This window comes from Azolla caroliniana, unplaced genomic scaffold (genome assembly GCF_043228905.1).
Source record: "Azolla caroliniana isolate FFs.n. ecotype wild unplaced genomic scaffold, voAzoCaro1.0.p SCAF_3, whole genome shotgun sequence".
Taxonomy (NCBI): domain Eukaryota; kingdom Viridiplantae; phylum Streptophyta; class Polypodiopsida; order Salviniales; family Salviniaceae; genus Azolla; species Azolla caroliniana.
Genome location: NW_028230438.1, coordinates 7,554,392 through 7,625,770, shown reverse-complemented (window position 1 = coordinate 7,625,770; position 71,379 = coordinate 7,554,392). Strand labels below are relative to the sequence as shown.

The 71,379-nt window shown below is 37.6% G+C and overlaps 6 protein-coding genes across 13 annotated transcripts; 2 read left to right on the top strand and 4 right to left on the bottom strand.

The window, feature by feature from the left end:
• The first annotated feature begins 4,997 nt into the window (after positions 1–4,997).
• Positions 4,998–9,247, top strand: LOC147866119 (zinc transporter 4, chloroplastic-like). Of its 3 annotated transcripts, XM_087316491.1 has the most exons (7): positions 4,998–5,162; positions 5,373–5,462; positions 6,579–6,691; positions 6,769–7,308; positions 7,684–7,781; positions 8,275–8,424; positions 8,600–9,247. In XM_087316491.1, the coding sequence occupies exons 4-7, from the start codon at positions 6,786–6,788 to the stop codon at positions 8,903–8,905; spliced, it is 1,077 nt and encodes a 358-aa protein (XP_087172617.1). In that variant the 5' UTR covers positions 4,998–5,162; positions 5,373–5,462; positions 6,579–6,691; positions 6,769–6,785; the 3' UTR covers positions 8,906–9,247. The 3 variants fall into 3 exon arrangements, with proteins under 3 accessions (XP_087172617.1, XP_087172616.1, XP_087172619.1); XM_087316490.1 differs by lacking the exon at positions 6,579–6,691; XM_087316493.1 differs by lacking the exon at positions 4,998–5,162 and having other exon boundaries at positions 6,556–6,691.
• A 6,615-nt stretch (positions 9,248–15,862) lies between these two features.
• Positions 15,863–17,895, bottom strand: LOC147866118 (protein EXORDIUM-like 3). The gene has a single exon (XM_087316489.1). It carries the CDS (start codon positions 17,739–17,741, stop codon positions 16,506–16,508), a length of 1,236 nt encoding a protein of 411 aa, XP_087172615.1. The 5' UTR covers positions 17,742–17,895; the 3' UTR covers positions 15,863–16,505.
• Positions 17,896–29,107: 11,212 nt separating this feature from the next.
• Positions 29,108–36,115, bottom strand: LOC147866117 (vacuolar protein-sorting-associated protein 37 homolog 1-like). 2 transcript variants are annotated; one of them, XM_087316487.1, is made up of 7 exons: positions 35,977–36,115; positions 35,002–35,175; positions 30,495–30,582; positions 30,324–30,363; positions 30,203–30,249; positions 29,519–29,639; positions 29,108–29,407 (listed from the first exon to the last, which is right to left on the bottom strand). In XM_087316487.1, exons 1-7 carry the CDS (start codon positions 35,991–35,993, stop codon positions 29,238–29,240), a joined length of 657 nt encoding a protein of 218 aa, XP_087172613.1. In that variant the 5' UTR covers positions 35,994–36,115; the 3' UTR covers positions 29,108–29,237. The 2 variants fall into 2 exon arrangements, with proteins under 2 accessions (XP_087172613.1, XP_087172614.1); XM_087316488.1 differs by having other exon boundaries at positions 30,513–30,582.
• A 1,819-nt stretch (positions 36,116–37,934) lies between these two features.
• LOC147866116 (DUF21 domain-containing protein At4g14240-like) lies at positions 37,935–44,888 on the bottom strand. Of its 5 annotated transcripts, none has more exons than XM_087316482.1 (15): positions 44,545–44,888; positions 44,169–44,335; positions 43,046–43,122; positions 42,873–42,956; positions 42,680–42,793; positions 42,255–42,341; positions 40,489–40,560; positions 40,348–40,415; positions 39,937–40,066; positions 39,778–39,851; positions 39,587–39,675; positions 39,168–39,499; positions 38,537–38,583; positions 38,362–38,425; positions 37,935–38,193 (listed from the first exon to the last, which is right to left on the bottom strand). In XM_087316482.1, exons 1-15 carry the CDS (start codon positions 44,568–44,570, stop codon positions 38,083–38,085), a joined length of 1,542 nt encoding a protein of 513 aa, XP_087172608.1. In that variant the 5' UTR covers positions 44,571–44,888; the 3' UTR covers positions 37,935–38,082. The 5 variants fall into 5 exon arrangements, with proteins under 5 accessions (XP_087172608.1, XP_087172609.1, XP_087172611.1 ...); XM_087316483.1 differs by having other exon boundaries at positions 39,937–40,024; XM_087316484.1 differs by lacking the exons at positions 37,935–38,193; positions 38,362–38,425 and having other exon boundaries at positions 38,527–38,583.
• Positions 44,889–48,123: 3,235 nt separating this feature from the next.
• On the top strand, positions 48,124–51,313 carry LOC147866115 (uncharacterized). Its single transcript, XM_087316481.1, has 4 exons — positions 48,124–48,369; positions 49,448–50,217; positions 50,341–50,449; positions 50,845–51,313. Exons 1-4 carry the CDS (start codon positions 48,193–48,195, stop codon positions 51,196–51,198), a joined length of 1,410 nt encoding a protein of 469 aa, XP_087172607.1. The 5' UTR covers positions 48,124–48,192; the 3' UTR covers positions 51,199–51,313.
• Positions 51,314–52,794: 1,481 nt separating this feature from the next.
• On the bottom strand, positions 52,795–58,715 carry LOC147866114 (uncharacterized protein At4g15545-like). Its single transcript, XM_087316494.1, has 9 exons — positions 58,399–58,715; positions 58,026–58,094; positions 57,384–57,443; positions 55,029–55,089; positions 54,039–54,161; positions 53,804–53,936; positions 53,641–53,719; positions 53,332–53,434; positions 52,795–53,032 (listed from the first exon to the last, which is right to left on the bottom strand). Exons 1-8 carry the CDS (start codon positions 58,657–58,659, stop codon positions 53,342–53,344), a joined length of 879 nt encoding a protein of 292 aa, XP_087172620.1. The 5' UTR covers positions 58,660–58,715; the 3' UTR covers positions 52,795–53,032; positions 53,332–53,341.
• Positions 58,716–71,379: the final 12,664 nt, after the last annotated feature.

Genomic DNA, 71,379 nt, shown 5'->3' with positions numbered 1-71,379 from the left:
TAGAAACCTATGTGGCAGTCAAGGGGTGTTCACCTTAAGACATAAATATGGTACTAGCTATCTCATTTTATTATCTCCTTGATGAGAATATGAGACTTTGGCAGTTTGGCAGATCACTTGTTTCAAGGCACCTATCATCTACATCTACTCTAAGTCAAGATGCATCTCCATAGATGGTGGTATGGGATGCCATTGGGGTTTAGGATGGATCATCCCAAATCCTTTGCTCGAGGATGAATAGGAGGAACAACATCCTCAATTATTTATTTCTTTATTTTCAATAATATCATTAGTTGCTCTAATCATAACAACCACAATCCAACATAAGCTTATACACCATATTAAGAGATTTCTAAGAATGAGAGGATTTTGGATCTAAAATATGTGAACCGGTTTGTTTTTCTGAAGAGAAATTCACAATGATAGTGACAACAATTGGCATAAGCCTTGCATTTCTATTATAAGATAACCAAGTGCAACATGTTGTTGAGTCAATCTTTGGCAAGGTGGAGCATCTAAAGTTTGTGTTTGTGTTGGGATATGTCTTTATTGACTCGTTCCTTCCCTTGGATTTGAAAAGATTCACAATTGAACATTTGCACGAAATGGCCTAAATGATCAATCACCTTATAATTTTTCCACAATCCCTAGAATGTGGATTGAATCTTTTGATCCCAATTGATGACCTTTGTTGACGATCTTGTTTGGGATGTTTTGTGAAATTTCTTGTGTGTCAACTTGGCTAGTCTATTTGTTTGCGTAGTATTGCACTTTTGCAGCATGCCATAACAGTCGGCGAGGTCCTTAATGGCATGATTGATCAATAGCTTCGATCAAACATCTGGATCAATACCATATTTGTTCAAAGAGGAATCATACCACTAAGGATGTTGTGTTGCCTTTGCCTCCACACAATTGGTGTAGTAATTGGTTTTCACACATGTAGCGATTGTCAAGCAGGTTGTGTGTGTGTGTGTGTGTGTGTGTGTAATGTAGTGTAACCTTATTGAGAGAATAAGACTCAAACCTTGTAACATAAGCATGAAATGCATTATAAGTACTTGAAAAAAGGTTAAGTCATGTGTGCCAAGTGGTGATATGTGTTTAGCCATTATTGCCTATATAAGAGCAACTCATTAATTGAGGTAAGGGACCCAAGTATACTAAAGAAAAATCTAACAAAAAATTCTATCTAGACTACAACCACTAACTATGTCTACTTTATATCCTTCCTTTCTCGATTGGGTTAAGCATCTAGTTTCTAGTATGTATAACACTAGAGGTTTTGAAACTTCATAAGCCAAGATCTTGACCTACATATTCTCTTTCCTAACACCTCTTTCCCCTTCTATGAGACATCTTAGATCATGTACCTATTCTCTAGCAATAGAGAGCTATAATGTAAGAGATAATATCTCCCCGTCCAAAACCCCAATGGTTCCACCAACCCACACAAATCCTCATGCTTTTGCACATCATCTAGCAATACAGAGCTATAATGTAAGAGATAATATCTCTACATTATGATAAATGGTTAATGAAAAAAATATTAATTTACTCAAAAATATCGACTTACAATTTTTTTTTTCCTTGAAAGATTTCCTTCAATAGTATTAAAAACATCGAAAAAGTACAAGTAAAAGTTATCTGCCCGTAGGCTTACAACGTAGAATAAAAGACAATGTATGTACACCTAAACCTGTACATACAAAAACAACTTATACATGGATGTTGAACCTTAATAAGGTACATTAACATGTTGTTTTTATATCAAGAAAGGGTCCATGGAAGTTGATAGTTCCATTGAGGTCTATGATTTGTCACTACAAAGAGAGGCACTCCTAATGTACCAATAAAGGTTTACGGATATGAAGATTGGCTACTTCGTCAAAGGATAGCAGTAATTCGAAAAATAATTGTCATCCAATCTAAAATGACTTAGTAGAAAGGCGATAAAGCATGTCTTTGTGCATTTTAGTAAATCTTTTCACATTACAAAAAACAAGATGGGTTGTTTTCTTAGACTTTAAAAAATCAAATAGCACTTATTGGTGGTGCACTTCATATAATCATAATAATTTGTATGGCGTCAAGAAAGTTTTGACCTAATCGACATCCTCGTAAAAGAGAGGAAAAGTAGTAAACAATAATTGACATAAGAACAAAGTCAAACTTTTATATTTCTTAGATATCAAAACTGCTTCATGTGCACATGTTTTAGTTATTGTGGAAAGATAGAGCCAAATTCATTGGAATATTTGTCATTCATCATTTCACATTTGGAAGAAGACGAAGCAATATTTAGGGTCATGCTCTCCCTCATGTGCACATTTTATTGGTCGACATGCATTCTCAAAGGAGACAAATCGAAGGCAAAGAAACATCACCTCTTGTTTTAATTGATTGTTTGCATAGACATGAGAGATAGCACAAAAAGACAAGATCAATCTATGTCTTGTCATTTCTTGTCGATGTGTTATGGTAGCATAAAAAGCGAAAACTGTTTTCTGAACAGAATGTGAAAGCAACCGTCACACATCGATGGTTTGGGGGTACTACGTAGTTCTTCACAATTTATGCTACAATTCTTGTTGGCACCCCTTTTGTGTACACATGCATAAGCAAATGAAATGCACGGGTGTATGCAAAATGAAAGATAGAATGTTTATTTTGATGAATCACACTTTACATTATAGAAGGGGAAAAACAAATATCAAAGGCTTGGTACATATTCTACAAAGAAAACTTTCAACATCTTCCCTTTGTGTAAGCCAATAACTTGAAAAAGCAACAAAAAATGCAGCTAAATGTAGATTGTTTTAGATTTACATTATACGGCACAATTCATTTCAATCATTTGGTTGCAAGTGAAGTGTAAGATTTGTTCTTTCTTGGAATGATGGTAAAGACTATAAGTGGTTCTTAGAAATTTTAGGTGCTAGAGTATACTCAAAAGAACTTAATGGTTTGAAAATTATACATGCAATGAAAATGAATATTGGGTCAAGTTAATGTGAATCGAGATACAATATCAACAAAATATCTACTAACCGATGTACTCTCAAAGAAATATGCAATAGATGTTCTTTCAACTTCGATGATCAATTTTGAGAGCTTAGCGTAGCAACATAGGAGCCATCCCTTTATCAACAATTTTCCGCATATGCTTACAATTATTCTAGAATACGAGGCAATTTAAAGCTTTTGAAAGAATGCAGTTCCTTCTATTAGAATCACAATGATAAACTTTGCCTTCCAAAAACACTTACAAAATCTCCCATTATTTATAGGGTATAGATACTGTAATATCCACCTTCAAAGTTTAAAGGTAATCCTGAAAGAACATCATAGCATGAGTGATGACTTTGTGTTGGGTAGGTCCAGTACCTTTTACATCGCAAAGAAATAGCAAAACGATAACATCCATGCACATGGAAGAGAGTATACAAACAATTAGTGTCTATTCAAGCTTGTCTTAGCATTGTATTTACAAAATTCAAATACATAGATATTCCAAATTAGGAGGTGCCCATGGAATATAGGACTTGAAGATACACTTAAAAGTAGGATAATTTATGCAAACAATATTATTTAAAGTTTATAAGTATGTTATTGTAGATAATCACTTGTGTTGATAAGGATCCATTATTTGCTCAACTTTGGCGATTTGAAATTTCTTCATAGAAAGAACAACATGTTACGTGCGAGGCACAATGTGATATAATTGTCCTCCTATTCTTAGAGCATCTCACAAAAAATAACGACCACATGAAGAAAAACCACGAATGTGCACATATAACAACATGGTACATGTATCTTTTAATCAGTTTGGAAATTCAACATATATGTTCACAAAGACCAAAGAGATCAACATGCATTTCAATTTTATTTTTCCTAGAACTCGCTATTCTTATTTCGTTACTCCTTAAATCTAGAGTTTTAACAAATATTTGTTCAAGCTAGGCCTCTCAAAGCCGTTTGCCACCTCTCTTGGTGAGGCGATGCCATGGAAGATCTTGTGAGACAAAATGATCGCATCTCTTCAATTTAGGATGTGTTGGCCATCAATTGCGTAGATTGTTTTCTTTCTCTTATTTCTTCATTCCACTCATTACATTCTTTTTCAACCTCCCAAAAATGCAATGTTCCACCATCATTTTTCTCTCAACCCCTCCCTTCCTCCACGTCCCTGATCAACAGTAGTAAAAATACTTGGCCTTTGCGCACAACTTGCATGCTCCATTTTTCTTTCGGTTGGTATTATATATAATGAGAGTTTGCGAATTATGGTTGGAGCACAGGGAAGATGCAAAAGTCTTTACTCATTATTACTGGAACGGAAAAGAGAACCAAAGGTAAGATGCGAGCGCGTTATTGTGTTATAAATCGTTTTGATGCAGAAGCAACCGATGTTCTCTTTCTTTAAGGCACGAAACGCAGAGGGGAACAATCTAGCGGGAACGGTTGTGGCGAAAGAGAGAGACGGATACGGAAAATACAATACAAAAGATGCCCCCCCCCCCCCCCCCATGGACAAAAAGAAGGAAGGAAGGAGATATAAGTGTTGGCCCATGTAAAAGTGGTTTCTTTTGTGTGTGTGTGTGTGTGTGTGTGTGAAGAGGGAGAGAACATTAGGAAATTGAGAGAACCTTAGGAAATTGAATGGGTAGGAATGAGAAGTAATATAAACCGTCCGATTCGATCGCTGCAAATTGAGGGATAATCCGACGGTGGAGGAGTTTTTGCGGGGGAAAATTTAGATGTATCTTTCTGCATTTTGTGTTTTAGAAAACAATTTGGATAATAAACGAAAAATAAAAATAAAAAAGAGAGAGGAAATTTGTAATATGTCGACATGTTTGACGGGATCTGAGCCGTTGGATCAAAGAAAGGATCGGACGGTCCAGATACGACCAATGCTCTGTTCTCTCTCTCTCTCTCTTCTCTTGTCTGTCTGTTTCTCTTTCTCTGTCTGTCTCAGTCTGTTTGTTTCTTTCCTGTGGGAAAAAAAAGAGAGCCTATATAAACGATCCTCTGTTCTCTGCAACTTTCACCATCGCTACTCCGTTTGTTTTCATTTTACAGCTTAATAATAAGCACACCGCTTCAATTCATTGAATGCCCCAGCTTCCTTAATGCCAATCCATTGTTTCTTCTTATAGGTAATCAATATTTGTATGTGCATATATGTATATATACACCAATCTCTGGTTTCCCCCTTCTGAGCAATTCAATACCCATTTCTGACTTCCTGCATTATTGTTTCCTTTGCAAACAATTCTGGAGTCTCTCTTTTTCTTTTCTTTTTCCAATCCTATATATGGAACCTTTTCCGTTGTTTATTTGGTTTATGTTTATCTGTACTATGCCAGAGAATTAAAGGATGCTGGACCGGTGTGCAACAGGGATTTTCTCTTGTTTTCCTCTTCTCATCAGAGAGGAAACTCAAATCTTCATAGCATGTAAGAGCTTCTCTTGTCTACTGTGAGAAACTAAAATCATTATTCCATGGTTTCATCTATATGTAATAATATATAGCTCATTTCATTAATCATCATTGTCAGTGTCCTTTTTTTCCCATTTCAAATCAAAGTTTCAAATTCTTTCGTTTGTCATATTCTTTTCTTCAAAGGCCCAAAAATAGTACAGGCTTGATGAAAATGTTACATGTGAGACATGATGAATAATGAATTCAGTAGTGATGTATGATATATATTATGAATTACTATGAAAAACAAAATCAAATTCCATGGTTTCATATATGTATAATTATATAGCTCAATTCATTAATTCTTATCATTGTCATTTTATTCCCGTGTAAATTCAAAGATTCAAATCTTTCATTTGTCATATCCTTTTGTTCAAAGGGCCAAAAACATTACAGGCTTGATGAAAATAGTACATGTGAGACATGATGAATGATGAATTCAGACGTGGTAAATGGTGAAGTCAGTTGTGATGAATGATATATAATTATGAATCATGTGAGAAATGATGATGATAACGTTGTTGGTGCATTGCCACTCGAGTGGCATTGTATATAGAGAGTGATTTTCACAAATGGAAAATTCAAATAAAAGTGGCCATATATGTATGCCAGCAAATGATAAATTATTTGAACATCTTATATGTCAACATATTATGAAAATAGGAAGGCATTCTCCGATGAAAGTTCCCAAATTATTCTTTACATGTGATAGATCATGATGATGCTTTGCTCAATGAGCCTAGCGTACATCTCGTTGTGCTCAATTTCTTCTACAATTTGGTTTGATCAGGATATGTCGTAGTGACCTTGATAAAATGCTGTCTTTACACACTCAGCATATGTTTTGATATTATCCAGCTTAGTAATTAGGAAATCGATGTAGTCTAAAGACAATGATATGAAGATCAATATATCACAAACTGTGACTTCACAGTCTAATTTTAATGCATTAGACTTTTGATAAACATATGATGCTCTAACCTCCATTACATACATAGACTTTGATAACACATGATGGCATAATCTTAATACATAAGACTTTGTTAATACATGATGGATTTTATTAGTGAATTCACTGTGGGCTATGTAGGGCCTAGGTCAAGATGCAAGACAATTGTGGGCATGGGAAATGTTGCAAACATGATGGAGTAGAGTAACCTTAATCCATAGACTTGTGTTGGTAACCTAATAGTTTCCATTAGGGTAAGCCCATTGCAATAAAAAATCTAAATATAAAGAAAAGAGGGAGAGAATCGATGATTGATTGTGGTTTCTTACAGCTTGGAAATCAAAGGCAATGGCGCTTCAAGCAAGCTGTACTACTGACAGCGATTCCGACTGCCGAGATGAGACCACAGCACTACACTTAAAGTTGATCGCTATTTTAAGTATTCTATTCGCGGGTGCATTAGGGATAGCATTACCACTACTGGGGAAAAAACTAATGGTTTTGAAGACCGATGGACCATTCTTTACAATAGTAAAGGCATTTGCCGCAGGTGTAATTTTAGCCACCGGGTTCGTCCACATACTTCCCAATGCTACGGCTGCATTAACCGATAGTTGTTTACCTGACTTCCCATGGCAAGATTTCCCTTTCTCGGGTTGTATCGCCATGTTGGCTGCTCTGGGCACCCTTATGGTGGATGTGTTAGGTACAGAGTATTATGAAAAGAAGCACGCAAAAGAACGGGAAGAAACAAAGCAAGACATTGGAACAACTCCTAGTGATGCTGTTGTCAATGACAAGGATACTAAGAACATGCATGTAGTGGGCATTCACGCGCATGCTGCCTCCCATTCTCATATCCTTCCTTCTGGTATGTATGACAACTCAGTTGGGCTACATTCATAGATGTATTTACTGTGTATTCACATGAATGTTGGGATGTATTGATTTCAGGAGGGGAAAATGAGGAACATAATGGATTTACTAAACATAAATGGTTTGAATGAATCTATAGGTCATGAAAACACCCACAAAAGTATATGAAGTTGGGCAATAATATGGTTGAGCAAATATTACTTTTTATTGCTTCTTTATTGTCAAAATTTCATTCTGGAAACCATGGTCATAAAAATTAGCCGAACATTTCCCCAAATCCTTGAAAAGTAGCAAGTCCTCTGGTTTACACATGCTGCATCACATAGTATTCATGGCCATCTCCTCGTGTTTCATCATTTCTTGGATATAGATGGTGAGACTTTGGAACATCAACATAAGCTGGTAATTCAAGAATCTGCGTCATCTGAAGATATAGCCGCTCATAGTAGACATGTTGTGGTTTCCCAGGTGAATCTCTCTTTTTAAGCAGTTACTGTATATTTTTTCTCTTAGCATGTGTTTCCACTTGCTTGTTTTAGATGTAGTCTCAATGGATCCTTGCCATTTTTGTCCTGATCCCTGTCCCAAAATGTGACTATGTGTTAGATGTCTTACACAATCCAATACACACCTATGTTATTGGATATCTAGCGGATATATCCCTGAGCTCCTGAAAATCACCTTGATGCCCCTCTGAAGTACTAAATCAATACAATGTAAGGATGTTCTGGTACTAAAAATATTTTTGTACACTATCCTGATACAAACCCAAAATATTAGTGCTATGTTGCCCTTCAAAAACCAGTTAGTGTTGCTTGTTAGTGATTAAAGAATGGTAATTAGTTCAAATTTGAGCTATTCATATGTGAGAAAGAGAGATCGTAAGTATTTAAATGATTTCTCTCTTACCTCCTGGTCTTCTTTGTTTATCTTTTAATTGTCGACGCATTTCGGGTTGTAGGTATTGGAGCTTGGAATTGTGACACATTCTATCATCATAGGCATGTCCTTGGGGGTGTCAGAAAGCCCATGTACAATAAGGCCGCTTCTTGCAGCCCTCTCATTTCATCAATTTTTCGAGGGCTTTGCTCTTGGAGGTTGCCTCTCTAAGGTACGTGAGTACTTACATTCTGCCTACTTCTTGAACTGCACGAACCATTTAATATATAATAATATAGGCCACATTTTTAATGGTTGTTAGCATCAATGATTCGATTGAACACTGATATTTCTTTCGATTATGTCTAATTCCTTGTGCATATGTGTGCTTGTATTCCTTTGTGTAGGCTGGGTTTAAGTCATTATCAACAATGGTGATGACTGTTTTTTTTACATTAACCACACCTTTCGGTATTGCTGTCGGGGCTTGTATCGCATCAAGATTTAATGCAAGCAGTCCCGGGGCCCTTATTGTTGAAGGAGTATTCGATTCCGTATCAGCTGGAATTCTTATCTACATGGCCTTGGTAGATCTCATCGCTGCCGATTTTTTGAACAAACGCTTAAGTTGCACTCGCGCTTTACAAATTCTTTCCTACATGTCCCTTTTTCTTGGGGCGGCATCCATGTCGGCATTGGCTATATGGGCGTGATGATTAAGCTATACTGTTGCTTTAAATTTGGCCACCAGACAAGATGTCGATCATTTGTTTCATATACTTTTCGGACATGTTTTTCCTAGGGCTTGTACAGGTTTTGACGTAGTCTCAGGAAAAATATGTCTTCATTTATTCAGCTCCTAAAGAAGAAGAGAAAAATTAAGATGTGATGGTGGAGGAAAATGTCCAAGAGAGAAAAGAATATACCCCGGATGCCATCCCAAAGGAAATAGTGTATGCATTCAAGAATAATTTCCAAACACGGAGTAAAAGATTGCAACATACCAATAAATTTTGTTTTGGTCAATGAATAAAACAAATTCTACATTATAACTCTGGGATTTGCTATTGAAGATTAAATCGAATATATCAAGGTTTCAAATGGTTGCTTGAAATGGTATCCATATTCATTTCTATTGCATTACTTACAGGGGTTTTTTTTCTTGTAAATTGATGTTTGTTATGAAAACAAAATAATAATACAACCCTTGCTATCGTCACTACTTCATAAAGATTGATAGTGCAAAGGAAACCCTCTCTAGTGTTATAAAACTAGATGACTTAAGTCTATCTCCTCTCGGGACAACATCCCCATATAACATAGTTGTGAAAATTGCCAAATCAACTTCCCTTTTATCCTACAAAGTTGTGTTACCCCATGAAGTCCATCAAATAAGAACCCATTTCTCGGTCCAATTAAACCACATCCCCCAATTTCTGAGGTAGTCAAACACAACCTTATATGATGGTGCAGGCATAGCTTTATCCTTATCGATAAAAACCCAGTTATAAGGTTGACAAAATATTTGAAGTTATCGATGCCCAAATTTGTGATATAAGCACCCAAATGGCTTTAGCAACTGGACAGGTAATGAACCTATGTCTGGCATCGTCTTCAACCACCATACAAAAAAAACCCTAAACCCACTCGAAATATGTCTTCATTTTAAGGCGATCGACAAAGGCAATGCACCAACTAAAGCATGCCAAAGAAACATCTTTGCACGAAATGAAAGATGAGACTGCCATCCCGCATCTAAAACTCTACACCACCACTTTACATGTCAAGTAATACATCACGTATCCAAAACCTTATTTGCTAACCAAGATCTATCTTCAACCAACTTATGATAAAAACATCATTAGTGTGCACCATTAAAATCGATTTCCCAATACCAAATGACCAATCTTTCCATGGGTCCTTGACCACCAACTCTGGAATCGGGAAAACTAATCTAGGTAATGCCAATATTGATTGCCAAATATGCCCATATCCACGTGGCACATGAAACTTATGTCTAATTGTCCAAAACACCATTATTTTCATACATGACTCTAATATACCATCTTCCACAATTACAAAGCCTAACCTTGTCATTCGATTGAACTGTGAATTTAGGCTTTCCTTTCCATCCTAGTGTAATATCCTTGAAGCTACCGACACCTCTGTTGCCAAGGAATTTAAATCTTTTCTACACTCAAGAGACTTCCACTCAAACATCACTGCCAAGAAAGCACCAATTGTTGAACCATAATAGATTCAAAACATTTAAATTCTCGGGTACTATTAACAACATGCCACCGCGAAGCTGTAATTCTCGTTTTCCCATGATATATACCAACCTTTTCCACAAAATAACTAATTAGTCCTACCCAAGCTTGGGTACCTATGCACATACCTTTCAAAAGATTGAATCTTCGAGCCACCATATGATCTTCTAAATTTAGTAATGCAACTCCCCCCTAACCTTTTTGGGGTACAAATATTGTCCCATGATATCCAACTCATACCAAGTTTTGTTTCTTTCTTCCATAGTGTATATTTAAGTGAACGAGCTAAATGATCAAGTGATTTCTTTGTCAACGATAGTAATGGCTAAAAATAAGAAATCATTGGAATCATTATAGCTTGTACCACTTTGAGATGAGTACTAAATGGCCATGCTTGGGACTTCCAATACATAAATTTGTCCAAAATGGTACCTAATATCCAATTCAAACTTTGCGACGATGAGATATCAACACCAATAGGATAACCTAAGTGCCGACATACATTTTCTTGATCTAATATTTGGCCACCCCATCCAAGATCAACAAGATCACTGTCAGTGCATCTAATAAGCATCGACTTCTGCATATTTATATGTAATCCTGACGCCAATGTGAATACCTTCCACACCTCCATGGCTTTAGCTATATTATCAGGTACCGCTTTGAGAAATAAAAATAAATCATCAGGCAATGCTTGAGTTATTAATTGTTTCCCTTATGGTAGAGCTAATCCCACTATTTCCCCAGATGTTGCCAACTCAGGCATCTTCACCAAAATCGGGTGTGTCGCAATTGCAAATAATAATGGACTCAATGGGCATCCTTGTCTATGATCTTTTTAATGGTATCACCTTAGTAACTCCACCCTTTAGCATAATGCGTGACACTGCACCCAACCCTAACAACAAAGGTATTCGAGACATCCGTTCTCTAAAACCCATATGAGACATAACTTGAGTAATAAAAGACCAACGTACATGATCATATGCCTTCTCGATGTCTAGTTGTATCATTACAATTTGTTGTTTGGATTCCTTTGCATAATCCACTGCCATCTGCACATTTAAAATATTATGCAGGATGTCCCTTCCCTCAATAAAGCCATATTGCATTAGATGTCCCTTCCTTTGCATAATCCACTGCCATCTGCACATTTAAAATATTATGCAGGATGTCCCTTCCCTCAATAAACCCATATTGCATTGGATGTCCCTTCCTTTGCATAATCCACTGCCATCTGCACATTTATAATATTATGCAGGATGTCCCTTCCCTCAATAAATCCATATTGCATTGGATGGACCACAGACAACAATACCTTTTGAAGTCTATTTGCAATTACTTTGGCAAAAATCTTATACCAAAAGTTGCATTGCCTATGTCTTTTGCACAATGGAGAACAATATTGTGCTTGCCATTGCCATCGATGATCTGATTTCCCTCGCATAACACTTTTTTCTTCAAATATATGCCGAAAGCACCTCGAGGTATGGATGTCAATGACCTTATTAATGTTTCAATGGAAGTTCATGACCCTTGCTCTATTAAATCTCTGAAAGTACTTTTACGCTCAAAAGGAGGTAATGTTGCATTGCCCTTTAGAAATGTCCTCAAATCATCACCATTGGTTATAAAACAAAACTCAAAGACTCACTCTATTATAGGAATTTTTTCAAAGATAATTTAAGCATATTCTGGATTGAAATGCACGTCACGACTTCACTAGTATATATGGTATATAATAATATAAGATCAGTCTCATGGTTTGCCTCACTAATTCATTTCCATCATTCTTCAAGTCCGAGATGGAGGGAGACTAGCCAAATATTTTGGGCACTCTTTGATTTTAGCTATGATTTCCCAAGCCTTATTTGTTTAAGGCTGATTGCGAATTCTGGACCATTTTTATATGTCCTACCCAAAGTAAAATGTCCATTGCATATATAGATTCGGAGCTCTAACTCCATTATATACATACATATTGTTGGATCTATCCACTCAAGTGGACCCCACAACCGCCTGAGGCCAAAGAGTTGACTGAGGTCAAAGAGCCGACTTAGAGCTGGTTAAGGATCGACAGAAAGTCGAGAGTCGACTAACAACCACCTACAGGCTAAGCACCGAATTGGCTAGGTGTCGATTCGGCATTCTGTCGAATCGGCTTGGGGCTAAAAAAGGGCAAAAGATATAATTAACTATATTAACATATACCTATTTACAAATATATACATACACATATATATGTGGGATATATATATATATATATATATATATATATATATATATATATAAAAGTGTGTGTGTATGTGTGAACATAGGTATATAGACGTTGGACAACAAGGAGAAAAACATAAAAGGAGGAGGAAACAGAGTGAGAGCGGGTTTTTCTGAGAATATATAGCAAATCAGAAAACAAAGAGAAAACAGAAAAAACGAGAGAGAGAAAGGAAAAATAGAAAACAAAAGAGTGAGCATGAGGAAGAGCGTTCTACCAATGTAGAGATAGAGACCTACGAGGGATTGTTCGTGTTGTCAGAGAACCACAATTGAACAACACCTATCCTATCTACTTGTATCAGGTTTCTTCGTTTTATGTTTTTCTTATTTCCGTTTTTCTTAGTATTTCTATCCACCTAGTTGGGTGAGGAATTATAATCTTGATTATTGCTTGTTGGTTTATCCACCCAATCGGGTGACAATTGTAGCCAAGGTTGTTGGCTTGAGGCTAGCACATTTCTTGTGCTTATTGTTGTATTATCCACCCAATCGGGTGACGATTGTAGCCAAGGTTGTTGCCTTGAGGCTAGCACATTTCTTGTGCTTATTGTTGTATTATCCACCCAATCGGGTGACGATTGTAGCCAAGGTTGTTGCCTTGAGGCTAGCACATTCCTTGTGCTTATTGTTGTATTATCCACCCAATCGGGTGAAGATTGTAGCCAAGGTTGTTGCCTTGAGGCTAGCACATTTCTTGTGTTTATGTTGTATTATCCACCCAATCGGGTGAAGATTGTAGCCAAGGTTGTTGCCTTGAGGCTAGCACATTCCTTGTGCTTATTGTTGTATTATCCACCCAATCGGGTGAAGATTGTAGCCAAGGATGTTGCCTTAAGGGTAGCACATTTCTTGTGCTTATTGTTGTATTATCCACCCAATCGGGTGAAGATTATAGCCAAGGATGTTGCCTTGAGGCTAGGACATTTTCTCTAGTCAAAACCTAGAGAGTCAGTACTCATTTGTACTCACTATTGTGTAGCCAAGGCTGTTGCCTTGAGGTTTGTACGTTCCTCTAGTCAAAACCTAGAGAGGTCGTACACAGTTTGTAACCTTTGTTATTCTATCCACCGGATTAGGTGAAGGTTGTAACCAAGGTCATTGCCTTGAGGTAGATAAATTCCTCTAGTGAGGTCGTATTCCATTGTACTAAAAAATATAGTGAAGTTGTTTGGAACCTATGGTTCCCGTGTTTTTTTCCTATTTGGGGTTTTCCACGTTAAAATTTTTTATGTACTCTCATTTTCGTCTTGTGGTTTCATCTAGTGTTAATTGTGCTTGAAGTTTAAATCATCCCAATTCAATCCCATATTCCCAACACATATTACCACTATAGGTTAAGTTACAAACTCGGAGATACCCCCAGAGAGTTTTTCTTTCTTTTGTAATCTTGCCGAAATTTCCCAAGTTTTAGTTACTTTTGTGAGATACCTGCTTGGGGTTAAGCACACTCATATTTGAGGCTATAATGATATAATGAGAGGTATTAAGGAAGTAAAACTAAGAGAGATTTGAATGCTAGACCGACAGGGTTTGCATTCGAATGAGCAGAGGTTCACTTTGATCTCTCTTTCTTTGTTCATATAAATCCTCACAAAACAGAGAATGTATGTCATATGAACATTCCATCCTCCACCACCAGATGCGCTATTTATTTAGTGCCTTTGGACTTCTTGTGCTCTACTAGCATTTTGTGGATAGATTTGTAGTAAATCTGTTGAATATATTCATCAGAAGTTGGAATTCCCCGATAAAAATCTTCTCCCAGAGGTCAAAGCATACATTCTGAGTATCATATATGGCTTTTAATCTCAACAACTCTCCCAGTAGGCCAAATCCCTTGAAAGTTAGTCATGAATGCCAGGTTCACATTTGGATCCAATTGTGGCTCACATTTGGACCCAATGGTGACTCACATTTGGATCCAATGGTGCCTCTCATTTGGATTCTTGGGTGCAATTTGAATTCGTCTAACGCCTTCTCTCCGATATATGACATATAGAATAGGTAAGGTCGAGTTTTTTAGGTTTTCCAAACCTCGAGCTTAGTTTTCCTGCTCCAATGGAGGGTCTTTTATTAGGTTAACAGTCCTATGGTTAGGGGGTTTAGGTCATCCGACAATCCAGTGATTTAGATTACACAACCTCCAAACACAACCCCAACAAAGAAGATATTTTTCTGCTTGATGGCTTGGCTACATATACTATGACACTATGCTACTTGGTTAAAAAACATGCAGGCATGATGATGGTGCTCTGGAGGCCTATCCAGGCACTTAGTTCTGTCATTCAATTTCTTATATAATCTTGCTGTCAGGCTTAAGGATTGATTAGCCACCACCAATAAGTAATAAATAGATCTTGCTGTCGAGTTAAACGCCATTCGTTCAATTTTCTAATATCTAATCCTGTCTTGACCACGTTAGAAGGATTAACAATGCAGCCTTCACATTCCTTCAATCCGATAGGGGAGCAATACATGTTTGTTGTGCATGATCACATCGATCAATGCTTGACAGTTCAGTTCGCAGGGAAGTCGGTCAGATACATGTAAATGTTTTCCTTACAAGGGAAATCAGGCGCCACATTTGGGTGGATCGGAGGGGAGACAACACAAACATAGATAAGAAGGGGGAAAGGAAGGGGCATTTGGGAGGAATCCATAGGAACGACTGATGGATTTTCCTATATATTAATTAATGACAAGCTATGGCAGAAGCCTGTGATGATAATGATGATGATGATGATGATGATGATGATGATGATGATGATGGTAAGGCTTCTACGGGACTGAGGCCAATTCTATTGCCTCCAATCTTTTTACTAATCTGCTCTACATCATCACATTTTCTGGTGATTTTTCGCTTTCTCTTCATTACTCCATTTCTATTGATTCATTGCTTTTGATCCTTCCTCTCTGGTCTTTTCAATGGCTTCCTCTAAATCCTTCCCCCTCTTTTTCTTGAACCTCCTCTAAATCCTCGGATTCTGATGGATTAAGGAAGGACTGTGGTGTGCAGAAGAAGAGAATGAAGCTTTTCATTGGTATACGGTCTTTCCACTGAATGGATGGATATACGAAGTAATTGAGCAAAGATGATTGGACAAACAGAGTGAGAAAAAAGAGGAGAACAGTTTTTGTTGCTGCTATGAATGCAAATGTAAATATTAAAACGATTGTTCAATCGAATGTAAAGCCAAAATTTTGTGATCTGAGGGAAGAAAAAGAGAAGAAAACTATAATGTCTGTAGATCTGTCTGTATGTGTGTATGTGTGTAATGCTAGGAATTATATAAACTATGCACAAATCATTAAGAAAGGAGGCCGATCAGAGATAGTGTGAGGCCCGATTTGACTGCGTTGCTTTGCTTCAGGCGAAGGAGAAGAATCATTCGTGTACACCATTACCATTGCACAGTACAGGGAAGGAAGAAGAAGCTGCAGGAAGCTCAATTTGTTTCTTTGGAAGAAGAAGAAAGAAGAACGTGACGATGAAGACGAAGAAAGGGAACAGGCAATGAACCAAAGAGAAGGATACTGTATCTCTGACAACCAAGAAAGGGAAGAAGCAATGGAACTGAAGAGAAGGATAGTATGCATCTCTGACAATGAAGACAGGGAAGAAGCAATGGAGCCCGTGAGACAGATAAAATACGTCTCTTTTGTAAGATTAGGTTAGGATAGAACAGGATTTAACTCAGAAATGAAGAAATTTCTCTGAGGAATAAGCAAAATGTTGGATCTGTTTTACAGCTTGTTTCCCTCTTCGTTAAGCAGACGCGTTGGGGCCACGGCAAGCTTTGATTTCGTTATTCCATAGCCACTGAATAAGAAATCGACGGCCATTCACGCCATTAACATTGAAGCTCGCACCTGACTGATCTTGAGAGACTGTACCAGCATAACCACCACCTGCGCCAGGTCCATACATACCTTCGCACAGATCCGCAATCTCTGTAGGAGCCATGGGATCTGTACCAGCGAACCAGGCATTGATCAATGGATTCGATGACATCTCTGCAAGTTCGTGTCCTATCACACTGATCATCCCGTCCACTCCTATGTTGCCATTCGGGGATTTCATCGGCTTTATACTCTCCGCCATGTAAAATGGAACAGCGAACGGATATGCACAGGTCTCAGGACATTGTTTTGCAGAGTTCCCGATCCACGCGTATGGTAAGGTGAATCCGACAATGGAAGAATATGTGAAGTAATGGAAGCCGCAAGCTGCACTGCAGAAATCTTGTTGAACTACATCTTCGGAGGTGAGAACCATGTAGATACCTCCTCGGGGAGCCACTGGTAAGGTTCCATTGAATGGCTTCAGAGAATTCTTGATCACTTCCTGCGTCGTCATTCTTGTTAAGATCTTGCCATGGGAATAGAGATCTGTTGCCTCCCCCACGATTTTCAAAGAATCTGAGATGTGTGCTCCCGTTTGGTCTGTGTAGAGCTGGACGGTGCTCCACCATTCGCTAACTGAAGGAGAAGGAGGGGGTGAGGAGGAAGCGGAATCCTTGGCGATGGAGTTCAAGAAATCTCTGATGATGGATTGCTGGGATGGCTGCCATCTCCCATACCAGATCAGGAAGACTTTGATCTTCGGCGTTAGAACAGGCCCATTGTGGTATCGGACGTCCACAGTGGGAGTGACGATTTGGTAAGCTGCTTTCGCAAAGCGAAAGGAGCTTGAAGATGATGGCGATGGAGTCGATGAAGGCGACGAAGGAACACGGACTTGGAATGATACAGAAGATTCTGAGGCTAGCACAGCAGCCGGGAAGGATGAGAGAGCAAGGAGGAGGACGAAAAGAATGTAATAGAGGGGGCCAGAACGGACAGTGAAAGAAGAGAAGGAAGAAGAAGAAGAAGAAGAAGAAGAAGGTATAGCTGAATCGGAAGACTGTCTGTTGGCTGAAGAAGAAGAAGAAGAAGAAGAAATCATAGCTGGATTTGCGAGCTGTGTGTGAACTGCTGTGGGGAGAAGGGATGAAGAAGCCATAGCCGGGTGTGTGAGGAAGGGGATCAGGGAGTGAGAAATGAAGAATTTGAATGGAAGGAAGAAGATTTGGACACCACAGACAGTCTTTTCTGTCTCTGTCTGTCTGAAGAAGAAGAAGAATGGCGAATGGCGAATGGCGAATGGCGAATGAAGAAGAAGAGTGAAGTGTTGCTGCAGGAGAGAGAGAGAGAGACTGAGGGGGGCCTTTTATACGTGGTGGACGGACGCAGCAGCTGGAGCCACGTGGCGCCAATCCGACTGTCCACGTCAGCATACTGGACGGGCATCCGACGGTCAACCTCCACTCTCTCTCTTTCCGTGTCTCGTGAGCTGGCGCTCCCTCATTTTTATTTTTCTTTTGCCTATTTCAAACGTTCCATTTAATAATAGTAAATAATAAATAATAAAGTTTTTTCTTTTTTTTGTTTGTTTTTGTTTTTGTTTTTCGCTTTTAAGAGAGAGAGAGAGAGCCCCCGAAATATTATTGCTATTATTTACTTAATCAGGCAAATTGTCCGCTGCGATTGGACCCCATCCATCTGCCAGGTGGCGGAGACGCATCCGCGCCTCTCCCACGTGGCATTTCGCGCTGCTCGCCACGTGGGAGCTTAAGCCGACGTGTCGGCTCCGGCCGCCGGGAAAGAAAATTGACCGACGGACGGGGATGGAGAGAGACGCATATGTATTTCCTGGGTCTTTTGATGGCCGCCAGCTGGCGGCAGACGTGGCGGATGACGTGGCAGACAGCTGTCGCTTTTTCTCTCCCCCCACCACATACGCAGGCGGTTGAGAGCTGCCAGCGCATCTCTTTGGCGCGTACACGTGGCAGGCGCTGGTGTACAGGTGGCGCTAGGCGATTGGCGGGGAGTCGGCCTGCTGACGTGGGAGCGGAGCTGGCGTGTAGAAGAAGGGACAGAGCCAGCTGTTTCCTTCCTTTCTTTTTTGTTTTTTCTTTTTTCTTTTCTTCTCCTTTTCTTTAAAACTCTTAAATGCTTTGCACTTTTGAGTCACGTGTCCTAAAAACCAAAAACTGCGTGCCCTATACTTTACCCAAATAAGGAAAGGATTAAATTCCCTTCCTTATTTGGGTAATAATACTTATTATTACAATTTACTACTTGCTCATTCATATCTCTCTCTCTCTATGTGTGTGTGTGTGTGTACACAATTCATATATGTATGTATAGATATAGATTGACACACACCCATACAAGTAACTCATCCATCGTGTGTGTCCATCTGTCCGCTCTTTCGTTCGTCCCAAGTGTACGAAATGTATGGTCGAAATCTTGTGGTTCTCCCGTCCCCTCTTGCCTCTTTCACACATGTTCGATCATTCGTTTTTTCGTCTCTTGCTTTTTTGTTGTCTCGTTTGGATCGTTCTCAATATCGTTTTCTTTTTGCACCGCAACTACCCTCCTCCCTCCATAGCTAGCTCATTGGGGTGTTTTTCCTGTGATGGCCACTGACTGGTGTGGACACACCTTCACCCTCATCGGAAAGAACTCTACCTACCTTCCTATCTTGATTCTTAACTCCTACATCGATGGCTCTTACCATCGGGAATTTTGATCAATTTTTGATTAATTACTACACGCCCAGCTTGTTTGCAATTGTCATTGTGTACGTCGCGAGCTTCAGTTAGTTCACTACCAGTACTATGATGTCATTTGGTTTGTGTGAATAGGAGAGACACACGTGCCATCAAGATGATGCCCAAACCTATTAACGAGATGCTCCTTTTGGATATAGATGCCTACACGAGGTCTCGAATTAGCAAGACTATTTGTTGTGAACACAGACTAGATATTTTCTTTTATCATGGTGCTACATGAATTTACTTCATTCCCTCATCATTAGATTTTTTTGGAGCATTAATGAAATGTTACTTTGTCATCCTGTGGACCATAAAAGCCTAAATTTATTAATAACATTTCCTATGATAGCCTTTTAGAACATCATTATTGTTGGTACATAGTTTTTCATAAGGGAAACTATGTCTAGAATCTAGCGGCTCACCTTTTGCCCTCAATGTACGATTCAAAGATGGATTGCTCTTTTAGTTGTCCCTACATATATAACCCACTATTACTAGGGGCATCATTTTCCCTTCATCATTTCCCTAGCTCAATAGCTCTCTCACTATTTGTAGTTAAGTAAGTGAAGACATTCATCCAATCTACATTTAATAACGCAATTATGACATGATGGATGGTATAAGCACGGAGATGGCTTCCCTATCAATAGATTGAACCATTATGGTGATATAAGGCTTCACGACTACTCCGAATACTCCATGTACTCCCCCAAAACATCTATCACAATAGAAGGCTTCAAAAATCTACACTCATTGATCTAAAAAAATGCAAGGAACTCCAGGAAAAAGTGATATCCGTAGAACTCTTAAATAACAAGATGTAAATCAAACTCTTGATATAAATGAGAAGGAGAAAGCAACGAAGCAAGAAGGCCACATATTCAACCCTTAAATCCCCCAAGGTCATCTAGAAGTGAAATAGTGCAAAACTTTGTACCTTAGCCAACTAGAGCTCATGAAAAACTAACCTTTAGTACAATATTTCGAGACCATTTTTAGAAATAACGAATTGGTTTTAGAGTTTGTCGTGATCCTTAAAGGAAGGTAAATGTCACATTTTATGGACTTCTAAAGTGAGACATACTTAAGTGGATGATGTCCTGTAATAAACTATAAGGTTATTGGGAGACTTGATCGATTCTTGAAGTTTTTAATATAGATAATGTAGTAGGATAGGCAAATGGTCTCTGTTGAGAAAAATGAGCATTGTAAACGTTGTGTGTTTAATAAGTATGTGTTAGTATTGAATATGTTTAACATTTACATAATTCTAATGTGAACTAGCGATAGGAGGAATGTGTTCCTTTAAAAAATTCAACAAGCATGTTATTCATCTTTTAAAAACCAAATGTAACGTGTGTATTGATAAATATATATATACACACACAAACATACATATAGAAATATATGCATATATACTTAGATATCTGTGTTAATTCTCCGCATATATCGATACAAATCTATAATCACGTGATGAAAGTGCAAGACAACCAATTCAAGGATTAGTTTATTTCTCGTGTTACACTAGGTAGACAATGAAACGCATAATATAAGTGACTTGGGGGTGTTGCATACATTGACGCATGTATCTATTCTGTGTGTGATGTAAATATCTTCATAAATAAATACATATGCATATCATCACACACATGCACATATGTATATGTATATATGCATTCACACAGACCCACTTCATATCCTTATGTTCCTAATGCAGTGAACAATGAATTTAAAAACATCCCTCTACATGTTGCTTTGTGAGCACCCTATACATACCTCAACCCCCAAAAGATAAGATTCATTAAAATCATAACTAATAACTTATAAGAGTCGCATATAATTGTTCGGTGAAATCCAAGAAATGTACTCTAGATGTCATAGGAAAAACTAGTAAATCCATTTTCTACAAGAGGGATGCATATCAGGATATGTCAGACCTCTATAGAGAAGTACACAAAATCTTAGGTCATGGTACATATGATGGTAAATTTTTTGCAATATCCTCGTAATTTGTCACGAGTTTGCCTGTCGAAGCCACCTATAGACATTAGCAATATTGTATAGGACACGCATGTTGTTTCGAAAGCAAGACATCAACAATATTGATTAGGTTTTCTCCTTTGTACACAGACAGAGTCTACATGAAATAAATATGAATCAAACATTATAGAGAGTAGGAGTTGAGTAGGATATGCACTTCAAAAGAGGCACCTACCCCATCATACCAGAATTATTCGCTCCTTTTGTATTCCTATGTAGTGTGTCATGATACAAGATAAGTCATACATTCCAAAGGGTTTCTTAAATCTTGTTGTGTGTCATTGCATAGTATACTTTGAGTTCACTATTTCCTGAATATGAGCTCTAAGACCATCTAACAACTCCATTATAATAAAGTCTTTGACATGTTTGGTTAGAAAGGAAGTTGAGACATGAAAATAAAGTGCTTAAATGGTTTTAAATTATGTTAAAGATCTAGGCTTATGCACTCACTATACATATACATATATATTCTACAATTGTGTTGTTGGAGAAGATTTCCTTTTATTGTATTACAAGTCATTATGAAATGGAAGAAATTGTGTGCATTTTCTTGCGGAATTTCATCTTTGTTCATGCAAGTTGTGGGGCAAATACATTGGGTCTCGCATAGTGACATTGTGGGCACTATACAGACATGTTCATTGGAGGTTCCACATGAGTACCTAAGTTTCCAATAGGTCCACACATGGCTAGCTCCCTTACTCTAGGAGATGCATGCTATCGGGCGGGTCCACACCATGTGATTTGACAACTTGTAGTGAGCAAGTGCCAACTTGAGAAGAACAGCAAAAGCCAACTGCGCTTCTCAAAAGTGTGGATGTTCTCAAATGCGGGATGACATAAGGAATGTTGCTTTTGGAAGTCCGAGGGACATTAAGTTGCACTTAACCGCAAAAGCTTCAAGGGTCCATTTGCTGGAAGAGATACTACTCAGCTAATGTATTTCTTCAAGTACAAGCATAGCTCTGTTGTTGTTTTAAAGTATTATTGGTAAGGCTCTTTCTTTGAATGCCATCTCATTATTCATTGTATAGTCATAAACAATACTCGTCTCTATAGTTTTGAATTGATGAGAGGCCCAAGGCATCGATATTTTTCGTCTCCACGAGAAAAAGAAAAAGCGTAAAACAGATATTTTACTAGAAAAGATGCCATGACCTCATCAATCCATTTTTATTGTACCTTGATGGTGTTCTCTCACTGGCACTCTAATCCATCCATTGATACATATATACATTTGAGAAATATATACGGGGAGAGAGCCAATTAGTATTAGTCAGTAGTACATCATTACAAGATCTGAATCACATATACATACATTCTTTAAAGGACAATGGTAAGTTGTAACTTGTAGATCTTGCTCTTACACACAAAAAACAATTATTACTATCAATACCAAGATTCAAGCACATGGCACACACTCAAGCTTCTATTCCTCTCTTTAGGGCGCGAACCTCAAGGTAGTTCTCTATACAAGACCTGAGCATACTCTGCCTTTCTCTCTCTCTCTCTCTCTCTGGTTTTCGTGCATAACTTGAAACTTCTACACGGAATCAAACTTGGGGTTTCGTGATTGTGAGTGAGGATGTGTGCACACATACACAATGCACGCCCATCCATTCTTCATCCTATCTAAGTTATGATCCCATCAACATCTAGATCTACGACATTTTTGAAACCAGTTTACATTGTGCACACATATCCGTTTGCTATTAAATGTGGTCTTGTGTCCCCCTTTCCTTGGAGATCTAGCTCCACAAACACACACACAATCCAAAGACAAAGGCCACATCTCCCCCCTCCTAATGTCATTATGAAAGAATAGGAACATGCACCATGAATGGTGGCCTAACATATGCCCCATTCAAAATATATATCCAACAAATGGAATTGAGTAGTACTCTTCATTTTTGCATCCTAAAGCACTTGATAGATGTATAGTAAGATCTCTACATTTCCCCAACATATGGTAAGGCAATCAGGGAAATCTCCGTGATAGATATCATTGATGCATAATGAAATCATAACGAAGCTACTAAATGCATAATTGTTGCAACAAAACATGATATCATGTTCAAGATAAGCCACAAATATTGGTCTACTTGCATTATATATCTTTACGTTATCTGGTCGAGATGGATGTATGACATATGAACGTCCTTTACATTATAAATATATTTTCCCATAGGGATGACTCGTGACGGAACACATCTTCATATCCAAAGCATAGAAATACATATTCTAGTCATGCTGCATATACTATAATATTATATATCTTTATCCAAAAAACCACAAATAAAGTAGTCTCAACATCAAACCGCATGCATCATAGTAAAAACACACTTTGCATTTCAAAAGCAACATATTTACAATTCAAGAACAATGGCATTATGCATTCTTCAAGTTGCTTGTGTTTCATAATGCACTTATGGAAGTATGCGATTTGGTGACATTGATTTAAAAGGAAATAATACATGAAAAGTAACCATGTTCAATATCAAGAAAACTATTGAATGAAAAAGCATCCCAATTCCCAAATCATATGCGACACAATTGCAACCTATGATTGGATCATTGCAAAGAAGCCAAACTTGTTTATATTCGGCATCAACGTGGAGCCATGCATCAATGTGGTTTTGTGGAAACTTAGAAGTTACTGCTCAGAAATAACAAATGAAAGGAAAGTATAATCAATAATTGCTTATGTCCAACCTTTTTTTGTCTATTATTGAAATAAATTTAGGAGACTCCTCTTGGATTGTGATCTTAGATGGACAAATTTGCTTGGTTGTAATCGTTTGTGCTTGACATTATTTGCATATAATGGAGGATTACTTTTAGCCATGCTGTGTTGAAACGTGTTTTTCAAAAAAGACCATAATGTGGTCATAAACATGTTTATGCTAGGTCTAAAGAAAGTTCCAAAAATGAAGGAATCTCAAATGTGCATGATTAGGTTTGGTAGATGAACCACATGTCAATCAATCGCCACTCCTGGAGAATTGCTTGATGAAATCAATAAACCATGAAATTTCATTCAATTCCACCAATAAGCAATATGAGTGTACTATGGTGAAATGATACCAAGGTTAGGTTGGAGGTCAACTGCCTCGTTGGCAATTCATGGTGATGAGGCAAAATCATCCGGGTTGGCAAAAACTGTGTGACACCAAATTTTTGTCCGACTTGTTAAGATTGGACAAAATATTGAAGAGGGTAGCCTATCGAAATTTCATTAGTAGCATGCCTTTTTTTATAATGTACGCAAGCATCCACAACGTGCCCACGACCAATTTGTTTTTCTTTCCTTTTTAACTTTGGCAGTTGTCTGAATTGTCCCCACGATATTGAATAGAAGAACTCTAGAACTCTAGATTACAATTTACAATGTATTTCATTTCGGCTTTATGCAAGTTTGAAGGTGGCTTGAATAGATAGATAAACAATTTTGTTAAAAAGTCATATTTGGTCCTTACCAATGAATGATATTCTCTTTAATTAGTGAGCTTGTCAACTTATTTGAGGTCAAGGCTATACAACAACGTGCATTTAGAAGATAACCTTACCACCTATAGGCTACGATTGTAGATCGATGTGAATCAACATAAAACCCATATTTATATTGCCCTATTTCCTTTCATGGTAATATGGTAGTCACGAAGAAGTTCCCACCTAGATATCAAGGTTCATGGGTTAAAACAAAATCGAAGGTTCGATAACTATCCTTCTCACTAGTTGCCTAATTGTGCCACCTAGTTTAGAAAGAAGTAATGCTCATAGAGTTTGATTACTTGGTTCTTCTATTGAGCAAGATAAGTAGGCCAATCACTTGTCCTTTGTACTAAAAAGAATCAATCATATTTTTCCTAGAGTCATTTATGACACTTGTGTTGGTAATTTCCCTATGAGTTCATATGAATGCAATACATTGTATGGTTGATTTTAGCTTTGCATACGAGAAACCTAACCTTTCCTAGAGTCCATAGATTCAATTGGAGGAAAGTTACTAAGGGTTTGGATGAAATTTATAATATCTTATTTAAAAGACTCACAACTTTGATTAATGGAAGTAATATGAAGACATATTATTGAGCGCATGGAGGGAGACTTGAGTAATGATGAGCATGAGGGAGTTCTACGAGGAAATTGAGGAAGATCAACAAATAATTTGTCCAACATTTATATGTGCTACACAACTCCTTACATATTGTTTTACCTGTTTATTATATAAGGATCCTCCCACTCTTGTCCTTCGTATTTGCTAACAATTGTTTAGCTTTATAGGCACTCTGATGCTTAAATGGTTCTCTTGTTGCCCTTGTGATTTGCATCCTTATGTTTAGAATATTTCCAATCTTCTCCGTGATTTTGAACCTTATACTCAAGGACATGAATACAACAAGGACTTAACACCCAACTTTTGTTTCATGGTATCTATTCCAACAATGCATATGTGACTTAGATGAACCTTGCTCATTAGCCAATTTCAATTAGGTTTCAAAGACTTTGTGAAGGATTTAAGTGGGTTTATTCTGAAAGCTATAAAAGACGATAATTTATTGTTTGCAAGAGAACAAGAACAAGTGTAGTATTATTGAGTTGTAACATTGAATTTGAAGACAACAATGTTCTCCTCGAAGTAATCAAGTCCCAAGAATACGAGCACCAATCGTTCGACAACAATTCCATGCCAATAACCGTTGGAGGATTCAAAGCTCTACATGCTTGATAAAAAAAGAACAAGTTCACACTAGTATGCATGTTTGTACAATGGGGACAAAACTTGCCAAGCCCAAAGCAATGCTACCAATGGAATCAAACAAACACAAAGGCTCCAAACTAGATTCTTGAACCTCAAGCTACATGTAACCTTTGTCAAATTTTGTATATGTGAATGTTTATAACATGTTTTCCATATTGAAAATTATTTTGTTATCCATCCTCAAAATCAACTACCATTTTTTTTCTCTAGCTTGATCATAACAAATGGTCTTCTCACCTCACTTAAGATCAAACCTCATTGTACATGAGGCGAAGAGTGTTAGATATAGAGCATCATAAATTATGACCTACATCGATATCGCCTCCTAGGTACAACGATGACACATCAACACATGTTTTCAATCAGTCATGTTATTCTTTCAACATGTTCTTTTTCAACTTTCAAGAGTCTTGCAACAAGCTTTTACTTCTTACACGATGGACATATCAAAATTTTTGGTTCAAAAAGAGCACAAAATGCATATGATTGTTATTACAAGACATGGGGAAAGAACATTAGCACATGAAGTTGTAAGTCTTTTTAAAGAAATTTTGATTTGGAAGAACACAATGCATATATAATAAGAACGTATTAACAATAGCTTTCTCATTGCCTTGAAGAATACATAAAAGAGAAGCTTTATACTAGAGAAAATTCTATAGCTTTCTCTTTGATATGACATGTTTGACACCTTTTGTCAACAAAGCCAAGCCAAGCAAGCAAGCTACAAAGAGAGAGACAAGACAAAAGAATACACACTAATAATGTACCATTTATCTTGCACATAAAATTCTTTCCATGATGATTGAAACATCTTACCATATCCTACTCCTAGACTAACAGCCTATAATGATTTAACAAAATTCCAGCTAGCAAGAATGATTAATTTGGAGAAAATTCACCCCCTCATTAAAAATGTTTTTGTATATTCTCACTTCTTGGACCATAAGATTGAAGGTACGTCCTCAAACTAGTTCCAACTTCATCTATACTTAAACCTAGAATATTCTACTAATGACCTACCAAATGGATACACTTATAAGTATCATTATGTATGACACAACTTGTGAGAGATACAATAATGTCAATTTCAAGCCATAGCTATTGCTACTTTGCTGCATCTAGCATTAAAGGAATTCCCTCTTTTTTCTCTTAGAATGATGCTACTTTTAGAACTAGAATTAATTGAATGGGAGGAGCGGAGGTGATAAAAGGGCGATGAACTCCCAATCAAATCCATCATCAACATTCTAGCACTACATAACCTACAAATAGACTATTTTATTGAACCATTCATTCCAATGGGATGATGATGTCGTGGTTTGTGATTCTCCACATGGTTATAGGACTCTAACCACGTAAAGTTAGAACTTTCTTGGGTTGTATCTTTACACCACATTTGTTTATGTTATAGGCTTGTTCCCCAATTGAACATGATAAATATATTCTTTTTGAACAAGTCCTTAGGATATGATGGATCAACAAGTCATTTTATCACATGACTATTTTCTCTGAAGCCAATGACACAAGTCCCAAGAACATTTCAATGGTATGCCATGGTTCAATGTGTACTGGGGTGGCCTAACATGGAACTCATTTGATTTCGATGCTAATATTTTATCCATGATTTTTTTCATTATGTTTTCACTATCAAAATATGTTTATTACCATGTATCTCAATGGAGTTATTTGGTGCTTTACACAATGGCCACTCCACTCTAGTAATGGCAAGATTGTCTTGGTAGGAATTTATTGTCCGACGTCATCCATAGTGAGTTAAGAGTACAAGCAAAATGTCACCCATGTAAAGCAAGATGGAGAGCATTGTCAACAACTATGCCTTCGATCCTGCTACATTGTTGACAAAAGACACAAGTGTTTCACCCAAGGATTTCCACTTATACGTATTTAATGTTTAGGTATGAATACCTTGTGTATGGTACACATATTATACCTTAAGTTACTCGACCAAATTGTTCATTTTTTTGTTTAATATTGTACTTAACATGTTGGATCAATAAATACTTATAATACATATCCAAAGAAAATTGAAATGTCATTACACCTAAATAGAGACCTCAAACGTACAACTAATATTCAAAACCATTAGAAAATTCTCATTACAAATACTTTCCCCTTTATTTTTCTAGGTCTTTCAAATGTCATAAACCTTACTCATGCCTAACCTCCAAAATGTAATTACAACTTACAAGCTTTTAGAAGTTGGAGCTCAAGTGTAATAATTGATGGTACCCAATTTCCATAAGTAGTCTCTACCCCTACAACCTATCAATGGAGGTTTTACACTCATATGAATAGCTTCCCATATCTTGAATGGTAGAGAGGTCACCCCTGACTTTGGCTAATTCCTACATCTTTGTAATTTTGGCTCGTGGTATTACGTCCAAGTGTTTGGCAATATTCACAAAGTCATTGCAGATCAGGTTCCCATGTCTTCAATGGTAGAGGCCACCCTGACTTTGGGTTTCTTCAACGTAAATCTTACTTAAATTTGGGCAATTATAATTACACTCTGCAAACATCAAACTGTTTTCTGCCTCGTTCACAAAATGCCAATGGATGAACAAAAGCACCACAAATTTTGGGTCTCAGTGGAAATTGAATTTGGTAAGGGCACTAAAACATTATACAGGAGACAAATACTCATATATAATGCTTACATAATGTACGCCCACAATTGCATCTTGCCGCAATAGTGTACATCCATGTCATTGCAAAATATGCTAAAAACCATAATGAGTGGGTGCATACCTAGGACTTAATGAAGGCTAGTGGAAATTGAGAAGCATTTATTCAACCCCAACCATGGTCTAAACATAGATCTTACTTACACTAATATACCACTCTTCCATGTAAATGATCGTTACAAATGGATAGATGGTGTTAATTCCAGTTTCAAATTGTAGGAAATATCAACTAATAAAATAGCTAGACGCATACCACTTGAAAAGAACTATACTCCCTCTCGACTCTTCATGATTAGAAGCAATGAATGTGCTTAAAATTTTGGTACTATATATTCACAAAGTTACGGTCTTTGTTAAGTAAATAAACATATTCAAAAAACCTCAAATCAGCCTTGAAAACCCATTGAAGTTTTTGCTGCAAGTCGAATCAAAGTGCGCTTATGGTACAATAACCGTGTTTTTCGATAGTTCTGCAAAAATTCAGTTAAGTTGGTTTCCCCTGAAAGTAATTGCTGATAGATTATTTCTGATTCTTCATCTACTTTTGATGCAGCATCTAAAGAAAAATATATAATTCAGTCAAGTTAGTTTCAACCTCTCAAAAATGATAGAAGAATGAGAAGAATTTGAAAAGGAAAAACAATCTAGCTTTATAATGATAACTAACCATGAAGTCTCTCCAAAAGCACAACAGGAGAGTAAACTGCTTTCAAATCCGTTTCCTGTTTATGAACCTCATTGAATCTTTCCTGTGCTGCAGCAAGCTCTGTGGTTCTAATGATAGTGCACTGCATAAGATTCCCAATTAGAATGGATTGATTCCATCGCTGTATCAAAGGCTAATACCAAGCAGTCAAACACAGTAGTATTATTTGGAAACAAATATGTAAACAAAATTTCTGGTGTACTTCATGAAGGTAAATCATATTCTCCTAAAACTAAGTTGAGATATACACTCGCGTTGAACCTTCTTGCTGATGATGGTTATCTCTACAGAACAACCTCACAGATAAATAATGAATTCTTTATGGAGATGGAAACTATCACACCTCGAAGGAATTTACAGAACATGGTAATAGGTTGTCAATGCCTTTTAGAGTTATTTAAGGAGCTAATGCTTGCAGCATTTGGGCTATATTTTGTCATCCTTACAAGATCTTAAGGATACCTTAATGATATCCTAACAAAATAATCTGGATATCAGATTCTCAGGACTGGTTATAGCACGCTATACCTAATAACCAAAACTTTTTTTAAGACGCTCTTGAGATACAAACTTCCAGAGATAGATTGTTTTACATAAACTGTTGTTGGCATACATGATCACAGAAGTAAATTATTATTTGCACACCTGATTTCTCAGCTGGAATATGTCTGATTCTTTTTCCAGGTTTTTTTCTGCATGATAATTATAACATTAGTGATTGCTTACTTGTCCCTCGGGGAACTCTTAAAGCTCAAAGATATCTTACTTGCAAGTTCAACATTTTGGTTTAACAGCTCAGTCCACAGCTAGTACAATAAAAAAAAATACATATAAGGTTCAGTCTAGTGACTCTGATTAACAAAGTATTGATATTCAGTATCAGTCATCAAGATCTATAGTTGGAAGTGATGAATAAAGAAATGGGTAGGCATCTTACTGATTCAATTTGCCTTACTGATTCCAAGGAATAAAGAAATGAGGAATAAGCATCTTGATCTGAAAGCAATTTTTGCAGCTCTTCTGTGCTGCAAACAGTAAAGAAATATGTGTCAATCATAAAAAATGATGAACATAAATGTTACATATGACTTAAAAATAAACACCAAATGATATGCCCCTAGTTGGATGCTACAATCCTCATCAAGGTTCTAATTTATATGCTTGTTGGCTAAAGACCAACTCTCTGTCAATCTAGAAAATGATATTGGTTATTTCAAGCCAAGGGGCAAGTTATTATCTTTGGTGATGTGAATGCTCATACAAGAAGTTTGCAACTTTTGATACACAACAATCTTTCATGCCACACATCTCAAGAATGCATGAGGATATTCAAATATATAGTCTCTCTGCTGTTGATGAAAAAGATCTAAATCAATTTGGGAGGTTACTCCTACAAATCTACAATAGTACCGGAATGCTTATTGCAAATGGTGTACCCTTATGGCCCAACTGTAATAATTTTACATATAGAAAACGTAGTGGAAACAGTGTGATTGACTATGAGCTACTTTTTGAAGGTGTTTTGGATCACATACACAAACTCTCACTTGGTGAATGGACACCAAAATCCAATTGTAGGACTTTATGTATTGACCTCAAATGTGTGAAAAGGTTGGAGAGTGAGAAGGCTCCCTTCTTTAAGATTGACGATGTATGCATATGTTTTAAGAAATTGGCCTCTCAAAAAGCAAGCGATCTTCAATGTAAAAAGGACGAAACGTTCAAATGGATGAGAAAGGAAGCATATGCATGAACAAGTGATATGTTTAATCATGCATTGCAACATGGCATGCCCTATGATTGGACTACGAATTGGATTAAACATTTACACAAAGGTGGAGATATAAATAATGTAAACCATTATTGAACCATCGTGTTAAACTCACTACTGGCAAAACTATTTGGATGTATAATGGAATTAAAGGTAAGTGCATGGGCTAAAATGGTAAGAGAGCTTATAGAAAAAACACATAGCACCATCAGTCACCAAGTCACGCTTCAAGTATTAATAGAAGGAAGTCGCTTGAGAGGTAAGGGTTTATATTTTTGCTTTGTAGGCTTCAAGAAAGCTTTTGATATGGTACCTTATGAACATCATTGGAGATGCATGGAAGAACTCGGAGTGCCAAGAGAACATAAACTTGTAATTGCCTCAATGTGCTATTGGTGCATGCAAACGATGTGGTCCTATTTGCAAATACCTTAGGAGATGCAGAAAAGCTTCTGAGGGCATTAGAAGAATTTTAAATATATACTCAATAGTAGTGGAAAGCTTTAAATACCTTGGCCTTGAAGTTCTCTCAAATCATATATGGAATGAATGTGCTACCAACTGCTTCAAATACCTTAGGTGATGCACAAAAGCATGTGAGGGCATTGGAAGAGTTTTGCATATATACTAAATTTAGTGTCAATAGTTGTGGAAAGCTTTAAATACCTTGGCCTTGAAGTTCTCTCAAATCATATATGGGATAAATGTGCTACCAACCACCTTGAGGTGAGAAAGGGAGCATATTGTGCATTCGAGAATGCATGCAACCATGGAAAAATTAAGTGTTTGGTCCTCAAGAAATACCTTTTTGACGCTTTGGTGACACTGGTGCGGGGCAATTGGAAAGAGTTTGAAAATGTGAAAGCGCATTTTTGTACAAAGTTTCTCCAAGTCAAGAAACATGTTGGGCATAAAGGCCCCAAGCACTCTCTTATTTTAGAATATTTTAGTAGGGGGCTATTGTGTGAGGTGAGAGAAAGTAGAAAGAAAGAAAGAAAGATACACTAACGTCTTTTAAGAGGCCAAAATGGCCTATAAGACCAAACAAGAGATTATATCTTAAGTGTTGTCTCGTCTTTGAGAACAACAAATCAAAATAGAATAAGTAGTTATTTTAGTATGGGGCTATTGTGTGAGGTGAGAGAAAGTAGAAAGAAAGAAAGAAAGATACACTAACGTCTTTTAAGAGGCCAAAATGGCCTATAAGACCAAACAAGAGATTACATCGTAAGTGTTGTCTCGTCTTTGAGAACAACAAATCAAAATAGAATAAGTAGTACACAGTAAATATACAAGTAAGTAAGATAAAAACAGATGAGGGAATCTGGTTTTCAGCACATGTGAGATTCTCAAGTTAGACATATTGTAACTTTTGTCTTCGAAAGATCTCTAGCATAGGTTGATTCAGAATGGAGAGGTCTCCAAAGCGAGGGAAGCACCTGCAATGGCGGGAGATAATGGCCTTTATCTGTCGATGACAAGGGTGCTGTGGTCGTAGAGAAAATTGTGCAGAAAAATGGAGAGGAAATCCTAGCCGCTAAAAGTCCCTGTCTCATAATGAGAGGTTTGGAACCAATTATTATTGATAAGTAACTTTTAGGCCATTTTGGCATGTTCACACATAGCCAATGACAAAAATAATGTAAATGGCTATAACCCCTCAAATTGGGGCCAAAGATACAGTAAAAGTATGTCTAGGAAGCTCTAGAAGAGAGCTTTCGTAGGGAGGGTCAAAATATACTAAAACAGGAGAGACCTTGGGGCCTTTATCCACAATAACCTCCCACTTAAAGGACCAAGGAGGCTCCTTTAGGTTAAGTTACTCCCACCATCTATATACATTGTTGATGTTGTGCCTTCGGTAGACACTTTGTGAGAGTATTTGCAGGATTTTGTAAGTATTGACCTTGATCAAAGTGATTAGGCCATCCTCTAGCACCTCTTTGATGAAGTGATATCTCACATCAATATGCTTTGTGCGAGCATGAAACATTGCATCCTTTACCAAATATATGGCACTCTAGCTATCACATCCAAGAAAAGCTGCCTTTTTAGGCATCCCAAACTCATTGCATTGGTGCTTCTCTATGGGGTGGAAGTAAGGGCAATGGCATCCCTGAGTCTACTTGGAAAGAGTTTGAAAATGTCAAAGCACATTTTCTTACAAAGTTTCTCCAAGTCAAGAAACAAATGCTATACACCTTCCTACTTCTTGAGACGGTGTCACTTCCCATTCAATTCATGGTCATGGAGAGGGTAGTCGAGTACAAGCTTAATATTCAGAAAGGTCACTCACATTGATTTCCTAGAATTGTATGCGAAGCAAGCTAAAATACATAAGAAAATTTTCATGTTCCAGTTGGATGCAAGATACTAAAAAATGGTTTTGAAGATGGGATGCAATACACTTGCTTCATGATGCATCAATAGATTTCTATGTGAATGAGGCCTTTTGGCAATGCCATTGTATCGCCCATCTTGTTGTTTGCTATTTGAGCCATTGCTTCCGTATGACTTAGTTTAAACTTGCTTCAATGTGAAAGGGACATTGGGGCACAAGTGATAAGACTAGTCAACTATGCACATTTTTCCCTAAACAAGTTCAAGAGTTTGAGTATCACACTTTTAAACAATGCTCTACCTTTCATTACATTTGACTATGCTTTCCACACATCTTCGTCCAACCCAATCCTTCAATTGCGACATTCATTATTAATGTTCTTGAACATCGGGAGTCGCTACTTACTTTCAAATGTATTGTGCAAAAACATTACATTTTTTGTCTCATATGTAAGATTTGATCTCCAAAGACAATAATAAACTCTATCAATCATTTTATTTCATTCATTTCAGATGGATCGACATGGTCGCCCCTCAAAAGAGCTACGAACGAAGACAACTTTTAATCACGAAACTTTGGTCAATAGCATAGAGGATGAATCCATACCTACTTGTTCCATGAACGTTGTGTTATTGGTAACCTATACACTTCCTCTCATCAGCTAGAGATAGGAAAACTTTGTATAGAAGTATTTCCAGAAGAGAGGAGTAAATGCCAGCTCTACCAGACTACCACAAGGAACCTGATACTGAATATCATTGCATTTCTATGTTTACATCATATTAAGAGATTGAAAAATGGTTGCAAAATCTCTTTAAAGGGGTTTTTGGCCACCTCTTTAGACTCATAGACTACTCTTAACTACAGATTATTATAGTTCTTTCTACAAGAGATATGCATTAAAGTCAGAAAATTGAGAGAGCTCAAGTTTGATCCTCGCCTGGGCTAGGCCCTGCCTCATAAAACGCAAAGGACCTTTTGCAAAGAAAGTACAAAATTCTACAAAGGCACTATTTGGTAGGCCTCAGATACCACATTTCTACATGGGCACTACTAAAGCAGTTCCAATACCATGGGGTGTAATACTTTGCACTATGACTTGAAACATATACAGGAATTGCAAATGTTTCCCTCCAATATTGATGGTCCAATATGAACTAAATGCATTTTATACTGTCTATGGAGGCGGAGATGTCCTTGTAATCTGTTTTCCCTTCCAATGACTAATAGATCATCGGCATCATCTCTCTCTCTCTCTCTCTCTCTCTCTCTCTCTCTCTCTCTCTCTCAATGGAATTCATTTTGCAAGCAGAATGTTTAGAAAAAACTCACCTCTTATTCCTTAGTGAAAGAAAAATGTCAGAGGCACTTGATGTTGTAGATTGTGGACGCGAATATGGTCTGGAATTATTGTTTGTCGAGCTGCCTCCTGGTGCATTAGTTTCATTTCCACCTTGTCCAGGAGGATACCATACCTGCGTTGGATATGGCGGATAAGCGCCATTTCTGGATTAAATAAAAGTGAAGAGTCTAAATTGGAGTCCAAAATCCCATATTTTTTATGAAAAATAATGAAAATTACCATTTCTTGAAGTTGCATGCAACTTTAAGTTTGAACCCCATAGTTTCATAGAAACTAGTGAGCAGGTACCCTTGTTTTATAATGCATGCAAATTTGTTTGATTACATTGCTCCAAATCAAAACCCTAACTAATAAATTGAGATACTGATAAAGTGAAAAATTAGAAAATAACGCTTCTAATTCTCTCAACTATGATATCTTATTTTCTGATTATAACCATAATTATCAAATTAAGATTCTACTTTGTGCGATAGGGCGACCTAAATTTTCTAACTAGTAATTAAATCTTGCAATCAGCAAAAAACGCATTTCCATCTTCTCAGAAAATAATCTTCATAAAAAGGCTTCATTATCTTTATACATAGAAGCATATATTATGGTAATTTTCTCTCACAATAAAGGCCGACATCTGTGATATATATCAGAGGAAGAAAGATAAAAGAGAAACATACACAAAAAACATGTGAAATCTCTCTCTGTCTCTATTATGGTCTTATAGGTAATTTTGGCCTCTTCAAAGACGTTAACATATCTTTCTTTCTCTAACGGAGAGAAATACATTCCCTTAGAAAAAAGCATGCGAAAATATGCCGGACAGAAATGAAATAACCAAAACGAAAAGAAACCATATCCTTGCTTGGCTTAGCATGAGAAGGACCAAGGATAATGCAGGTGTTTGATTAATAAACAAAAAGAAAGAAAATGGGGAAGGATGTGGATCTTACGCGTAAGGCCTGTACATGATGATATGCTTCCCTTCTCGTTCGCGTAGCTTCTCTCTCTCTTTCTCTCTCTCTCTCTCGTTCCTACAGAAGAAAAACGCAGAGAAATGGGGTACGGGAGCTGTGTCTCGCAAGCTTGGGCATGATGGGGTGTGTGTGTGTGTGTAGATAACAGCTCGGCTCAAGCCGAGCCGAACCGGGCCGTGAAACCGTTTGAAACGGTTCGGCTTGGTTCATACTTGCGTGCGTGTGAATAACAATGTGTATATACGTACATATTCACAAACACTTGGAATTGTATATAGAGATCGATCGATGGCGCTTCTTACACAATCTGATCAATCGATCAATCGATCCGATATGGACTGCAAACTAGCTTCTTCCGCGATCTGATCGATTGGATTGCATTCAACTTCTTCTGAAATCCAATGGGCACTTCTTCTGCGATCCAATGGATCGCAATCAAATCGATCGATCGATTGCAAGTCAGCTTCTTCGCACACTCTAGTCGATCGATTCGATACAAACATTAACTGCTCGGTACATCTTTATATGTAGGCTTTTTAACACATCAGCATTTGTGAGAAAGATCATGGAAACTACCGTAGACTTTGCTTTTAATCTCAGCGAGGAAACATGAAAGTCTATCTTTACTATATCTCATCGAAGATCGAGTGTATACCTATGTTAGTGAACATTGTCTATTTGGGTGTGAGGTGTATTGTTGTAGGTGTATATCAAGATATCAATGATGGCCTTGCCAACAATGCAATAACACCAACACAATCCATATCCATAAGATCTCCAAGATTCCATGAACAACTTTAGTTCTATGCAATATGAGTCATGTCTTGGATTCTTCATCATGTTTTCAACAATTTTAATAAAATTACGCATTTTCCGAGGATCAAAATAGAATTCACATCTTAATTACACAGTATCAAGAAAGTTTTCTTTATCAAATTGCCTTGTACCCGGAGTCTCTATGCCAATCATTTGCAATATCGTCGTGAAATGAGATAAGGAGAAATACTACCTTAGCCATTGAATCCGATGGATAAACAAATTAAACCAACGTGGATTTTACAAACAATTGTGTAGCTTAGTAATTTCATGGAATCATAAATATATTTTTGATATATATGTAAATTCCAGATATGAAGATTCAAACCTCTTTCAGGAATAAGAGAACATGTTAATACAAATGTAAATCGGCTCAATTTGGCTTTTAATCAACGCACAACTCGCCTCATCTTTCTAATTCCACATAATGCCCTTTGCTGCTCTATCTAATCATTCATCCCCCAATGAAAATTTGTTATAATCACTTTAATCATTATGCTAATAAATAACATCAATTGTATACACCAAGAGAATCTCTTCTTCATCAACCCTACAAACTACACATGTTATTCATGCCTTTACAAGAAACAACAGGAAATTATAAGAAAAATACCACAATCTATGAAGAAAGAACTTCATAATCCTTAACAAGGTTTTCTTCCCTTCTTTAATATTCTTTAAACATTTAAGGTTCCAAGCCTGCAAAATACTAGCATATGGAGACTAGGTAACATTTAGGTTTGCCAGCCTCCAAGATCCTTGTATGAATGCAATCACCAGTCCATGGAAAGCTGGAATTTCAAGACAAACTCCATAGAGAGGAATCACACAGATAAAGAGTTATTTCTTGAAGACAAAAACATGATTATACTATCTACAAAAGCAAAAGCATCCATAATCACATCAATATTCACTAGAAGTGTAGGGCTTTTGAAGTATTCACTAGTAACAGAAATAGGATGCCTACTCACCAATATGACCAGTAATTGCCGCCTTGATTCATGTCAGCGTGATCGCACTCAAATATCAATCACTCGGAACATCTAACTTACAAATCCTACCACATCGATTCAGAGCTCTTCCTTGACAAGATTATGGTTCACCGATAAGACAAAACATGGTTGAATGCCTTGAGAACTAGCACCATTAATTAAAAGCTCCATCTTGTCTCTAACTATGTAGTGATATTTACAATCGTGAACATATTCATCCAAATAAAAAATATGTTCAACTTTGCAAAACAAAGCTCCTTCTGAGATTGTTATGCTATGTTTCATCCAGAAGTGGTCTTCTAACTTCATGAACTGTATCCATGATAGAACTTGTATCTGGAACCTTCATGAAGCTCTTCGTCATGGCGCTTGATCCGAATTCGTTCTACATTACAAAAGAAGGCATCAGTTTATTTCGTTCAATTTCAAAAGAGAATAGTAATGCTCATAATATTGTATTTTTACTGTTTCAATGATTGTATTTCCTCTTTCAATTTCTTACACCAGTAGTAAATGAATGAAAGGGCACTTAAACAAAAGGCTTGAGACTCACATGCCATTCTTGATTGTGACGAAACGAAAAGACTGGGGCCTCAGATCCAACAGCAACCTTTATTCTGAACTTAGTACATATATTACCAATAGTTCCATATTAAGAAGATATGCTTCAATAATGAAGTAAATTCACACAAAATGGCTCGAAATTGCAAAGAGACTCTCATATATACCTTTTGTGCACATTAATGTATCGATCAGTTTCATCAACGATCTCCCCCTGTATATAGTTTATCATATATCTCTATTTAGTACAATCTAGGTGATCTCTTCAATATATTAATAAATCACATTAGAATAATCTTAACAATAAATAAATAGACAGAAAGAGTTATTATGTTAATGAACTACATGGAACATTGGATGATCACAGATAGATACTACCCTGCTTAATTATACCAAATAAATTGCCTAAAACATTTAAAGTATAAACAACACAATTTTATTATACATATTACCACTTCCATTTTAACTTAAATAATTATGGACAAATAATAAATGCATGGTACAAAGATTAATCCCTGGAACAGTAGCGATAGAACTACCAAGTGTGTACAAAGTTTACAGATTGCAATAACATGCCAATATAACAAATGGCTTCCCTCAAAGTACTGAAATAATTCACAATTTCACAGCTAAATGTTTAGCCTTGTACTAACACACATACACATGTCATGCACACAATCATTTCCTCAGCTATCACATGTTTATTCATACACATGGACCTGACCTCATGCTATAGTTCACATCAACACACAACGGTATGAAGAGATTGATTCGCATATACTGACGATATTAACTTACTTGAATGAGCTCTTCAAAAACATCTTCGAGTGTAATTATTCCAATGACCTCATCCCCTTGACCGTCAGAATGCCATTTTGTTGACCTATACTTCGCTTTGTCGCTTGCATCTTTTCGATGCCACTCAGAAGCCCCCTCTGAATCTTGATTCTCAATAGTTACTATATGCTCATAATGATTGATATCAGATTTGCATTCAGCAACTGTCCTTGTATAGTCTATATTAGACTTTACATCTTCAGAACCTGCCTTGATATCTTTTTTCTCAATACGAACTTTACTATATTCTGCTTCAGCAATTGATGTTGTATCAGGTAGAGCATGCTTTATACCTTTCACATTAACGTCATATGTTAAATGTCTACAATTCTACCCAATAGATCTTGACAGTGAGTATTTTACCTTCCAATGATTTTTACCTGCATTTCTGTTCACTACAGCTGCCATATGACTTTTCCCTTTTTGGAATTCATTCAATACATCATACAGAGGTGTATCTGCAGGCACTCTGGTAACATACCATGAAACCATTGTCAATAAACTAACCATTAAAACCTTTGTTTTCTTACTCAACACTAATAGATCAATAGATAAGAGAATGTATTGGCACCTTGGTAATTCCCGTATGTGTACAGTGCTAATGGGAGTGTTGGCTTCAGGAGGCAGGGTTAAAAGGCTCTTTACCTTATAAAAAAAATGATGTACATGGATTACTGTTTTCATACATGATTAAACTAATATATAACAAATGGAACGTGTGAAATAGTACCAAAATTATCCCAATCAAATTTTCCTTGTTTCCTGAATACACAGGAATTCGGCTATGTCCTGTGGACAATATACTATTCAATGTTTCCCTGCAGTAATGTAATCCTCCGATAAAATATAGCAAAATATCGCTAATAAGATTACAAGAGTATATTCTTCAGCATACCCATAAACAAGGAAGTTACAAATAAATAAGAGTAGATATTTCATCACAGCATTAGAAGACCATGATTCTATGCGAAACATATGGAATTGACGGACATGTAGCCATACCAAAAAAGTCTGCTGCATACATTTACAAATCAAGAAACACATAACCCTTAGCTAGAAAACCTTATGATCACTAAGAGTTTATAGTTTTGATACAAACAGTAATGAATCTGTGTGTGTGTGTGAGAGAGAGAGAGAGTACCAATCTAACTTTGAATTTATATCTAGAGAGAAGGTTGAATCTATCGGGGTCATTGCCTCTTTTACAGTCTGCAAGACACAGGACACATCCAGCTTTAAAAAAAGATTACAAAATGTGAAGGGGAAGCGGACAATCACGTACCTTCAGACTAAGATCAAGAGCACCGATTATAATATTTGTTTCATTTTGAGAAAGTTCGCCTCCTTTACCTTCCTATCTTCAAAATGACCACAGTGACTCTCTTTCTCTCTCTCTCTCTCTCTCTCCCTAAAAAGGATATGTATCTATCTCTCTCTCCCTTGGTGGAAACAGACACTTACATCACTAAAATTGTGTGTGTGTAAAACACTACTGTAGTACCACAATTGGGTAGTGTCACCGCTACATGAGTACTGGGACATGCTGAATTGCCAATAGGCAAGATGAACACTCCACCAAGCAAATAATTTCGACTTGGTCCAATAAACAAAATTTCCACATCAATGCTCCCTTCAACTTTCATAAATATGCTATACCATCAAAATAACAAAGTACTGCACATATCCCAATCATGACGTAACCCCTAATATCTCAGAAAATGGAAAATGATCTCCATCTCTTATCACAAGTCAAGTTATGTAGATTTTGCAAACATTCACTGTCTTGGAGTCAAAACAGTGCAACAAAACTTGCCAAATCTGAGGAATGTAACCCAAAACTGACGAGCAATTGGGCATTGCATGAAAGGATGAGCACTATCTTCCACTTGAATATTGCAAAAGAAGCAAATACTTGTTATCCATGTCTCTTGACAAGCAATCAGGCCTTGTATGAAAGGATGAGTACTATCTTTCACTTGAATACTAAAAAAGAAGCAGTTATCAGTCGCTAGTCCATGTCTCTTGATGAGCAATAGGGTATTATATGAAAGGATGAGTACTATCTTCTACTTGAACAGTGTAAAGGAAGCAATTTCCTGTGGCTAGTCCATGTCTCTTGATGCGCAATCAGGCGTTCCATGAAAAGATGAGTACTATCTTCCACTTGAAGAGTGCAAAAGAAGTGATGCTTGCTGTTAGTCCACGTCTGTTGATGAGCAATTGAGAAATGTATGAAAGGATGAGTATTATCTTCCACTTGACAGTGCAAAAGAAGCAAATGCATGTTGCTAGCCTACATCTCTTTAGTGTCAATCCCAAAGGTAAACCCCCAGTCATTACTCTCCATATGAAGACCTTCATTACCACTCTCTCTAGATTTTTGCGTAACCTTGGTACTATACCAAATTGTTGTATCTTTTGGTCTTATACCAGATTAATTTCCGTTAATAGGTCAACTTTTTTAACAGAGATCAATATGACATTCCTTTCATTTTTCATCCTCTATACCTTCTTCCTTTACGTATCCTCTTCTATTTGGGTAGTGTATCAATAATTATAATGCACTTAATTTCATAGTTTGTATGAAGATAACCAGAGTATCCAAACTTTGGATGTTTCTAGAAGCCCAACAAAAAGTTATTTCTTCTTTCAAAGCTGATTCCTCTCAGTTATGAGCACCCACGATGGTTCAATATGCCTGTAGGACCTTTATATCAATATAACATTATTTCTTAAATGAATGCGAGAAAATGTTGGTTATCATCATGTTTAAAAGAATCTCCAGTAAAGAGACAACAGTACTCCAGTATAGACGAACACTCGCGGATCCTTCAAAAATCTAATGGTATATCAATTGAGGACTAGTATATTTGGGGAAACTTCAGGATCTATGTCTAGTGTGACATAATCTATAGTAACCTGTGCTATGTGTGTCCACCCTCTTCCTCTTCTGAGTAAGTGACATTTTTTATATTTTAAAAGTAGTATTTAGATTTTTGCAATCTTATTCTTAATTATCACATATTTTCTTAATTATCCTAATCTTACCTCCTGTCCATGGATCGATACAAAGGCCTTCAGTTGACACCTCCTGAACAACTCTGATTGATTACGCCCAAGTAAGAAATCAAGCAACTGAAACAAACAGCCTTTTAAATTGATTCCACAGTTCACACGTCAATGCATAGATTTGAGATTAAAGATATATACTATGTGGTGCCAGGTGTGCTAGAGTTGCAAACACTGGGAACATAACCAACCTGATTTGGACTACCCAATCAAAGATATACAAACCATAAGACCATATTCAATAGACCAGGATTAGATGCCCAGTTCACTTCCTTGGTCAAAATATTAGAGATTTACAAGAAAATATTGCAGTAAGTGCAACACCCAGAAAGATTGTAGATGCTATATTCCACTTAGGCTGGAAAAGAAGAAAAGAGTTAGCAACTTGTCAGAGGGTGATTCACCTTTCCAACCGGATAAGCTACCGGAAAGCATATAACCATCAATATCCGAACTAGCCAACCTAAGTACGCTCCAATAGCCAGCCCATTCCTTGAACAAATCGCTTGTGGAATTATCTGCAAACACCAAATTCATGAAATGATACTTAACGCAAAATAGCTTCAACTTTAAGTGAGAGAATTCAAGTAGGATTACCTCACCAAATGCCAGCACAAAAGTGACCGAAAGAATAACAGCAACAAAAGTGCTAAACATGTTGTCCAAAAGGACTGGCAATGCCTGTAAAATGTTAATCCTAGCTCTTGAACTTGCACCTAATTCGTACTATTCTGATGAAATGTAACAAGAAGAACACCACAAGTGTGTACCTCCATTGCAATAGCATTACATAGTACAAGTGTTACTAGAAGTTGATGTTGCTTCCTAACAACTGGTAGAACTGATGCTGCAAAAAACGATTAAGAAAATTAAGACCAAGTCTAAATTTGAATGAAAATGATTCTGGTGAAGAGCACTCTATATGTCTGATTAGCTCAAACTCCAACAGAATAATAAAATACAAAGAGCACAATATCTTGAATCAGTATGCAGCTGAGAAGTGATTCTTTGTCTCGGTAGAGAACTAAAGTAAACCAACTACTAGCATAATCCTTTATGCCTTGATTCTAGACCAGTAGTTTGCCAAATAATTGAGTAAACAGACATCTAAAAGTAGTTATGTATGGGTTTCGTAGAATGTTCACTTGAGGAAAAATGATGTCAAAGGAATGTAAGGAATGAATAATTTTGTCATGGGACAGTACCACCAAACTATCATTACGAGGTAGAAAGAAAATTCTAGAAGTTCTAGAACTTCCCTTATATCCCTTTTTTTTATGAAATGTTGCCCATGCACCTTGCAAATCAGGTCTGGACGTAAAATGCTGACGGTAATGAATACATTGTCGATTTATTTTTTAATGTGCACTATATGTATGATTCCAGTGATTCCTTTCAATTGCACTCAATCGATAAGTCCATGTAATAAAACGATTTCTACCTGTTTCAAGAAATATTTCTTTTCCTTATGCTATAATATTGATGAGCTAGTTTTTCCGATCAGATAATATGCTTTTATATCCTCAGCTATTAATGTACAAAATCCTCAAGGCTACCACTACCACATTTGCTAGAACAGTGCATTGATGAAACCCTATTTCCTATCCATTTTTCAATGTTCATTCAACTAAAGTCCACATTGCCTAAGTCACAGTTTTAGGGTGCGTGTGTAACGTGTGTGTGTGTGTGTGTACGACCACATGCAAAGTGTCAATCCAAGTGTCATTCAACTTATTGGAAGCCTTGTTCTAAACAAATAAACAATGATTCCTCAGTTGAAAGGATGCATTAAACAGGGGTCTTTTACGAACCTCTAGAAAGAATGAACCCATGGAGATAATTTTTACCCTAAGACAAAGAAAAACAGATTTTTTAAGACAATAATCTTCTTACATGCTTGTTTTTGTTCTCTTGGGCTACCACTTCTTTGAAGAACCTCGAGCTCTACAAGGTCTAGGGACATGAGTCCCAGTGTGAGACCTGACATAAGACCTCCGAACAACACCAGGAAGACAGAGATGATGGCATCCTCCCAAGGCCCTGAGATCTTCTCTATTTGCCTGATTCACCCCAAAGAACAGAAAATTATTGAGAAGAAACTATCTCTCTCCGAAGAGGATAATATAATCTATCTATCTATCTATTTCTCTTACAAAGACTAACCCACATAAATACTTACACAGATAAACCCTAAATAAAGCGTTATCATCTGCATGCAAAAAACAAAGCAAAAAAAAAATTCAAAAAGGCGCACTTTTTTAAAACTTACCAAACGTTTCGAAATAATGGGAACATGGCCCTCTCTACCTCTACCGCAGAGGAGGTTGAACAGTTAGTGCATACAGCAGCAAGCAGAAGGGGAAGGAACGATGGATGAGAAGAGAGCGATGCAGATGAAGAACAATTCCCTCCTTTCTTCTCTTTCTTCTTCTTCTTCTTCTTCTTCTTCTTCGTCTTCGTCTTCGTCTTCGTCTTCTTCTTCTGGCAATGCTGGTTCGTCTGCTCTGCTTCTGTTGGATGGACCTTCCGCCATCATTTCTCTCACCTGCAGAGCTCTCGCCGATTTTAAGAAGGAAGACAACGACAAAGAAGAAGAAGAAGAAGAAGGAGAAGAAGGAGAAGATGAAGAAAAAGAAAGACCAGCAAGGAAGGTTTGCCGTGAGATGACTGACGTGTCACCTCCGCCAGGTGGCATCGTCGCCTGTGTGACACGTGGCGGCATGAGCTGCGGACAAGTGGCAACTGCCTATCACGGTGCTAAATGATGTGAGCGCGCGCGCGTGTGAGCTCGGGCCCCACGACACACATACGTGTGTGTGTGCGTGTGTGTGTTCTGTAAGATCTCTTGGTTTTTCGAGATGTTAGGCACTACAAACAAGTTGACTGAGAGCTTCGAGAGGGAGAGGAAGGGCCCATGGTGAGTGACAGACTTTGGAAGTATTTTGAAATGGAGCGCAATAGAAGGTATGAACTTGGCCCTCGATTTCGTACAACGTCTGGTCTGGTTAGGCGGTAGGTTCTCCTTTCTCATGGGTCAATTTTAGCTAGAAATATTTTCAGATGGAGGGCTATAGAAAACGTATACGTATGAACCTGACCCTCATTTACAATGTTTTTGGTTAGGAGGAAGGTTCATTTTCTCACTATTAATTTCGAATGTTTCATGAGATTCATGGGAGGGGAGAGGAGAGTCTTTGTCTTGCTTTGTTGGTTTAACAGTGGAATACATTTGGGTTGTAACACATCCGATGTGTTAAGGAGTTTCGTTATTGGAACCACAACACATTGTTGTCGTATACTTTGTACACTACATAAAATATGTGTGGAGAACCCGATTGACTAAGTATAAAGAAATAGGAGAAAATACTAAAATAATTACATGCATAAGGCAACATTTGAACCCTGTACCTCCATGTTAATAATTTTAAGCATTACCATTGCACTAGCACATTATAAATACTAAAGTTATACTAAACTTTATCCCATGTAAATATTCTAGATAAGCATGATAGATAAAGTTATTCATGCTTACACACTTGAGTTAAATGAAAAAGTATGATAGAAAAGTTAATCATGCACGTGTAGTGTGCATGAACACTTGAGTTAAAGGAAAAGCATGATGGGGAAAGTTAATCATGGACATGTAGTGTGCATGTACACTAGAGCTAGAAAAGGCATGATGCTTGCGTGTGGTAAACTTAGACTCTCCCATCACTATATAAGGATGGGGAAGCAAATTGTAAAGATTTGTTGTTGATTTGAGGGTCTAAATCTTGATTAATATAATACTCGTGGGATTCACAAGGTTTTTGATCTCTCTTTTCCAATCTATTCCTATTGATTCTAAGCTATTCCAAAGTTCAATTAGGTTTTAAATATTAATAAAACTAACAAACTATTCTTGTGGGATTCACAAGTTTCCTATATATTTCTTACAATATATTCTTAACTAGATTCATCTCAAATTCTTCTTCCTCCTAGTCCAAAACCCCAGCGGTTCCCACCCAACTCACGCAACGATATGGTGCCGAAAGGCACCACAACACTAGCTCGACAAATTGAGGTGGGGACCTTTTTCGACGGGTAGAGAAGGCACCCATTGTAACATATCTGATGTGTTGAGGGGTTCCATGATCAAAACCACAACACACCACCTCAACGGATTGAGGTGAGGGCCTTTCTCAACGGGTAGAGAAGGTGCCCATTGTAACACATCCTTTGTGTTGAGGGGTTCTGTGATCAAAACCACGACACATCACCTCGACAGATTGAGGCGAGGGCCTTCTCGATGGGTAGAGAAGGCCCTGTGAGACATGGGCTTCTAAGTCTTCTTGACACATGGAGAAGACACCCGTGACTCACAACATGAGATATATTGGAAGTTGGACAAAGGGAGGTTGGGTGGTATGTTTAGTGGGTCAAGGAGAGTTAGTGTCTCTCTCCATGCTTTTTCCGAAACTATTCATGTTTTATATTGTTATTTTCATTTGCATGAAAAAGGAAAGGCTAAAACCCATCATGGACTCTTCTTTCAAGCGCTTTTGGATCCTCACACAAGCATTAGAAATGTTTTGCAAAGAGGTAACACGTTTTCACTTCACTTTTTGTTAAAATAAGACCATTGACATGTATATATCTCAACATCTTGAAGGCATTTGAAAAAAAAAGGAGTGTATCGCAAACAAAAACCAAGTTCAATGTCAACTTCAAAACGTGTTGTCAAACCATATACAATAGGAGTCAAACACACTCAAAAAAGTTGTGCGGCATTTTAACATAACACAAGCCTTTGCAAAGCCTAGAATTTGCGGCAAGCAAAGAGATATCAATTGCCAATATGTATTTTTTTATTAGTTATCCAATTGATGTGTTACAAACCCCCAATGCTTTCACTTCTCATATGCTTGTCTAGGTCTCATTTCCTGCAATATCCTTTTCTTGAAATGTTCTAAAACAATGTCTCAATCTTTGGACACCCCCAAGATATTGTCTTATTGGATATATTGGCCTACAAAGAATGTATGGGCATCCATTGGGCAATAACAACCGATAGGACAATTTTGTAGGAAGCAGCTCCTTTCCAATGTGGCAGAGTAGGCATACCAATTGGGTGAGGGACCAACCATCCATCCAATTGGTGCAAAACTATGCCTATGCTTTCAGGCTGCGGCCTGCGCCCATGATGGTGAGAGACAAGAGAGAGAAAGAGAGAGAGAGAGAAAGAAAGAAATATTAACTTCTTCTAAGACCAAAATTGGCCCATGAGACAATTTGTTTACAACAAAAATGGGGTATTTACCGATTCATACACAGAGAGAGAGAGAGAGAGAGAGAGAGAGAGAGAGAGAGAGAGAGAGAGTTTTACCCAGATGGATGTAGCTCAGTTGGTAAGGTTGCCCATTGGAGACCAAGTGGTCATATGGGTTCAACCCCCTACATTCCATAGTGGCCTCTAGTGAATTAAGAGAGATATATGAAGACTATATAATAGAGAGAAGAGAGAAAATTGGGTTTCGAACCCAAGACAGAGTGCTCGTAGTGTTAATTACGAGAAAGAGAGAGAGAGAGAAAGGCGAGAGAGGAGGGTAAAAGAAAAGGAAAAAGTAAATTTGTTTGGAAAACAAAAGCAAGAAGTAAAAAGTAAAAGAAATGAAATGGGCGGCTTCTTTTGTTGGGGGGGGGGCGGTGGAGAGTCAAATAGAGTCAAGGTCAAGACACGGTCAAAGATCCACCTGGCCTGAACCAAAGACCTGGTCAAACAGGTGCCACGTGGCGCACTCCGGGAGGCCTACATATCTTCTTCTTCTTCTTCTTCTTCTTCGTCTTGACTCTTCCTTCTCTCTGTTCTCTTCTTGACTCTGCTTCTGTCTCTGTCTCTGTCTCTGTCTCTGTCTCTGATTCTGCTCTGCTCTGCGCCATGGCCATCTTCGGCTCCAGCTTCTCTGCTTCTTTCTCCCTCGAGGAATTTGTTGGCCGCGGCTCCCTGCACACCATCCTTCCCTCTCTCCTCCACGAAGGATGGGATGATGTCCCCACCCTCAAGATGATGACCTCCCAAGACATGGAAGCTCAGAAGCTCACCCAGCCACAACGGGTAAGGAATCCCAAACAAAACAAACAAAACCCTAACCCTAACCCTAAATTATCGCTACACAAGCTTTTTTTCTCATTTAGACCCCCTCCCCTCGTGTGTGCGTCGAGAATAGAAAACCCTAATCTTATCTGAATCAGATTTTGAAGACTGACTATTTAAACCCTAAATCGCATGTAAAAGAAATTCGTACCCTCATCCTTCCAGTCCGATGCAGAGAAAAAGAAGAAGAAGAAGCCTAGCTATAATCTCAGGCAGCCTAACTCTAATCCAAATCCTAATTCTGTGCAGGGAAAACTTAAACCCTCTAATCTTAGGCAGGAGGTGAATCCTAATCCCAAGCTTAGGCAGGATAAACGAGTAAACCCTAATCCGAGGCAAGGAAAATAGTGACTCTAACCCTAATCCTAAACTTAAGGCAGGATTAACAAATAACCCCTAATAGGAGGCAAGAAAAATAGTGACTCTAGTCCTAACCCTAAGCTTAAGGCAGGATAAACAAATAACCCCTAATCCGAGGCAAGAAAAATAGTGACTCTAATCCTATGCAAAATTCTATGAACAATTCTTACGATACCCTAATTTCTTAATCCTTACCACGCTTTTCTTTTATTTAGTTTTGGATCATTAAAACAGTAAGCATTGGAGATTAGAATCTAACCCTAACCTTAGGCAGGATAAACAAATTAACCCCCTAATCATCCTTGGCAAGACAAATAGTGACTCTAATCCTATGCAAAATGTTTTAAGAACAATTCTTACGAATACCCTAATTTCTTTTCTTACGGTACGGTACCCTAATCCCTTACCCCGCTGTTTTTTTCTGTATTTATTTTTGTTTTGGGGTCATTAAAAAACAGGATGCATTGGGGATTAGAATCTAACCCTAACCTTAGGCAGGATAAACAGAACTTAACCCCTAATCATCCGAAGAAAGGACTGTAATCCTCATATGCAAAAAAAAATTTAAGAACAATTCTTACTATACCCTAATTTCTTATGGTATGGTACCCTAATCCTTACCGCGATGCTTGTTATTGATTTTTGTTGTTTTTTTGGGGGGCGAATCATTGAAAAACAGGATGCATTGGAGATTAGAATCTACCTCCACGATCGCTCGCTAATGCAGTACGCAGACACGCTGGAGGCTTCGGGGAAAGCTTTACCAGAGCTCCTGGCCACGAGCCCGGCCATTCTGAGCTCCCGCTATGGCATGAAGAGGGGCCACGTGGCTCGCTTCATTGATAGGACCATCCCATGTGGGCTCGTGGTCCCGCCCACACTTACCCCGCTCGTGCCTGCCCCAGCCCGGCGCCAACGTACCTCGGCCACCACAATATCTACAGTTTCGGGGCCACCACACGAAGAAGAAATCTACATGACCTCTCCATTAAGCTCCTCCATGGAACCCGCCCATCACACTTATGCCGACACACTTTCCCCCACACTTTCCCCCGATCGCAAGACCACGAGAAATGATGAAGCCCAACAATTGATTGGTGAGGAGGCCCAACAAATGATTGGTGAGACGAAGCAAAGCCCGAAGAAGAAGCACGTGAATGCCGAGAACGAGAGACCCAACATGCCCCTCGCGGTGGCCACCTTCAAGGGTGTCGTTTCAGCCGGGCCTGCGAACCCGAAAATGTGCGGGCTTTTGAAACCGTCACGTGTCGCCGACGATATCATCTCCATCTCTTTGTTGGAGAAGATTTCCGTCCAAAAGCTCGCCCCCGAGTATCGTGTAGGCGTCGACCCTTGGGGCAAGTTCGACGTGAGGGCTCCCCCTCCCATGAAAGCCTCGGATATTTGGGCAACCAAAGCCACAATTATCTATTGCATCCGAAGGCCAGGGTGAGATTTGAGTTTAGCGTTAGGGTTAACATAGTTTTAAGGTTTAGGGTCCAAATGTATGGTTTTGGGTTGAATTCCGATCCATAATTTTGTTCTCACATCGTAATCGTTTTATGCTTGTAGATGTGTAATGTGCCGAGCCGAAGCACATAAACTTTATTCGAGGAAACCGATCTTCGATGCTCTCGGAGTGCAACTCGTCGCCGTTCTTCACGAACACATTAATTCCGAGGTTGTTTAACCATCCCATTAAGATCTAATATCGTTACGAAATGATAATTAATATTTGCATGATCACAATACTCTAGCAATTTTAGGATAGAAGAAGAGATTTTGATTTGGTTTAGGAATCTTACTTCTTTGTCACCTAAAGAAGGTGAGATGTTTGGGAGTGGCTAGATGTTCTAATAGTGTGAATTAATTTGTGTTTATTTAATTTAATAAAAACATGACAAAGGGTTTGGGACTTGTATAGAGTCTTCGTATATTAATTTAGCTCTTTTAAAATTAGTAGCTTGTGGTGCTTTTCTATTTGTTTTCCATGCTTATGGCTAACATACAGAATTACATAATACATCCTGGCATTCTTTTACACAAGATCTTAAATTTGTAGTGTTTTTTGGCCAGGTTCGCTTCTTTTGGCCTCGGTTTTGGGGTGGTATGATTGTCGTGGACAAGAATTGCGATTTCTTTAGAGCGTTGGGAGGGGGGAATCTTCCCACTGACAACTATATCACTGGTTTGCTCTTCAATTCAGTGGCCCGCCGAAACTTGAAAAGAGCTCGGGAATCCGGAATACACAATAACTTGCATGGAAATGGATTGGTCAAGGGGGGCCTTCTAGTATTGAGGCCCGGAAAGGGTGGGGTAGCTTATCAGTTTGCAGAGAGGAATATTGGAGATTGGGCTCCTATCGAAGAGGTTCTAGATGTTTGTGCGAGGCTTAATTCAATTGGTGAAGGAAGGAAGGATGGATCATGATTCCCTCTTTAAACAATGTATAGTAGTTTGTAGGATTTGATACACACAATGAGAGTGATTAGTGAAATACGTACTTCCCTTGTCAGAAAATAAACAACCAGTTTTCCTTGTCAAATATTCTTTTTGTTCGTTTCTTTGGTTAATTATTCATCTCTTCTTTCATTTTTCTTTGTCAAAACTTCTTTTGTTTCATGACCATGGTCCATGACTATGATGACATTGCCGCAACTTTTGACCATCTCAACAATAGTTATCATAAGAGTTATCCGTACGTCAATTGTCACGTGGAAAAGTACAAGAATGGGAAAACTCTCCCGCTCTTACGCGTGCTTGCCACATGCAAACTAAAAGATCGAAATTGCAAGTGCATTGGGATGAAAGGAGGCTAATTTGTTCTATTCAAGTTGCCAGTTGGAGAAAGGCCCATGGGTTGGTTCCTCCGAGCCCAAGGTCAAGGCATTTGCGAGTTTATGGTGTGATGATAGGTAATAGGCATTGCCCACAAGGAGGATAATTTGTACGAACCGCATCTTTCTCTCATGTATTGGGAAAGAACATTCATTTCATGGAGTTTTTCCACGTCTAGACAACTATAACATGTTTTGCTCCATAAAATCATGAGAAGGCAACGTTATGTTAAGGTATTGGTAAGGTTTAGCACCTCTTCTCAAGGCTATAACACTCTCTAAAGATCGTGTTGATCCCTAATATTGGCGTGTGTTACCCCCTCTTTTGAATGTCTTGGCAAGTGTTACCACCTCTTCGCAAGGCTATATAACATGCTCTTAATGTCATGTTAATACCAAATATTCTAGTAGTCCAAAGCATCGAATTACAACATAAACTTTTATTGATAATAGTTGCCATTTACTTTGAAAGATTAAGTTGATCTATATGTATCAAGTCTCCTTGAACTAGAATAATGGTAATACATGCATTAACTTTAAAAGTGGCATATCAACATTGCAACACTATGTGTGGAGTTCATTCAAATAATGTTATCCAAAAGTAGCATCAAGTTTTAGTTAACATTGCGCCATTTCCATGTTTAGTAAAGCTCGATCCATCCACCTGAGCTTTACTTCACCATTATAAGATAGTGGTATACGCCGATGTAATTTCTTAATAACAATGCTTATAAAGCATATATAGTATGGTGTATTGTAGAAGGCTTCTTTGATCTTTCATGTTTTAACATGATCTTATCAATGTGCTCTTTTGTTGACCACATACGTGCCAAATATATCATGCAAACATCAAAAGCCCATTGAATGAGTTGAAGGCATGTAAATTTCTATACTTACAAAGGTACAGATGTGACATAGCTCCTTGATTTGATCTGATATAGTTTCATGTTTTTTACCAATATCAACATAATCTCTCACAGCCGTTTCAGTTCATCTTTATGTTACAATTTCTCGTTTTTCTGGAATTTATTTTAGGTTTTCATAAAACAAATAAATTTTAACAGAAAACAACTTTCAGCATGGTGTTATAAATACTAGATGTTTCGATATGAATTCTACATATGTTACTGAGAATGGATTCAGATTTCCAGTTGCAATCCCCATCATGCTATACATATTATAACTTCTATTAAGACATATCTAGCTCTCAATCTGTTTAAGTACACTAGTAGCAAAACGAATATGGGTGCTCTATCATAGTACAAAAATATGCTCAATATAGCCTTACAGGCATGGCTTGGGCTTCAACTCAATTTGCCTTCAACTTTGTCCGCCTTCCATCAAAACCCTCGTTTTACATGCTTCTAATTTTCTTGGCTCTACAGGATCTGGGATGTAGGATGCATCTCAAACATTTGCAGCAAGTTCTACAAACAAAAATTTCCCCCTCATCACAAAAATACCAATGATGGACACATACTAAACACTAAGTGGCATGTGTAATTTTCCTATATGTTGAAGTAAGACTGTTTTTAGATCATGCATCATTTTGATGAAACCCAAGGACATTGTATTGTGAAACAGAGGTGGTTTGGCATTGTCTAAAATCATAATGCATTATTATTGAAACTTGAAGCATGTTTTGATAAAGAACATGCCTCTACTGCTAAATTGAAAACTAATATGCTTGTATGTGATGCAATGAGGGATTGATTGCTTTTCTTACATATCAGGAATCAAGTGACGTGTCGAGTGATCAACCCATCAAATGCATAATACAAATCCTGGTTATCAGGCCCAAAAATTTGTTTAGCCTTTGCCAACGTTTCCTGTAAAATCAAAACCATATGGTTTTTTCATATGTACCTCACATTCTGTTTTAAATACTGCTTTTATATCACCAACATGAAACAACAATAGTGAAGAAAATATCATGATGATTGCATAATAATCCACACTCTCCCTTTCTTTTGTGGAAACATTTACCAGATATAAGAATAAAATCACTATAAGAAGAGGATTGGAGTGCACAAACCTCTCTTGACTGTCGATGCGCATTTAACTCCTTTATATTAGACAAGAAAGCACTGAATTGCTGGTACGATAGACGATTCCTGCAAAATCATCTCCATGCATTAAGTCTTCTAAAGAACTACAAATATATGACAATGATATGATAGCATCCAAGTTCACCATACCTGCTCTCTCGAAAGAATTCCTTTCCATCCACTCTGGGAGTTTGCCCTGGCGATCGTACAGATCTTGATTCTGAACTCGAAGAATGCCCATTCACTATATTTAATCTACTCGCAGAGCTTGCCAATGGAAAAGCTGAGTTCCAGAAAAGTGAAGTATAAGAGACTAAGAATATCTTTCTCCAAAATCAAGTGAGATTTTCACAAGAAACTAGTTTCTAAATAAGATAAAAGTTACCATCTAAAATGGAATTATGTCGATCATCATCTACATCTGAGGTTGCAGTAGAAGATACATACGATCGGTATGTATCTCCTTGATCACTAGGCCTTGGGATTGATGAGGCTCCTCTATCATCACCTACAGGATACAGTATTCTATCAGAACCTCAAACATGAAAATACTCATACCAAGATGACAAACATAAAATATTAATTCTATACAGCGCAACATAAGAAATTGGCGAGACTGATTTCTTCACTGAATTATGTATCTTTGTCTTTACAACACAATATGTAGTTAACAGCTGATAATGGAGATTAATCAATTTGTCAACTAACCACCTATGGTTAGTGAGCTTGGTTGCCAAGATGTGGTAATCATGCTACAGTCTATGCTACAATCTCACCCTTCAAAGTTTGAGACCTTGGGGCTAATGATAAAACATCAAGGACTAACATTTTAGTTTTAGGGAGTGTGCTGGAAGCATTTCGAACCCAAATCGCTAAACACAGAAGGTTTTTTCGGTGATCAATTTAAAATTCACACTAATGCAAATAACATGGAAAGTAGCATTAACCAGCATCTATCTCACGGGATATGTACAATACTCTTATATATAAAGCTGCCTAAAATAATTTACTCAGCTTATTACCATGGTGGCTTTTACCTTTCTAAATCTTAATTTATAAATACAAAGGCTGAATCAATCCATAAATATAATCAAAGCTAAATCAGCCAAAATCGATTTTTCATAGCCCAAACTATATCAACTAGGATCCCCAAAGAAAGGACTTACCCTTTCCTAGATAGCTTACAACAGTTACTAGCACCATCAAATTATTACAGCATGATGATTTTAACAGTCAAATAGGAAAGGTAGGGTTAAATGCGAGTATCTTACAAATACTTTCCCTCAAGATATGACCTTGACATGTTTTCCAACTTAAATATATAAAGTTATATTTGAACTCTTAAATCATGTAAACACAAATCACAGAGTGATACCTTTAGTCCTGTGCATAGAACTTGCATACATGGGTGATGTAGCCTCTAGATCCTCATTTTGCTGGATTTCATCCATAGCATATGTTCTTTAAGTATAATTTACAATTTCAAGAAAAGCGAATTTTAAAAAACATAGCAAAGCTGGAACACAGTTCTTTGTGTCATGAAATTAATGTCATTTGTTAAGATAGAAAATATATGAGGTACATTTGAAGCTCACGACAAAGCAAAATAGTCAAAGTTCACTAAGAGAACATTAATGGGTACATGGAACTAGTGATACTGGGTCTTTCGGCAACAGGTATAAAGCAAAAGACAATAAGAAATAGAATTCTGGGGAAAACATATCATGAAAAATGTGCAAAGGATTGATAGGCGTTGCACAAGAATGACTGCTTACAAAAGTAACCAGTTGCTCCAAGCCCAAATGTGGTACACTATCAGAAGGATGGAAAATCCAATAAGCTCACCTTACAATTTAGGGAAGACTAACTACATCTTCACTGCCGAGAGAACTTGCATCCTTGTCTGTTGGCCATTTCAAAAGTTAGATGGGCCTTCGGCATAATTCTCATTTTCCTCATATTTACACATAAAATGAAGGAATCAAAGTTTTCTTGAGCTCCATTCACAGTCACACCCACATGCATATAGGCATATAAAATGCTTCAACATAGTGCTCATCATGTTCCTTAAACTAAATCTTTTCCATAAACATAAAATAAAGTTGTTGAAACTTTCTTGAGTTTCATTCACAAGCACAAAACTCAACATGGTCACGTACTTGACCTCATGGAGAATTATTTGAAAGCACATACTCACATACACGAATCCTCTTGTCTCTCCATTGGCTACACTCAAAAGCACATAGCCATACTATGGAAACTCACACACTGAAACATGTTTATTAACACAGAGCTGCTTACCTCCATGCACAATATTCTTATGAATGGGAGAGTTACTGCACTCTATACATTGACACAAGACCCTGACGACACCTCCTACAAAACCCAATGAAACAAGCATAAGGAATAACCTTTTGTCCAGGTAAAGACATTTATAAGTGAAGGTCTTGCAAGACCTAATTTTAACCTGCTAGGTATTCTGAGATACAAACAACCCTGTACCTATCTGCAGATCTGTATTGTGTTGAGAATGTACAGTAGATCTGCACACATCTGACTAGCCCTTATTTCATCTTTAGCACTAAATATTTTTCATATCTTTTTGGAACTTTCTTTTGTCCTTCAATAATGTGACTTGCATTCAGAGAGACATTCTAGTTCCCGAGGCTTTTATCTCATCAAGAAACTGGCGAAAATGGGGATATTCTCAGTTAGTCTGACTCATAGGAATAGTTTTAATTTGATCATAGCCTGAAAATAGATGTGCTCTCCCCCACTCCAATTACTAGCTCAATAGATTACCCACATCATACATCTGAAATGACATGAGCAAGGAAGAATGAAATGATCAAGCTGCACAGCATACATCCAGTCATATTCATGGCTGTGGACAATTTTACAACCTTTGATGTCTCCGAACACTGTACAGCTGCCTGACATGTCAGTTGCTGTGTACATCAGCTATGCAATATTCTCAGGGTACACAAGAATTTTGCGACATTTTTTGGATATCTCTTACAAAAGACACTGAATATTCACAGAGATGAGCTATTCTTTCCAGCTAATGTTGTTGAAAATAGAGATTTAATTCTACAGAAACTGTACATCTCAAACAGAAAGCCCTCCATTAATTTACGGCTAATGTCTCCAAAAAACTAATTGAAATTTAATCATGCAAAGCAAAATAGCAAAAATCAGAAAACATCACTCCCACACCACACCAACCCTGCCAAATTCCACACAGCTTGCTTGCAAAATATTACACACTAATTCCCAATGCCCACCTGCCCTTACCAATTCGAAGGTCACCCTGTTTTAATTTTTTAAACAATCCTAATCATCACTCTTGAATTGAATATATCAGTCACTATCTTCAAAATGCAATAAAATGTTATACTCATATAGTTCAGTTGAATATATAAAACCATTATAGTGCTCTTTTTCTACATTCTCTTGATGCTAATCTACAAATAGTGCTTGTTTTCATATGCAGAAATGCCTTGTACTTGATGACGGGATATAGCCTGTCTCGAAATAGAGACAGTGCTAGCTGTTCTAGAAATTTAAAGATAGGCAAGATTTGACGTAAAACAAGGAGGAAATTCAAAACAACTCCTTCATAACAATTAGACTACAAGAAGAATCATTTTAGATGAAGCCTTCGTTCATGTCTATTGATACAATATTAAATATAAAAAATAAACAAAATAATTTCATTATCAATACTCACAGATGCTGTGTCATCATCTTCTTGCAATGATTGCAGTAGGTTTTTCTTAAACATTTCTAACTAAAAAGACACAAAAAAGAAAGAGGATATAGTTTTTGAATAAGTTTGAGCAGTTAGAAAAAACTTATCTGCATCATCAATTAACTTTATGTGCTTCATGATTGTTCACAAATTAGACACCATGAAGTTCAAGTTCTTATTTTTAAATTTTTGGAAAACCATATTCACATCACATTTTTCAAGTAGAAACCTTCTAACATCAAGAAACCATGATGAAGTTGAAGTCCATATTCTCATCTTTACGAAAATGTATTCCATTCTAAACGCAGTGAGAGCATATACAGAATTATATGTGCATATCCATGCACACATGCATGGATGTATGTATTTATGTATAGATGTACATATGTATGCAAATGTTGGATGTATGTATGTGTGTATGTATGTATAGATGTACATATGTATACACATGCATGGATGTATGTATGTATGTATACATGTACACACGTGAATTAAGCATCTATAGATATATACGCAGGCACACACACACATATGTATGTCAGATCCTTTATTCGATATATGGCTATTTGAAATCCCCAGATATGAACTGAATGAATATGCTGTAAAAGTACACAAACATACTTTTGATATTTCCCGACGAAGTTTTTGAACCATTCTAGCCAGAGCATTTCTTTCATCTGTAACTTTCTCCTGAAAACATAATTTAGAACCAAATGTCATATTTATTCAAACAACAAACGCTTCAATTCAATTATTCCTTTTAGAAATTGGCATCGACAAATGAACATATGAATATTTGTTCCATTTATCTGTCTTTTAGATTGCTTATTTTCAAAAAAAAAATCCTTTGGTTATCAGTGGCATAGGTACTATAGGGCACCGTTTGAAGTCATTAATACAACGTCTGTCTCTGTGTCTCTCCAGAGAACCAAGTAAAAGAAAAGGTAGCGTTTTGAAGAGTAAGTAGAGAGACGTAGTTAGTTAGTTGGTTTACCTGGTGTTCCAGGGCTTGAGAGAGGCGGGCGGAGGTTTCTTCGAGGCTGTGTTCAAGTTCATGAATGCGTTGTTGCATGGAGTGGATCGTCTTCTCTCGCTCTTCCAGGGTCTCGCGGAAGCGGCCGCTCTCGGCCTGGAGCTTGTTGACGCCGGCGATGACAGCCATGGAGGTGATGCTCTGGGCCACCTCCAGCTGCTCGAAAGGATCAGAGGGCAAGGCAGCCAGGAGCTTCTGGGAGACGGCGTTGTCCTTCACCATGGCAAGAACATCATCCGGCTTTAAGTGTCAGATGGGGCCAGCCGAGAGAGCGATGGCGATGGCGATGGCGATTCTGTTCTGCAGAATCATGCATATCATCTGTGTTTTCTGTGTATGTATGTATTTTCTGGTTTTAGTTAAATTTTTAACGGTTATGATGATAAATTATAAATTATAATGATGAAGGAAGAGTACTAATGAATGAATCATGCATAGTAAGTATGAACCATACGTACCATACTCGCATTCGCATTTGCGAATGTTTCTATCATTCGGGTATGGTAAACACCCTCGAAGTATGGTAAATAGTAAATACCATACTTTTGTATTCATTTATTTATTATAAGGTAAAAAAAAAAATTTAAGGTAAGAAAGTAAAGGTGAAAAAATTGTAAAGAAAAAACATATACGAATGTTTTGATAACATACGCATTCGTTTGAATTCGTATGAAAAAAAAAGTTTGACAATGCATTCGAGTATATTACGTACTATGAATGAATGAATGAATCTCTTAGTTTTTCTTCTTCTTCTTCTATATGTAGATAGATAATCGGAGAGAGAGAGAGAGATAGGCCATTTTGGCCCTAAAAACCACGTTATTAATATACATACATGTATGTATGTCTGTATCTTTCTTCCTTGGTCTTATCTTGTTTTTTATCTCACCCTTCCTGATAAAAAAAAGAGCTCCTTAACGCTTTGCGTGTTTTTCTCCAAGGGGGGCCATATGCCTCAAGAAGTGAAGAAATCCATGTACGTATATGTTCATCCCCCACGTGTGCGCGTATGTTCTAGGCCGAGAAGATTCTCGTAGATCATTTGTCGGCTTGTGTGAGCTCCCAATTTGGCTAGCTATAGGTCCAGCTTTAGCTCAAATAGAATAAAATCATTATGCCATGGTTTAACGGTTTATTGGAGTTTAGATTTTTAATAAACAGTTCGGTCTGTGTGATCTCCAATCTGGCTAGCTATAGGCCCCCGACTTCGGCTCAAATCGAACCAAATCGTTATGCCATGGTTTATTGGTTCCAAAAAAATTTAATGGTGTGGTTTGGTTTAGATTTTTAATAAACGGATCGGTTTGGTTCTAAAACTCGGGTTTATCAGTTTATTGGTTCCCCAAAATAATAATGGTTTGGTTTAGTTTAGATTTTTAATAAACGATTCGGTTTGGTTCCAAAACTCGGGTTTATTGGTTTATAGGTTTGGATTTATTTCAACTTTTCCCTAAACGGTTTGGGTTAAATGGTTTTGGTTTACCTTTTCTTAAGTGGTTTGGTTTAAATGGCTTGAGAGTTCATAAACGGTGTGGTTTGGTTTTTGTTTTATATAAATGGTTCGGTTGAGTTCGATTTGGTTTCAAGGCAAAGAAACTGAACCGGGCCCATTGCTAAATTTGGCATGGCCTAATCATCGCCCATTATGTTTTCCTTTGGCTTGGCTAACCCACACGTATAGATGTTCACCGTGTTTTCCTATTCTGATGATTCTGTCGTGACTTGAGAATAGGAGAGAGAAAAATAAGATGACATTAGAAGGTAGAGGGAGAGGGAGAGAGAGAGAGAGAGAAAGAACACTAGAAATGGAAAGAGAGTTTATATTATGAGAGAGCAAGGATTACAAAGAGTAGGTTAAGGGGCTACAAACTGGTGTTGAACCGAATGAGTTGTGATGAATGAATATACACCTATTTATAAGTCCTTATGGAGTATTCTAGAATGTTCTAGAATATTTTAGATATTTATGATATTTAATATAATCATGGAATATCCTAGAATGTTCTAGAATACTCTAGAATGTTCTAGAACACTCTAGAATGTTCTAGAACACTCTAAATGTCTTGTAATAACTAATAATACATTTATTATATTATACATCATATATGTAGGTATAATGGTTAAAGGTCTAACATATAGACCAAGACGTCTTGGGCTCGAATCCTTGTAAGGCCAAAATGTATGTCATCATGACATTATCCCCCCTTTTCGACGACGAGTTCCACGAGTCGGAAGACAAGATTTCGGACTTGGTTTATGAGGATATTTGTTGTGAAATGCAGCAACCATTTCAGAGGCATTAGCAAGATTCTCAAGAGGTTCCCATGTTCGATCATTAGGTGTATAACCTAACCAGTCAACCAAATAATACAGTTTGTTGCGAACGATCTTGGAGTCGAGAATGGCAACAACTTCATATTCGGAGCCATCCAAAACTTCGATTGGAGGTGGGGGAGATGTACGACGGCCTGGAATAGAGCTGGTTGTGTACAACTCCAAAAGTGAAACATGGAAGACCGGGTGAAGATGCATATGAGGGGGAAGATCAAGGCGAAATGCCACATCATTGATCTTACCAGATATCACATATGAGCCAAAACGTTGATAATCCAATTTGTAGCAAGGTCGGGTGGTTTTAATGCGACCTTGTAAAAGCCATACTCGATCCCCCACTTGAAACGTAGTCGATGAATCACGTCGATGACGGTCAGCAACCTTCTTTTGAGTGTTTTGAGCATCACATAAATGGTGCAAAAGGATATCTTGAACTTCTTGGAGTCGGGTGAGCCGATCTTCAGCAACCGGGTTTGTCGGGAGTTCGGGATGTTCAAGCATAGTCCAACGAGGATGGTACCCAATGTTTGCAAAAAATGGGGAATATCCAGTAGAAGAATGTTCTGAGTTGTTGTAAGCAAATTCCGCCAAATGTAATAGATCAACCCAATCATCTTGTTGATAGTTGACAAAACAACGAAGATATTGTTCTACTGTTTGGTTGGTGCGCTCACTCTGTCCGTTAGTTTCTGGATGGTAGCCGGAAGAGAGTTTGCAAGAAGTATGTAAGAGTTTGAACATGTGCCGCCAAAATTTTGAGATGAACTGGGGACCCCGATCACTGATAATATCATTAGGAAGACCATGATGCCGAAACACCTCTCGCATGAGTAACTCGGTTGTCTCTTGGCTCGTAATGGCCTTTGTGCAGGGAAGAAAATGTGTCATCTTGGTAAAACGATCTACTACCGTGAGAATAGAATCAAAACCCTTGGAAGGTGGTAGATCCGTAATGAAGTCCAATGAAATAGATTTCCATGGACTCTCAGGAATAGGCATTGGCTGTAATAAGCCATATGGATGATGTTGAGGTTTTTTGAATCGGCAACATGTATCACAACTACGAACATAATCCGTAACAAAATGGCGAAGTCGTGGCCACCAATACCTTCGAGAAATTAACGCCAAAGTCTTGTGGATGCCAAAATGTCCAACCATTGGTGTATCATGACATTGTTTCAAGACTTGGAGTCGAGAAGGACCATCAGGCACATATAAGAGATTTTGTCGAAAAAGTAAACCATCATGCCAATTGAGCTGGTTGTAGTCTTGACGAGGATTTTGAGATTGTGAACAAGAAGCACGATCTGGGATAATATGGTTCAGAATATCTTGGGCGAATTCATCAGTCTCAATATGCTCCCGAATGGAGTCTAGAAGATTTGAATCCTCGGGTGTGTCTATAGCATGAAAAGCCATTAGTCGTAGACGGTCAGGACCCAAGAGGATTTGCTTCTGACTTTCAAATGCGGCCTCTCCTGGTTGAAGTTCCATATATGAACGCCGAGATAAAGCATCTGCTTTGCCTTGTTGCGTCCCAGGGCAATATAGAATTACAAAATCAAAATGAGTTAAAAACTGCGCCCAACGAGCTTGTCGACGACTCAAGACTCGAGCACTTTGGAAGTACATTAGATTTTTGTGATCATTATAGACAATGATTTGTTGAGACGAACCCTCCAAAAAATGACGCCATTGTTGAAAAGAATCCACAATGGCAAGAAGCTCTTTGTCGTGAATCTCATAGTTGATTTCTGCAGCTTCGAATTTCCGTGAATGAAAAGCCACAAGGTGCAGTTGTCCATCATTGCTAATTTGGGATAATACGCTTCCTAGTGCAAAGTCAGATGCATCAGCTTCCAATATAAAGCGCTTCAATGGATCAACATGCATCAAAATTGGTGCGGATGTAAATGCTTGCTTTAATCCTTCAAATGTAGAGTTTGCATTTATACTCCACACAAATGGTTGATTCTTCTGTGTCAGTTGAGTGAGGGGCAATACGATCTTTGAATAATCTTTGATGAACTTGCGATAAAAGTTTGCGAACCCTAAAAAACATTGTACATCTCGCACAGACTGTGGTGTTTGCCAATCCAAAATTGTTTGAACCTTTCCTAGATCCATAGAGATGCCATGTGAAGAGACTATGTACCCCAAAAATTCCACTTGATGATGGTCAAAGCTGCACTTCTCCAATTTTGCATAGAGACCATATTCACGCAACCGTTGCAAAGCTTGTCGAACGTGTATATCATGATCCTCTTGAGTTTTTGAGTAGATCAAGATATCATCTAGGTAAATTATGATGAAAATATCGAGGAAATCTCGAAAAATGTCATTCGCCATATGTTGGAAAACTGTTGGTGCATTCGTGAGACCAAATGGCATCATTGTATACTCAAAATGGCCATAGCGAGTACGAAAAGCAGTCTTCCATTCATCCCCAGGACGAATTCGAACAAGATTGTAAGCACCTCGAAGATCTAACTTTGTGAAATACTTAGCTCCATTGAGGTGTTCCAAAAGGCTCGAAATCAATGGTAGAGCATATCGGTTTCGAATAGTTACTTTATTCAATCCTCAATAATCCACGACCAGACGAAGCGAACCATCTTTCTTCTTAACGAAAAATATGGGTGCGCCGGCAGGAGATCTTGAATGCTGGATAAACCCATTCGCCAAGTTCTCATCGATATATTCTCGAAGAACCTCTAACTCCGTGGGTGAAAGGTTATAAATTGGCCCCCATGGAGGCTCTTTTCCGGGCTGCAAATCAATCAGGCAATCATATGGTTGATGCTCTGGTAGTCTATTGGCCTTCACCTTATCAAAAACATCGGAGAATTCTATATATTTCTTCGGTAGTTGGACCCCCGATTCTTGTGAGCTCGATGTGGGAGCTGCTAAAACTGCGAACACCAATATGTCTTCCTTCCGTCCTTCCTCACGTAATTGATGTATAGAGATTGTCGAAATCTTTTGGAATGGCATATCCTTTGTTGGAGTTTTAAGAGGCTCAGATTGTATTGTGACTTATTCAATGGTTCTTTTTCTCCAATCAATAGTTGGGTTATGTAGCTCAAACCATGGAAGACCAAGAACTAGGGAGTGCTCTGGACTACTAATGATGTTGAATGAGATGACACTAGCCAAATTGCCTAGGACTACATGAATTGGTTTAGACTCTTCAACTATATCACCTGATGCTATGGGGCGTCCATCAATGACTCCGACTGATACTGGGCTTGGGAGCTTATGCAACTGAATATTATGCATTACAACAAACTCACGATCCATGAAACAAGAGTTGGCTTCAGAGTCTAAGAGGGTAGAAGTTGGGACTCGATGGCACCTAGATGTGTTAAGCTCAACTTGTGCAGAGAAAACTCGACTAACTTGACCGGATGAAATGGAACCACAACTAGGGACGGACGTTACATGCCTAGGGTTGTCCAACCAAATGACTTCGATTTTGGCCGGACTTACTCGTTTAACATATCATCTAATTGGCTCAAGACATCAAATGTATTTTTATGACAGGGACTACTAGGCCTACTTGGGTTACGAGAAGGCAGGGCAGAAATTGAGATGGGATTGTCATGAGCACTTACTTGGTTAACTTTTCGTCGTGGTTTATGTGGACAATTCACATCAATATGCCCTAGACCACCACAATAGAGGCATAGATGATTCGCTCGTCGTCGTTGCTTTTCAGCATCCGATAATGGTCCTCGACGTCGTGGTTTCTTGATTTCCATTGGAGTAGGGCCTTCCACCACACTTGACTTTGATACTTGTGGTGGAGTTGCAACCACCAAAGCATATGTTTTTGTTGGTCGAAAGCGTAACATTTGTTGGCGCTCAGAACGCTGCTCAAATAAGTGATTGTCACATCGCACGGCCCGACTTACTGCTTCAATAAGAGATTTTGGATCATCATGGAAGGTAAGAAGTAAATCCTTCACATCGTTGCGCAGACCTTGACGAAATTGGTCCATTAATGCCGCCTCGTCCCATGGAATATCACATGCTAGAAGGTGAAAATTTGCAGCATAAGCGGAAGCAGGACGATCTCCTTGTCGTAATCGCCGAATTTTGTTTATTGCAGTCCTCATACTATCAGTGTCTCCAAAGTTGGCTTGGAACTCATTAATAAACCCTTTAAAATCTTCTAATAATGGTGAGTGCTTCTCTAGGAGTGGTGCAAACCACGCTAATGTGGTACCCGTTAACAAGGTACCAACTAGACCCACACGAGCAACATCAGTTGGGTAACGACTAGGATGCAATTTAATCACAAGCCATACCTAATTTAAAAATCCACGAAATTGAGACCTTGTACCATCAAACTTGGTCGACAGACTAATCTTGGGTTCCTTCGGCGAGGTTTGAACTTCCACCGCTTGTCGTTGCAATAGAGTAGTCTCCAATTGATGCACCCGTTGAGATAAATCTTCATATTGTTGTACTTTCTCAGCACTTACTTGTTGTAGGTCTCCCATCAATCTTTGATTTTCATGCTCTAGTGCCACGAATTTGGTTGTTAGCATTTCGAGCTCGGAGAGAACACGCATATATTCTTGCTTGCTGACGGACTCCATAGTTGCGATAGAAAATTGCTAGATTTGGTTGAATAAGGTTAAGATACGAAGAAGAAGTTGGAGAAGAAGAAAAGAGATAAATTCGGTTCAAACTGTCGTGACTCGAGAATAGGAGAGAGAAAAATAAGATGATAGTAGAAGGTAAAGGGAGAGAGAGAGAGAGAGAGAGAGAACACTAGAAATGGAAAGAGAGTTTATATTATAAGAGAGCAAGGATTACAAAGAGTAGGCTAAGGGGCTACAAACTGGTGTTGAACCGAATGAGTTGTGATGAATGAACACCTATTTATAAGTCCTTATGGAGTATTCTAGAATGTTCTAGAATATTTTAGATATTTATGATATTTAATATAATCATGGAATATCCTAGAATGTTCTGGAATACTCTAGAATGTTCTAGAATACTCTAAATGTCTTGTAATAACTAATAATACATTTATTATAATATACATCATATATGTTAGTATAATGGTTAAAGGTTTAACATATAGACCAAGACATCTTGGGCTTGAATCCTTGTAAGGCCAAAATGTATGTTGCCATGACAGATTCTAGACCATGTTCGGGATCTCTTTTTCATTGAGGAAATGTAGGCTTGAACCAAGCCCAGCTATGGCCATGTTTCTAGTTGTCATGGGAGATTGACATTCTCCAAGATCTTGGCTTTCATTTGTTTATTTTTTAAAAAAAATATTGTTCTACTTGCATCCCATACTTAGATTTATGACCGTATCATGACTTTGGGGAAGGCAATAGGGTTACCAATTTGTTGTGATAATTGTCTTCTCAAATACAAACAAGGATAATGTCATCTCATAATTCCTCTAGGAGTGTTAATAATACCAATTTTTTATATGTTTCGTGGCCTTGAAGTTAAACAAGTGAGTAGCAATGTAGATTAATCATGTTATTTCAAGTTCTTTGTCAACTACTAAGAAAATGTAATAACATTAAAGAGAGGCTATATTATGAATTTGTTGTGGGGGAATTGGTAATACCTTGTTTAGTCTTCCCGTCAATCATGAAACTTCAAGGACTACTTTGAGCAGTAAGAATCTCCCAATTGACTTCTCAAAGTTCATGAACTCTCACTCGACGCTCGACTTGTTGTAGCAATGCCACTAAAGCTTTTATGATTTCCAATTTCAATGGTGTTAGTGTCAAAGTTTGGGTATGTAGTTGCCACAACTCAATGGTCGTGCAAATGATTATTTCATGGATATTGCATTTGCTTTGGAGCTTGGTGTCCCTACAATGAAGTATGAGCATCTAGCAAATATATCAAGATTTGTTGATGGGCATGAGATATCCACATATGTAATCTTAGAACATAATAAGCACTTGTGGATCCATTTTTGAGAGAGCTTATTTGAAAAATTCATTCGAGCTCATTGCTACTCTACATTTTTTGGTTGTCTTGGGTCAACCTAAGCTCAAATCTCATGACCTAATTGTGAATTAATGAACTTGTTTTATCAACTTTTGCCAATCATGGTTATGGGCCTATATTGTCTCGACCATTTGTGTGAGCCCTCTCTAGGCCAATGCTATATTTGCTTTCACAAGCACACTCAAATATAAATTATTCCTTTTCTTTTGTTCATCCTCTATGAATCAATGCAAACTCTCTAAGCTGATTTCTCATCCACTTCCTTCAATACAAGAGTTCATTCTTTTGAGCGACCTCTTCCCTACACGCCATAAAGCAAGCTTAAGCTTATATACTCCATCTCGTCCTAACTAGCCTCCTTGCAACTTGTTGCACTTGTGAAGTTGCCCCTAGAGTACGAAGATTTCACTGAGTCAAGGTTTTTGCAACATATATACTCTCTCCCAAGAGATGAATCGTTGGTTCAAAATATTGCCACAACAACAATATTTTAATTGATTTTCCAAGAAATTCAAGAAAGTTTAGCGATTCCCACTAAAGAAACAATCACACATGGACTAGTTTTAATATCATCTTTTTTGCTTCATTGTTATTCATGTAAGTTGGCTTTTGCAGATGGAGCTAAAGTCATTATGTATTATGAATATACCATAAAATAGATTTGTTGTGTCAATTATGATTAGGAGCATTATTTGGAGAAGTGCATTGAACAGTATCACAATATGTTCACATTCGACACTAAATCACATGACTTTGGCGTATCACAATATGTTCACTTTTGACACTAAATCACATGACTTTGGCGAATCGTGCGAGCAAACAATAAAATTGTCATGAAATTTCAATCGAATCAATCATTTTTTGATGGTCCAGTGTGATGGGGGGGGGGGGGGGGGGGTAAAATATAATATATAACCAAAATCACAACACTTATATAGCCTTTTTGTTCTTTAATCCCATAAGATTTCCAAGGAGATGATATAATGAAAATGTTTGGGCGGACAAGTGTGAAACCAGTGCTTTTAGGCTCTAAATTACACAGAACTTTTAGGGTTTCCGGCTATCTGCAAGTTCTGTGTTCTGCTCCACCCCTTTGCTCTGCTTCTCTGATTTCAGAGAACGTTTTGACGCGATGATGAAAAGAATAGATATGATCTGAAGATGTTCCAACTCCATCGCTGATGACGATTTCATATTCTCTTCACAGTTTGTATTTTCTGAGCGTCTCCTTGTGAAATTGGTTTTGGCTACCTTTTTCCATTCATCCTATCACAGCACTCTCAGAAATGATTTCCTTGGAACTGTGATTAATTCAAAGCTCAACATCTGTCTTAGTTCGATGTTTTCGTGTATCTAGGTTCGATCAATGGCGGTAGTTTCTGTAGTCCTTCCTGAACGACAAATGCGGTAAAAGAACGAGCGTCCGTAGGCAGAATTAAGCATAGGTCAAGTGAAGGTTCCATTTTTTCTTAACTGGTTCTGGTGCCTGCCTGTAATTAACTATTAATCCACTGGGATTTAAGTTTCCACTGTTTTAGTTTGAGACTGTAAAGATTATATCCCTACGCAATGAAACAAATTCAATTCTAACTTCACATTTTGCATAACGCTATGAACCCTGAATTTTATAAATGTACTTCATCATCAATGATTACTGCAATAGGCTAATAGAAGAATAATTGAAGACAAAAGGAGGCATTGCCAAAGTAATAATTAATTTTCTTACAAAACAAGGATTTGGATGATTTTGGCAATTTAGAACTGCTAAGAAAAACAGTAATCTCTTTGGTTTCCTAAAGCTTGTGTCCCTATACATACTTGTATCTATTTTTCTGCAAATTTTACTCAGATTTCTTGAAGAAGGTGGATGACACAATTTGTTGCTAAAAACAAGAACAAGAAGCGGAATTCAGTTGAAAATCGTTGAAACAAATTTGGATCTGAAGACAAGCAGGATATGTGGAGTTGGTATGATGAAGGTATAGATGAAAGCAATGTGGTGTTTAAAATGAAGGACTAGTTTTGGAGGAATGATGGACGAACAATGTGGGATCATGCAAACACTCTGATTTGTATTTTCAGGGTTTTACTTTTGAAAATGTCCTATAAATATGTAGGAGGGGCAGAAGTAGAGACTTTTATAGAGAGCCTTGACACAGCAATATTAGGAGGAAAAGATACAAGCGCCTTTCCGAGTACTCTCGTACGCATGAGCGACCTAAACTGTACAAATAGTTTTCAATCTGATCGATTGCTCGGCTCTCTCTCTCTCTCTCTTTCATAAAGCTCATTTTATTGCATTTTGAAGATAGTGACTGATATATTCAATTGAAGAGTGATGATTAGGATTGTTTAAAACATTAAAACAGGGTGACTTTCCGATTGGTAGGGGCAGGTGGGGATTGGGGATTAGTGTGGAATTTGGCAGGGTTGGTGTGGTGCGGGAGTGATGTTCTATGATTTTTTGCTATTCTGCTTTGCATGATTAAAATTCCAATTAGTTCTTTTGGACACATTAGCCTTAAATTAATGGAGGGCTTTTTGTTTGAGATGTACAGTTCCTGTAGAATTAAATCTCTATTTTCAACAACATTAGCTGGAAAGAATAGCTCATATTTGTGAATATTCAGTGTCTTTTTGTAAGAGGTATCCAAAAAATGTCAGCAAAATTCTTGTGTGCCTTGAGAATATTGCATAGCTGATATACACAGTGAAAGATTTTACACTCAGACGTAAACCACAAATATACTGAGACACAAACAAACAAAAAACAAGCAACACACGATTTATGTGGAAAACCTTGATTTCAAGGAAAAACCATGGTGAACAAAGATTTCCACTATGAGACAAGAAAGAATTCAATCATAGAATGATAGAGCATGATTTGGTATGGATGTACTCTCAGGTTGTTATTTGAAACCACAATTTCAGTCGAGTGCACCAAACCCTAACTTCGAGTGCACCAAACCCTAACTCGTAGGTAATCTATCTCATTCGAAGTTATCAAAGCTTCTGTGTTCTGTTTCTTTCTTCTTTGTTACACTCTTCTTTCTTTGCTTCCTTTGACACTTAGTTTCAGAGCTATGTCACTCACTCTCTCACAACCACCACTATGTTCGCTCTCTGTTGCTTTTCCCTTGCAACACGTTCTTCTCTCACTCATGCTTCACTCACTATTTATACTTGGATGTTCAACACAATTTGTCTTTTCGGCCGATATACCGTGACACGATTGGCCAAAACGTGTCGAGTAGAAGTTTGGATCAGTATATATATGCATATATATATTTGTACTATAAAAAAGTTGGGTTAGTATATATATAGGCATAGTGGTATTAACTATCGATGTATGTGGGATAAATCACTAAGGCACAACAACTGACATGTTAGGTAGTTGTACAGTGTTCGAAGACATCGAAGATTGCAAAATTGTCCACAACTATGAATATGATTGGATGTATGTTGTGCAACTTGATCACTTCATTCTTCTTTGCTCATGTCATTTCGGATGTATGATGTGGGTAATCTATTGAGCTAGTAATTGGAGTGGGGGGGAGCACATCTATTTTTAGGCTATGATCAAATTAAAACTATTCCTATGAGTCAGACTAACTGTGACTATCCCCATGTTCTCCGGCTTCATTTCTTATATCTGGTAAATGTTTCCACAAAAGAAAGGGAGAGTGTGGATTATTATGCAATCATCATGAGTATTCCTTCACTATTGTTGTTTCATGTTGGTGATATAAAAGCAATATTTAAAAGAGAATGTGAGGTACATACGAAAAAACCATATGGTTTTGATTTTATAGGAAACGTTGGCAAAGGCCAAACAAATTTTTGGGCTTGATAACCAGGATTTGTATTATGCATTTGATGGGTTGATCACTCGACATGTCACTTGATTCCTGATATGTAAGAAAAGCAATCAATCCATCATTGCATCACATACAAGCATATTAGTTTCTCTTTCAATTAAGCAGCAGAGGCATTTATTTGATCAAAACATTCTTCCAATTTCGGTATTAATGCATTATGATTTTAGACCGTGCCAAACCACCTCTGTTTCACAATACAATGTCCATGGGTTTCATCAAAATGATGCATGATCTAAAAACATGCAGTCTTACTTCAACATATAGAAAAAAATACTCATGCCACTTAGTTTTAAGTATGTGTCCACTAGCTATATGGAATCATTGGTATTTTGGTGATGAGGGGGAACATTTTTGTTTGTAGAACTTGCCGCAAAATTTTTATGTGCATCCTACATCCTAGATCTTGGAAGCATGAAAAACGAGGGTCTTGATGGAAGGTGGACAAAGATGAAGGCAAATTGAGTTGAAAGCCAAGCCATGCCTATAAGGCTATATTGAGCATATGTTTGTACTATGATAGAGCACTCATATTCCCTTTGCTACTCGTTTACTTAAACAGATTGTCAAATTTGCCTTTATGCATGTGGTTCAAAGGTAGATATCTTAACAAAAGTTATAATATTGTATAACATGATGGAGATTACAATTGGAAATATGATTCCATTCTCAGTAACATATGTTTTATTCATATCGTAATAACTATATGTTTATAGCACCATACTGAAAGTTGTTTTCT

Bases quoted from the DNA above. Each gene is read 5' to 3' on its own strand.
- LOC147866119 (XM_087316490.1), top strand. From the start codon at position 5,384: ATGCTGGACCGGTGTGCAACAGGGATTTTCTCTTGTTTTCCTCTTCTC. The intron at 7,309-7,683 runs GTATGTATGACA...TCTTGGATATAG, and splicing joins TTCTCATATCCTTCCTTCTG to ATGGTGAGACTTTGGAACAT. The intron at 7,782-8,274 runs GTGAATCTCTCT...TTCGGGTTGTAG, and splicing joins GACATGTTGTGGTTTCCCAG to GTATTGGAGCTTGGAATTGT.
- LOC147866118 (XM_087316489.1), bottom strand. From the start codon at position 17,741: ATGGCTTCTTCATCCCTTCTCCCCACAGCAGTTCACACACAGCTCGCA.
- LOC147866117 (XM_087316487.1), bottom strand. The intron at 30,583-35,001 runs GTGAGTTTTTTC...TACTGTTTGCAG, and splicing joins CTTTCACTAAGGAATAAGAG to CACAGAAGAGCTGCAAAAAT. The intron at 29,408-29,518 runs GTTAGTTATCAT...ATTTTTCTTTAG, and splicing joins GCTTTTGGAGAGACTTCATG to ATGCTGCATCAAAAGTAGAT.
- LOC147866116 (XM_087316482.1), bottom strand. From the start codon at position 44,570: ATGTTCCCATTATTTCGAAACGTTTG. The intron at 39,676-39,777 runs GTGCCAATACAT...GTATGTTACCAG, and splicing joins CACATACGGGAATTACCAAG to AGTGCCTGCAGATACACCTC. The intron at 39,500-39,586 runs GTAAAAATCATT...TTAATGTGAAAG, and splicing joins TGTAGTGAACAGAAATGCAG to GTATAAAGCATGCTCTACCT.
- LOC147866115 (XM_087316481.1), top strand. From the start codon at position 48,193: ATGGCCATCTTCGGCTCCAGCTTCTCTGCTTCTTTCTCCCTCGAGGAA. The intron at 50,218-50,340 runs GTGAGATTTGAG...TTATGCTTGTAG, and splicing joins TATTGCATCCGAAGGCCAGG to ATGTGTAATGTGCCGAGCCG. The intron at 50,450-50,844 runs GTTGTTTAACCA...TTTTTTGGCCAG, and splicing joins ACGAACACATTAATTCCGAG to GTTCGCTTCTTTTGGCCTCG.
- LOC147866114 (XM_087316494.1), bottom strand. From the start codon at position 58,659: ATGGTGAAGGACAACGCCGTCTCCCAGAAGCTCCTGGCTGCCTTGCCC. The intron at 57,444-58,025 runs GTATGTTTGTGT...GTGTCTTTTTAG, and splicing joins TTCGTCGGGAAATATCAAAA to TTAGAAATGTTTAAGAAAAA. The intron at 53,720-53,803 runs GTATGGTGAACT...ATGATTTTGCAG, and splicing joins GAATTCTTTCGAGAGAGCAG to GAATCGTCTATCGTACCAGC.